The 60,948-nt window shown below is 51.4% G+C and overlaps 3 protein-coding genes across 3 annotated transcripts; 2 read left to right on the forward strand and 1 right to left on the reverse strand.

The window, feature by feature from the left end:
* The first annotated feature begins 6,326 nt into the window (after positions 1–6,326).
* Positions 6,327–12,204, forward strand: C7H2orf69 (chromosome 7 C2orf69 homolog). Its single transcript, XM_038749571.1, has 2 exons — positions 6,327–6,503; positions 10,894–12,204. The coding sequence occupies exons 1-2, from the start codon at positions 6,327–6,329 to the stop codon at positions 11,614–11,616; spliced, it is 900 nt and encodes a 299-aa protein (XP_038605499.1). The 3' UTR covers positions 11,617–12,204.
* Positions 12,205–17,500: 5,296 nt separating this feature from the next.
* TYW5 (tRNA-yW synthesizing protein 5) lies at positions 17,501–39,163 on the reverse strand. The gene is made up of 8 exons (XM_038749814.1): positions 39,080–39,163; positions 33,988–34,145; positions 29,856–29,925; positions 27,543–27,587; positions 26,738–26,875; positions 24,630–24,717; positions 24,091–24,207; positions 17,501–17,939 (listed from the first exon to the last, which is right to left on the reverse strand). Exons 1-8 carry the CDS (start codon positions 39,152–39,154, stop codon positions 17,683–17,685), a joined length of 948 nt encoding a protein of 315 aa, XP_038605742.1. The 5' UTR covers positions 39,155–39,163; the 3' UTR covers positions 17,501–17,682.
* A 2,369-nt stretch (positions 39,164–41,532) lies between these two features.
* On the forward strand, positions 41,533–60,291 carry MAIP1 (matrix AAA peptidase interacting protein 1). The gene is made up of 5 exons (XM_038749572.1): positions 41,533–41,799; positions 45,397–45,468; positions 50,331–50,457; positions 56,459–56,606; positions 60,015–60,291. The coding sequence occupies exons 1-5, from the start codon at positions 41,533–41,535 to the stop codon at positions 60,091–60,093; spliced, it is 693 nt and encodes a 230-aa protein (XP_038605500.1). The 3' UTR covers positions 60,094–60,291.
* Positions 60,292–60,948: the final 657 nt, after the last annotated feature.

Below are 60,948 nucleotides of genomic sequence, written 5' to 3' on the forward strand. Positions count from 1 at the left end.
GCTCTCTTCCTCCCTTCAAGGCCCTGCTGAGAGCTCACCTCCTCCAGGAGGCCTTCCCACACTGAGCCCCTTCCTTCCTCTCCCCCTCGTCCCCTTCTCCATCCCCCCATCTTACCTCCTTCCCTTCCCCACAGCACCTGTATATATGTATATATGGTTGTACATATTTATTACTCTATTTATTTATTTTACTTGTACATATCTATCCTATTTATTTTATTTGGTTGGTATGTTTGGTTTTGTTCTCTGTCTCCCCCTTTTAGACTGTGAGCCCACTGGTGGGTAGGGACTGTCTCTGTGTGTTGCCAATTTGTACTTCCCAAGCGCTTAGTACAGTGCTCTGCACATAGTAAGCGCTCAATAAATACGATTGATAATGATAATAAGTAAGCGCTCAATAAATACGATTGATTGATTGATTGATTGTAGGCCTTTGTTTACAGATCTGTAAACCAGAGACCTGCCCCTCTCAGGGTGGCACCTGGAGAGTTTCCAGTCGTCTCCCAGTCTCGGCTACGGGAGGGAGAGTGAAGCGGAGGCCTGTCCGTGCCATTCCTAGCTCGGGCGGTGGCTAGCGAGTGTCAGGCCATCGGCTACAAATCAAAACTCCCCCGTGCCCGGCAGCGGCGGCCCGGGAGAGAGTCGAGGGTGGAGACTCAAGTTTACTACATGGAAGGAGGCCATGGTAAACCACTTCCAGATTTTTACCAAGAAACCTTTATGGATCCACAACGGGAACGATGGCCGATGAAGAGCGGGGCCTTCTGGGAGCGATGTGTCCGTGGTGTCGCTACGGGTCGGAAACGACTCGACGGCACAATAATAATAATGACGGCGTTTGTTAAGCGCTTACTGTGTTCCAAGCCCCGTTCTAAGCGCTGGAGACCGGACAAAACCAGAGACCGTAATAACGGCAACGGGCTTGGGAGTCAGAGGTCACGGGTTCTAATCCCGGCTCCGCCACTTGTCCGCTGTGTGACTTTGGGCAAGTCACTTCACTTCTCTGGACCTCAGTTCCCTCATCTGGAAAATGGGGATTAAGACCGTGAGCCCCACATGGGGCAACCTGATCACCCTGTATCCCCCCTCAGCACTTAGTACAGTGCCTCACACATAGTAAGCGCTTAACAAATGCCATTATTATTATTATTATTATTATTATTATTATTATTATTATTATGGGAACGAATAAATTTTCGCACTTTTCCGACAAACACTGCCCCTGATTCCAATTTTGTCCCTATCCCTGGTGTCTTCCTTCTGCACCTGAGCAAGGAGTTTCTTCTCTGTTCCTTGATTGGAAATTCATCTCTGTGGGGCCGAAAGACATCTGGAATTGCTTTGAAAGAGGTTGGGCTCCCATTGAAATTGTGGCACGGGGCCGTTTTTCACATCAGCCACCCCCCCCGCCCGACGTTCACTTGGCCATTTCCCCAGTTCATCATTCATTCAGTCATATTTACTGAGCGCTTACTGTGTGCAGAGCACCGTACTAAGCGCTTGGGAAGTACAAGTCGGCAACATCTAGAGACGGTCCCTACCTAACACCGGGCTATCATCATCATCATCGTCGACGGTATTCGTGGAGCATTTGTCTGCATACGGAGCGTCGTCCCAAGCGCTTGGGAGATATGACATGTTCCCTGCCCATAGTGAGTTTGCCGTCTTGAGGGAGAGACGGGCTTTAATCTAAATAAGGCATTTATAATATAGAACATAAAGGTAATAATAATGATGATGGCATTTGTTAAGAGCTTACTATGTGCAAAGCACTGTTCTACACGCTGGGGAGGTTACAAGGTGATCAGGTTGTCCCATGCGGGGCTCACAGTCTTCATCCCCATTTTCCAGACGAGGGAACTGAGGCACCGAGAAGTGAAGCAACTTGCCCAAAGTCACCCAGCTGACAAGTGGCGGAGCCGGGATTAGAACCCATGACCTCTGACTCCCAAGCCCATGCTCGTTCCATTGAGCCACACTGTTTCTCCAATGTGTGTGACGTTATTATACTATGTCTCCCAAGTGTTTAGTACAGCGCTCCGCACACAGTCTTGCCTTGTGTTATGCCGTCGAGTCGTCTCCGACCCATAAGCGACACCACGGACGCATCTCTCCCAGAAAGCCCCGCTCTCCATCTGCAATCTTTCCGGCGGTGGATCCAAAGAGTTTTCTTGGTAAAAATCTGGAAGTGGTTGACCATCGCCTCCTTATGTGTGGTAAACTTGAGTCTCCACCCTCTACTCTCTCCCAGGCCGCCGCTGCCCAGAACGGGGTAGTTTTGATTTGTAGCAGATGGCCTGACACTCGCTACCCACTGGCCAATCAATCAATCAATCAATCGTATTTATTGAGCGCTTAGTGTGTGCAGAGCACTGTACTAAGCGCTTGGGAAGTCCAAGTTGGCAACATATAGAGACGGTCCCTACCCAACAGTGGGCTCACAGTCTAAAAGGGGGAGACAGAGAACAAAACCAAACATACTAACAAAATAAAATAAATAGAATAGATATGTACAAGTAAAATAAATAAATAAATAGAGTACTAAATATGTACAAACATATATACATATATACAGGTGCTGTGGGGAAGGGAAGGAGGTAAGATGTGGGGGATGGAGAGGGGGACGAGGGGGAGAAGAAGGAAGGGGCTCGGTCTGGGAAGGCCTCCTGGAGGTGGCCAAGCTAGGCATGGAATGAGTAGGCCTCTGCTTCACCCTCCCTCCCGAAGCCGCGACTGATAAAGGACTGGAAACTCTCCAGGTGCCACCCTGAGAGGGGAAATAGAATTATAGATATGTACTATCGTATTTACTGAGCGCTTACTGTACGCAGAGCACTGGACTAAGCACCTGGAAAGCACAATTTGGCCACAAATAGGGACAATCCCTACCCAACAACGGGCTCACAGTCTTCCCTCTCGGTGTCCTCTAATTCACCAGAACTGTGCTCCCGAACTTACGGAGCCATTAGAGAAAAACAGAACAAGGAACGCAGAAGGAAGCGATAAATTGTGTCTGGAAATCAGTACTATATACACCAGTGCTTTAGGGCGGAGGGGGATTAGCTCGTAATAATAATAATAATGACGGCATTTATTAAGCACTTACTATATGCAAAGCACTGTTCTAAGCGCTGGGGAGGTTACAAGGTGATCAGGGTGTCCCGCGTGGGGCTCACAGTCTTCATCCCCATTTTCCAGATGAGGGAACTGAGGCCCAGAGAAGTGAAGTGACTTGCCCAAAGTCACACAGCTGCCATGTTGGGGAGCTGGGATTAGAAACTGTGACCTCTGACTCCAAAGCCCAGGCTCTTTCCACTGAGCCACGCTGCATCCCAGTGCTTAGTACAGTGCTTGGCACCTAGTAAGCGCTTAACAAATATCATTATTATTTTTATTATTATGTTCCACCCCAGCACCTAGTATAGTGCCTGAAACCTAATAAGTGCTTAAGAAATACCATTATGATTATGATTATGATTTTGTTTGTCGCTCGGGCTCTCTGACACTTTGAAGCAGGCAGCGGGGAGGGAACGGAAGGGAGGCAGCGTGGGTCAGTGGAAAGAGCCCGGGCTTGGGAGTCAGAGGTCCTGGGTTCTAATCCCGGCTCTACCACTTATCAGCTGTGTGGCTCTGGGCAAGTCACTTCACTTCTCTGGGTCTCAGTTCCCTCATCTGTCAAATGGGGATGAAGACTGGGAGCCCCATGGGGGACAACCTTGAAGACCTTGTATCCCCTCTGGCGTTTAGAACAGTGCTTGGCAAACTAGTAAGCTCTTAACTTTGGGCAAGTCACTTCTCTGGGCCTCAGTTCCCTCATCTGTAGAATAGGGATGAAGACTGGGAGCCCCACGGGGGACCACCTTGATGACCTTGTATCCCCCCAGCGCTTAGAGCAGTGCTTGGCACATAGTAAGCGCTTAAGTTTGGGCAAGTCACTTTCTCTGGGCCTCAGTTCCCTCATCTGTCAAATGGGGATGAAGACTGGGAGCCCCACGGGGGACAACCTTGATGACCTTGTATCCCCCCAGCGCTTGGAACAGCGCTTGGCACATAGATGTGTTGTTTTGTTGTCTGTCTCCCCCTTCTAGACCGTAAGCCCGCATTATTGGGTAGGGACCGTCTCTCTATGTTGCCAACTTGGACTTCCCAAGTGCTTAGTCCAGTGCTCCGCACCCAGTAAGCGCTCAATAAATACGATTGGATGAATGAATAGTAAGCGCTTAACTTTGGGCAGGTCACTTCAGTTCTCCGGGCCTCAGTTCCCTCATCTGCCAAATGGGGATGAAGGCTGGGAGCCCCACGGGGGACAACCTTGATGACCTTGTATCCCCCCAGTGCTTGGAACAGTGCTTGGCACATAGATGTGTTGTTTTGTTGTCTGTCTCCCCCTTCTAGACTGTAAGCCTGCATTATTGGGTAGGAACTGTCTCTCTATGTTACCAACTTGGACTTCCCAAGCGCTTAGTCCGGTGCTCCGCACCCAGTAAGCGCTCAATAAATACGATTGGATGAATGAATAGTAAGCGCTTAACTTTGGGCAGGTCACTTCAGTTCTCCGGGCCTCAGTTCCCTCATCTGTCAAATGGGGATGAAGGCTGGGAGCCCCACGAGGGACAACTTTGACGACCTTAGAACAGTGCTTCCTTCAATCGTATTTATCGAGCGCTTACTGTGCGCAGAGCACTGGACTAAGCGCGGTGCTTGGCGCCTAGTAATTGCTTATTAAATACCAAGATGATTATTCTGATTGTCACTGTTATTCTTATTAACAAACGGGCTGAGGCGAACTGCGAGGGGGGCGTTGGGCCTAGCGGCCCCGCCTCCGCCCTCCGGGCTGCCTATGTGAGGGCCTGCGGGCCTGCGGGCGGGCCCGCCTGCCTGCCTTCCTGCGTGTGTGCGTAAGAGCGGCGCGGTGACGTCACGCGCCCCCCCCCCCCCCCCCCGGGCCAGGCCGGGCCGGACCAGGCGGGAGGCCGCTGAGGTGAAGGAGGCTGGCAGGGGGCCCCCCCCCCGAGCCCCCCCCCGGCCCCCCGACTTCCGCCCGACCCCCTGACTGCCCCCGGGCCTCCCCGACTTCCGGCTGCCCCCTGACTGTCCCCTTGGGCCTGCCTGATTGCCCCCCTGCCTGCCCCCCCCGGGCCCCCTGACTGACCGCCCCCCTGGGCCCTCTGCCTGTCCCCCCGGGCCCCCCTGACCGCCCTGTGCCTTCCTCCCTAGGCCCGCTGACTGCCTCCCTGGGCCCTCTGCCCGCCACCCCGGGCCTCCCGACTGCTCCCTGGGCCCCCCGACTGCTCCCTGGGCCCCCCTGACTGCCCTCTGCCCGTCCCCCCGGGCCCCCTGACTGCCCCCCCCCCGGGCCCCCCTGACTGCCGTCGGCCTGCCCCCCCGGGCCCCCTGATTGCCCCCCCCCGTCCCCCTGGGCCGCCTGACTGTCCCCCCGGGGCCCCCTGATTGCCCCCTCCTGTCCCCCTGGGCCCTCTGCTTGCCCCCCTGGGCCCCCTGACTGACCGCCCCCCTGCGCCCTCTGCCTGTCCCCCCGGGTCCCCCGACTGCCCTCTGCCTGCCCCCCTGGGCCCCCTGACTGCCTCCCTGGGCCCTCTGCCTGCCCCCCTGGGCCCCCTGACTGCCTCCCTGGGCCCCCTGCCTGCCCCCCTGGGCCCCCTGACTGCCCCCCTGGGCCCCCTGATTGCCCCCCCGGACCCCCTGACTGCCGTCGGCCTGTCCCCCTGGGCCCCCTGACTGCCCCCCTGGGCCCCCTGATTGCCCCCTCCAGTTTCCCTGGGCCCTCTGCTTGCCCCCCTGGGCCCCCTGACTGCCCCCCTGGGCCCCCTGCCCGTCCCCCTGACTGCCCCTTGCCTGCCCACCTGGGCCCCCTGACTGCCTCTGCCTGCCCCCCCCCCCCCCCCACCGGGCTCCCTGACTGCCCCCTTGGGCCCTCTGCCTGCCCCCCGGGCCCCCTGATTGCCCTCCGCTTGCCCCCCTGGGCCTTCTGCCTGCCTGCCCCCCTCCAGCCCCCCTGGGCCCCCTGCCTGCCCCCCTGGGCCCCCTGACGGGCCCCCTGAGTGCCTCTGCCTGCCCCCCCCCCCCACCGGGCTCCCTGACTGCCCCCTTGGGCCCTCTGCCTGCCCCCCGGGCCCCCTGATCGCCCTCCACCTGCCCCCCTGGGCCTTCTGCCTGCCTGCCCCCCTCCAGCCCCCCTGGGCCCCCTGCCTGCCCCCCTGGGCCCCCTGCCTGCCCCCCTGGGCCCCCTGCCTGCCCCCCTGGGCCCCCTGACGGGCCCCCTGACTGCCCTCCGCCCGTCCCCCCGGCTCCCCCCATTGGCGCCCATGGCGTCGGCGGTGGGCTCGGGCCCGGGCCCCCGTTGGGGCGGTTGGGTGCGGCTGCCCCCGGTGCCCGGGGCGCCCCCGGCCCGCACCAACGAGCTGCTCCTGCTGCCCGCCCCGGAGCCCCGGGCCCGGCCCCGGCCCCGGCACCACCTCCTCTACTTCCCCGGGGACGTGCAGGTAACCGTCCCCTGCCCACCCCACACACACATACCACAGGCACGCCCGCTGCCCCTAACCATCCCAATCATCATCATCATCATCATAAAACGGTGGTATTTGTTAAGCGCTTATTAGGTGCCCAGCACTGTTCTAAGCGCTGGCATAGATCATACAAGGTCATCAAGGTTGGCCCATGTGGGGCTCACAGTCTTCATCCCCATTTTACAGATGAGGTCACTGAGGCCCAGAGAAGGGACACGCCCAAAGTTAAGCGCTTACTGTGTGCCGGGCAGAGGAGGTCACTGAGGCCCAGAGAAGTGAAGGGACGTGCCCAGAGTTAAGCGCTTACTATGTGCCAGGCACTGTTCTAAACGCAGGGATAGATACAAGGTCATCAAGGTTGGCCCGTGTGGGGCTCCCAGTCTTCATCCCCATTTTACAGATGAGGTCACTGAGGCCCAGAGAAGTGAAGGGATGCGCCCAAAGTTAAGTGCTTACTATGTGCCAGGCACTGTTCTAAGCACTGGGCTAGATACAAGGTCATCAAGGTTGTCCCATGTGGGGCTCCCGGTCTTCATTCCCATTTTACAGATGAGGTCACTGAGGCCCAGAGAGGTGAAGGGACGTGCCCAAAGTTAAGCGCTTACTATGTGCCAGGCACTGTTCTAAGCGCTGGGATAGATACAAGGTGATGAGGTTGTCCCACGTGGTGCTCACAGTCTTCATCCCCATTGAGGTCACTGAGGCCCAGAGAAGTGAAGTGACTGGGTCAAAATCACACAGCTGACAAGTGGCAGAGGCCGAATTAGAACCCAAGACCTCTGACTCCCAAGCCCGTGTGCCTGCCACCTACTAAGCGCTTAACAAGTACCAGAATTATTATTATTCTGACACAAAAGCCCACGCTCTGGCCACTGCACCATGCTGCTTCTCTTGCTCGAGGGTTACACCACCAAGAAGCAGCGGGGCTCAATGGGAAGAGCCCGGGCTTGGGAGTCAGAGGTCACGGGTTCTAATCCCGGCTCCGCCACTTGTTAGCTGTGTAACCTTGGGCAGGTCACTTCACTTCTCTGTGCCTCAGTTACCTCATCTGGAAAGTGGGGATTAGGACTGTAAGCCCCAGGTGGGACAACCTGATTACCTTGTATTCCCCCGCCCCCCCTCCAACCCAGTGCTTAGAACAGTGCTTTGCACATGGTAAGCGCTTAACAAATGCCATCGTTATTATTATTGTTATTAGTTATTGAGCACTTGACTCTGTGCAGAGCGCTGGACTGCGCACTTGGAAACGTACAACACAGCAATAAACATTCCCTGCCCTCAGTGAGCTTCAGTCGAGCAGGGGAGACAGACATTAACAGAAAGAAATAAGTTACTGATATGGGACTTAATAATGACGATGGGATTTAAGTGTGCCCAAGCATTCATTCATTCAATCGTATTTATTGAGCGCTTACTGTGTGCAGAGCACTGTACTAAGTGCTCGGGAAGTACAAGCTGGCAACATATAGAGACGGTCCCTACCCGACGGCGGGCTCACAGTCTAGAAGGAGGAAGCACTGTACTAAGCGCTGGGGTGGAGACAAGCCAGTCGTGTTGGGCACAGTCCCTGTCCCACGTGGGGCTCATGGTCTCCATCCCCATTTTCCAGATGAGGGAAGTGAGGCCCAGAGAAGCGAAGTGACTCACCCAAGATCACCCAGCAGACGTGTGGCAGAAGGGGGATTAGAACCCAGGTCCTTCTGACCCCCGGCGCCGTGCTGCTTCTCACTTTCATTCATTCATTCAATCGTATTTGTTGAGCGCTTACTGTGTGCAGAGCACTGTACTAAGCGCTGGGGTGGAGACAAGCCAGTCGTGTTGGGCACAGTCCCTGTCCCACGTGGGGCTCATGGTCTCCATCCCCATTTTCCAGATGAGGGAAGTGAGGCCCAGAGAAGCGAAATGACTCACCCAAGATCACCCAGCAGACGTGTGGCAGAAGGGGGATTAGAACCCAGGTCCTTCTGACCCCCGGCGCCGTGCTGCTTCTCACTTTCATTCATTCATTCAATCGTATTTGTTGAGCGCTTACTGTGTGCAGAGCACTGTACTAAGCGCTTGGGAAGTCCAAGTTGGCAACATATAGAGACGGTCCCTACCTGACAGCGGGCTCACACTTAACAGGCTTAACAGTCCTCTCAGAGTCACCAGCACATTTTCTCAGGGCCGTCAAATCTCTGGTCTCCCCAACATGTGGGAGGTAAAAGCCCAACCGGAAAATCCGTTTCAAATAATAATAATAATGATGATGGCATTTATTAAGCGCTTACTATGTGCAAAGCACTGTTCTAAGCGCTGGGGGGGAATACAAGGTGATCAGGTTGTCCCACGCGGGGCTCACAGTCTTAATCCCCATTTTACAGATGAGGTCACTGAGGCACAGAGAAGTTAAGTGACTTGCCCAAGGTCACACAGCAGACGTGGTGAAGCAGGATTTGAACCCATGACCTCTGACTCCAAAGCCCGGGCTCTTTCCAGTGAGCCATGCCGCTTCTCACTGACGGCATCAGGTCAGGTGGGCATGGAAACCCCCGGGAGCTTGGCACCTTAGGGTCTGATCCTCTGTACGGAGCAGAACCTCCAGGCCTCTGGGTCAGAACCTAGCATAGTTAATAATAATAATAATAATAATGATGGCATTTATTAAGCGCTTACTATGTGCAAAGCACTGTTGGTGTGTTTCATTCATTCATTCAGTCGTATTTATTGAGCGCTTACTGTGTGCAGAGCACTGTACTAAGCGCTTGGGAAGTCCAAGTTGGCAACATCTAGAGACGGTCCCTACCCAACAGCGGGCTCACAGTCTAGAAGGGGGAGATGGGGAACAAAACCAAACATATTAACAAAATAAAAGAAATAGAATAAATATGTACAAATAAAATAAATAAATAAATAGAGTAATAAATGCGTACAAACATATATCCAGGTGCTGTGGGGAGGGGAAGGAGGTAAGGAGGGGGAGAGGAAGGAGGGGGCTCAGTCTGGTGGTTTCCAACCCACCCTGACATATTGATTGAGAAGCAGCCTGGCTCAGTGGAAAGAGCCCGGGCTTTGGAGTCCCGAGGTCATGGGTTCGAATCCCAGCTCCACCACATGTCTGCTGTGTGACCTTGGGCAAGTCACTTAACTTCTCTGAGCCTCAGTTACCTCATCTGGAAAATGGGGGTTAAGACTGTGAGCCTCCCATGGGACAACCTGATCACCCTGTATCCCCCCCAGCGCTTAGTAGAACAGTGCTATGCACATAGTAAGCACTTAACAAATGCCATTATTATTATTATTATTATTATTATTATTATTATGGGTTCAAATCCCGGCTCCGCCGCTCGTCAGCTGTGTGACTTTGGGCAAGTCACTTCACTTCTCCGGGCCTCAGTGACCTCATCGGGAAAATGGGGATTAAGACTGTGAGCCTCCCGTGGGACCACCTGATCACTTTTTAACCTACCCAGCGCTTAGAACGGTGCTTTGCACATCGTAAGCGCTTAATAAATGCCATCACTATTATTATTATTATTATTGATCTATTGGATATTTTTTCTATAGCGTGTCGGTATCCTCCCACCCGGTGGTTTGAAGCAGCGGAGGTTTAGGGCGGTTGCGATCCGCCCGAGACTTTAGGAGTCGGCGGCGGGGTTGGGATTAATAATAATGATAATTCTGGTATTTAAGCGCTTACTATGTGCCGAGCACTGCTCATGACGAGGCTCCACGGTCACTCCCCGACGGGAGAGTCCGTCTCCGCCCGCCTCTTCCCGTTTCTCCCCCATCACCCCACCACAACCCCACCGGGGAGGCGATTGTCCCCGGAGCCAGTAGACGCACTGGCCGTTTTCTTTCATTGGTATTTGCTGAGCGCTTACTACGTTTCAAGCGACAGATCAGACTGTGAGCCCACTGTTGGGTAGGGACCGTCTCTATATGTTGCCAACTTGTACTTCCCAAGCGCTTAGTCCAGTGCTCTGCACACAATAAGCGCTCAGTAAATACGATTGATTGATTGATTGATCAGACCCGGTCCCTGCCCTGCATGACCTAAGTAGGAGGGCGGACGGGCGTCCCCATTTTCCAGTCGAGGAAACGGAGGCCCGCTTCTACTCTATTTTACTTGTCCGTATCTGTTCTGTTTATTTTATTTTGTTAATATGTTTTGTTCTCCGTCTCCCCCTTCTAGACTGTGAGCCCGTTGTTGGGTAGGGACCGTCTCTAGATGTTGCCAACTTGGGCGTCCCAAGGGCTTAGTCCAGTGCTCTGCGCACAGTGAGCGCTCAAATACGATTGATTGATTGATTGATTGATTGATTGAAAGAAAGGAGTGGGCCGAGCGGGCGTCCGATCGCGGGTCCCCTGTGCCGTCCTCTTTCAGAACTACGGCGAGGTGATGGCGCGCCACCCCGAGAACGTGCAGTGGGACCGCTGGAGCCTGGAGAGCGTGGCGGCCCTCTTGTCGGCCCGCTTCCCCGGCAGCCACGTGTGGGTGGTCAAGTGCTCCCGCATGCACCTCCACAAGTTCAGCTGCTACGACAACTTCGTCCGCAGCAACACCTTCGGGGCCCCGGACCACAGCCCCGACTTCGGGGCCCTGCGGCACCTCCGCGCCCTGCTGACCAACGCCTTCGCCCTGGCCCGGGACGCCCTGCGGGCCGGGGACGCCGGGGAGGAGGAGGAGGAGGAGGAGGAGGAGCGTCCGGAGTCGGCCTCCTTCACCCTGATCGGATTCAGTAAAGGCTGCGTGGTCCTGAACCAGTTCCTGTTCGAGCTGAAGGGCGCCCGGGCCGACCGCGACCTGGCCGCCTTCCTCCGGACCGTCCGGGCCATGTACTGGCTGGACGGCGGCCACTCGGGGGGCAGCGACACGTGGGTGACGTGCCCCGAGGCGCTGTGGGAGCTGTCTCGGACGGGCATCTCGGTGCACGCCCACGTGACGCCCTACCAGGTGCGGGACCCCATGAGGTCTTGGATCGGCCGGGAGCACGGCCTGTTCGTGCAGATCCTGGCCGACCTGGGCGTCGGCGTCAAGGGCCAGGTCCACTTCGCCAAAGAAGCCCCGTCCATCGATAACCACTTCAGGGTCCACGAGGTCTTCTGAGGGACCCCGGGTCGCCGTATTCCGGGAAACGTCCCGAGGCCGAGGGACGCTCGGGGAGAGAGAACCGCACGGCCTGACGGTCCCGGTAGCCAACGGAGTCCCGGAATACGAGCCCCACCGCCCCCCGGCCGGGGTCAGAGCCCCAACCGGGACCGGCCTAGGGTCGTTGACCTTCCTGTTAACGGGATCTGGGGGCGGGACGTCCTTCCTGACAGCCCCATCCTTACCGCCGTAATCGAGTCAGATACCACGCGGGCCCACCCAGCGCTCGTCGCCAGCTTCGGAAACACGAACCTCGGGAGCAGGGATGGAGCAGCGTCGCCGCACCGCCCCGGTTCTGCGCCCAAGGGGGAACGCTCCGGGTCTCTGGGCGTCTCGCCGATGCACGAGACCCACAGCGGGACTCTCCGGTACCTTGGAGGGATCGTACCGCCCCGTGCCTCCTGTTCGCTGCCCACCCTGATCTTCCGCGCTTGCGGGGCCGGTCTCTCAAAACAACGAAGCTAAAAAGCGTAGACGTCGCCAAGTCACCAAGGGGTGCTTTCTGTCTACCCCTGGCTATTTTTAACATTCCTTTTTAGAATCGGAGCTTGATTTGGTTTTTTTGTTCTTTTTTTTTTAAACGAACCCTTTTAGGGCAATACACCGGCGGGTCGGTTTCTCTTTGTCCGTTCCGTCAGGAAACCCGCCGCGCCGGAATATAACATCAGCATAAATGGGCGCCGATCCTCCGCTGCTTACTAGATCTAATGTATGGGAAAACGCGTTCGTTTCACTCATCTTTTCTTGGGGAGCGAAAAAGTAAAAAAAAAAAGAAAAAAAAAAGTATCCATTTATTAGCCTCGTGCAAAGAGGGAGCGATTCCGTCGTGATGAAGCGGAGTTTTCCCAGAGGAAACATGGGTTTGGCCTCTGGGCAAAACGACTTAGCTAGAAGAGGGGTTCAAAGAAACGTTTCCCCACACCGGCATTTTAGTTTACGGGCCCGAACGTCTCATTGATTTTCACCTTCGTAACCCGTAACGATTCCCCTCTCGCCCTCCTTTTTAAAGCCGTGTTTGCCGACGAGCCCAAAGAAACAGCTTTTAAGGCAGGATGCAGATGTGCGGAAGACCGAAACCATCCCGAACTGATTTTTTTGGGTAGGCAGCCTGCCGGGACTGACAGACTCAAGGAGGGGAGTCGGGGAGAAGATATAGGTGGGAATAACCGGCGGGATTCTTCTAGGAGTCAGCCCGGAATGGGAGAGGTCCCAGGGTTCATCCAACCTGCCATGGGTTTCGCCCCCTGAAAATTCACCTCAAAGAGCCTACACTTTGGCAGAACTAAAAAGTGGTTCATCAGAGTTGCCCCCAAAGACTAAAGCTAGTGCGATTAGGGCGTTTTAGGAAATAACCCTCTATAACAATAATAATAATAATAATGATAGCATTTATTAAGCGCTTACTGTTCTAAGCGCTGGGCAGTATACAAGGTGATCAGGTTCTCCCACGGGGGGGCTCACAGTCTTCATCCCCATTTGACAGATGAGGGAACTGAGGCCCAGAGAAGTGAAGTGACTTGCCCACGGTCACCCAGCCGACAAGTGGCGGAGCCAGGATTTGAACCCATGACCTCTGACTCCAAAGCCCGGGCTCTTTCCACTGAGCCACGCTGCTTCTCCTCTAGCCATACGCATTCCAAAATACTGGAAAATTGAATTTTTATTTATGGTTTTTTAAGGTGGAGGTGGGGGGGAAGCGCTTAAAAGGCGGGCCCCGTCAGAGAATCTCGTTTTCGGTTATCTACCCGTAACTCAGTTTCCCGATCGATGCCGAGGATTTCTCAAGAGCCACCGTCCCTTCTGACAGAGAGCAGCTCCAGCCACCCGAGCCCTTCTTTTTTATCTTTCGTCCGGGTGCCGCGGTTCGTGATAAACGGCGACACCAGTCGTCTCCGTTAACTCGGCGCTCAGAAAAATGCCCTCCCGGAGTGTAAGAGCTGAGTTGAAAGTAGCAGCGGGCAGGGGGTGGGAAATAATCTCTCTGCTCGTTTCAATTTGAAGAACGCTCCCAAGTAGAAAGATTTGGGGGCGGGCCGCAACAATCAGATAAATGACCGGCGGAGGAACCCTGATATGAAAAGCGTTCGTTGGGGCTAAAAATAAGCCGTTTCCGAAGGGCCGTCTTAAGGAGGTGACTGTAGTATGATGTGAGCCCACCCCCGCGTCTGGGACGTTACCTCCCGTCACTGTCGAGTTCAAGTTTCCCGGTACGTTAAAAGGAGTAATCGCCAATCTCTACCGTCCTGTGACATTTACTTTGGATATTGGAGGGGAAGTGTTATTTCTCCACCTCGCCCATCCTCCATCACCGTGTCTATTTCTCCCTGTGCCAGAAGTGAAAGCCTGACTCTCTTCAAATACAGTTTTCCCCACCCCGCCCCGGAAAGCTCTGGAAGCCGACCCCGGCTCCTCGGTTTGTACGTAGTTGGCAGCCGGTTCTGGCCTTTTCCCCGTGTTCGGGTTTGTCACTCCCGCGGATGGCACGCGGAGTCGTGTCTTCGTCGCTTTAAGCGCCAGCTGACAGATTACACTCGTAGGAAGAGGCGAAATGTCGGCAGCACCACGGCTCGACTGTAAAGTGAATTAAAACCCGGAATGGACACGTTCGAGCCGTCTGGGTGTACGCTTGATTGCCCGGCTGCTGCCGAGAGGGGAGAGATTTCCGGGGTCGGGGCCCCTCTGTTTGCCCGTTTCCCGAGGAGAGTTTCCACCCACCGCTTTGAATTTTTTCTGGGGGTATTTGTTCAGCGCTTACCGTGTGTCAAACACCATTTTGAGCCGTGGGGCGGATACGCGTGAAGTAGGACACGATCCCTGTTCCGCCTGGGGCACAAGAGCTGAGTAGGAGGGAGGACGGGAGAACTGAGGCCCAGAGAAGTGAAGCGACTTGCCCAAGGGTCCCCAGCAAGCAGTCGGCAGAGCCGGGATCGGAACCCAGGTCGTCCGGCTCCCGGGCCCGTGCTTTTTCCACTAGGCTAGGCCGTCTTTGCTGTCGCCGAGGTAGCCGTCTCAAACGGTTAGAAATCACAGCGGGTATTCGCCGTCTCCCTCGGATCGGCCATTTCTTTCCTAACTCCAAGATGCTGTGCAGTTTGTGGACACCATACACAAAGGAGTTCTCCTGGTCATAAACAGGATAAGGACCAGAGGTGGGAACTATCCCTTCTCTTAGCCCCCCAGTGAAAACGCCTATTGCCACGTTTTAGCGCCACTTTCTCCGCTTTGATGATGATGATGGCATTTGTTAAGCGCTTACTACGTGCAGAGCACTGTTCTAAGCGCTGGGGGGGGATACGAGGTGACCAAGTTGTCCCATGTGGGGCTCACAGTCTTCATCCCCATTTTACAGATGAGGTAACTGAGGCTCAGAGAAGTTAAGTGACTTGCCCAAGGTCACACAGCAGACATGTGGCAGAATCGGGATTAGAACCCATGACCTCTGACTCCAAAGCCCGTGCTCTTTCCGCTGAGCCACGCTGCTTCTGCTTTGCAGTTTCAAAGCGTTGTTGGGTAGGGACCGTCCCTATCTGTTGCCGACTTGTACTTCCCAAGCGCTTAGTACAGTGCTCTGCCCACAGTAAGCGCTCAATAAATAGGATTGAATGAATGAATTTCAGGGTAAGAAGCTCTCCACTCCCTCACAGCCTCTTGGGCTCCTCTGAGCCTCATCTCTGAGTCAATAATAATAATGATGGCATTTATTAAGCGCTTACTATGTGCAAAGCACTGTTCTAAGCGCTGGGGAGGTTACAAGGTGATCCAGTTGTGCCACAGGGGCTCATAGTCTTAATCCCCATTTTACATATATTCATTCAATCATATTTACTGAGTGCTTACTGTGTGCAGAGCACTGTACTAAGCACTTGGGAAGTACAGGTTGGCAACATAGAGAGACAGTCCCTACCCAATAGCGGGCTCACAGTCTAGAAGGGGGAGACAGATGACGAAACAAACATATTAACAAAATAAGATAAATAGAATAAATATGTACAAGTAAAATAGAGTAATAAATATGTACAAACATATATACATATATTCATTCAAGCTCTCATTCTATCCCATCTGGACTACTGCATCAGCCTTCTCTCTGATCTCCCGTCCTCGTGTCTCTCCCCACTTCAATCCATACTTCATGCCGCTGCCCGGATTGTCTTTGTCCAGAAACGCTCTGGGCATGTCACTCCCCTCCTCAAAAATCTCCAGTGGCTCCCAATCAATCTGCGCATCAGGCAGAAACTCCTCCCCCTGGGCTTCCAGGCTGTCCATCCATCCATCCATCCCCTCACCCCCTCCTCCCTCCCCTCCCTCCTGTCCTTCTCCAGCCCAGCCCGCACCCTCCACTCCTCCGCCGCTAATCTCCTCCCCGTACCTCGTTCTCGCCTGTCCCGCCATCGACCCCCGGCCCATGTCATCCCCCGGGCCTGGAATGCCCCCAATCCCTCTGCCCATCCGCCAAGCTAGCTCTCTTCCTCCCTTCAAGGGCCTACTGAGAGCACACCTCCTCCAGGAGGCCTTCCCACACTGAGCCCCTTCCTTCCTCTCCCCCTCGTCCCCCTCTCCATCCCCCCCATCTTACCTCCTTCCCTTCCCCACAGCACCTGTATATATGTATATATGTTTGTACATATTTATTACTCTATTTTACTTGTACATATCTATTCTATTTATTTTATTTTGTTAGTATGTTTGGTTTTGTTCTCTGTCTCCCCCTTTTAGACTGTGAGCCCACTGTTGGGCAGGGACTGTCTCTATATGTTGCCAATTTGTACTTCCCAAGCGCTTAGTACAGTGCTCTGCACATGGTAAGCGCTCAATAAATACGATGATGATGATGATGATGATGATGACGACTAAGCCGCGCTGCACGCTCCTCAATCTGGTCTGTGCCAAGGCGTTCCACCTTCCTCATTACACGAGAAGAGCGGGGATGATGAGAATGGTGGTGCTTGCTAAAGCGCTCAGTACTGTGCTCAACACTGGGGGAGATACAAGATCATCAGCTTGGCCACAGTCCCCGTCCCTCACTGGGCTTCCAGGCTAAGGACGAGGCAGAGCGGGGATCGAATCCCCATTTTACAGTCGAGGAAACAGAGGCCCGGAGACGTCAAGTGACTTGCCCGAGGCCACGCGGCGGGTGAGCGGCAGGGCCGGAATTGGAACCCAGGACCTTTGACTCTCAGGCCCGGGCTCTTTTCCCTAGGCCACGTTGCTCCCTTCATGCTGCAAATGAAGGGACAGGCAAGGGAGCAGCGAATGGCAGAGCGCCCATCGACCAGGCGGTGCTGTTTATTGAACACCTTTGTGCAGAGTACTATACTGTACTGAGAATAATAATAATAATGATAATGATGGCATTTATTAAGCGCTTACTATGTGCAAATCACTGTTCTAAGCACTGGAGAGGTTACAACGTGATCAGGTTGTCCCACCGGGGGCTCACAGTCTTCATCCCCAGGTAACTGAGGCACAAAGAAGTGAAGTGACTTGCCCAAAGTCACCCAGCTGACAATTGGCGGACCCGGGATTTGAACCCATGACCTCTGACTCCAAAGCTGGGGCTCTTTCCACTGAGCCGCTCTGCTTCTCCACTTCGCTGCTTCTGAGAAGCAGCATGGCTCAATGGAAAGAGCCCGGACTTTGGAGTCAGAGGTCAGGGCTTCAAATCCCGGCCCCGCCACTTGTCAGCTGGGTGACTTTGGGGAAGTCACTTCACTTCTCTGGGCCTCAGTTCCCTCATCTGTAAAATGGGGATGAAGACTGGGAGCCCCCTGGGAGGACAACCTGATCACCTTGTAACCTCCCCAGCGCTTAGAACAGTGCTTTGCACATAGTAAGCGCTTAATAAATGCCATTATTATTATTTTTGCCGGGCGCTTGGGAGAGCGCACCGTAACAGAGTCGGTAGATGGGTTCCCTGCCCGCCGGGAGCTGACGGTCCACCCCGTCTACCGGATCAGAGCGCTCGGCACGGAGCGAGCGGTCGAGGGCTCCGTCCAGGCTCGGTGGCGGGCCCGAGCGGACCGCTCACTCGTAGTTGGTGCTGTAGGCCTTGTCTCGAATGCGTAAAACCATCTGGCGGCCGTAGAAGTCTCTGTATTCCTCGGGCAGTTCACCGAGGGTCTTCAGGGCCCGGTCCAAGATCCGGACGGCCCTCGCCGCCGCCGTGGGGTCTCTGTTCCCGTAAGCGTCCGACCTGTCGTAGCAGTCCGCGGGGAGGTGCTTCCAGAAGACGTTCACGCCGACTCCGAACTCCTCCGAAACCACGTTATGGAACCAGAGGGCTGCGGGAAGGTAACGCCACACGTTAAGGGTGAAACTCGCAGCTCCGGATTCATTCATTCACTCAATCGTATTTTTTATTTATTTTATTTTATGATGGCATTTAGTAAGCGCTTACTATGTGCAAAGCACTGTTCTAAGCGCTGGGGAGTTTACAAGGTGATCAGGTTGTCCCACGGGGGGCTCACGGTCTTCATCTCCATTTTTACAGATGAGGGAACTGAGGCCCAGAGAAGTGAAGTGACTTGCCCAAAGTCACCCAGCTGACATGCGGCGGAGCCGGGATTCGAACCCATGACCTCTGACTCCAAAGCCCGGGCTCTTTGCACTGAGCCACGCTGCTTCCCCTAGCTCTTTATTGAGCGCTTACTGTGTGCAGAGCACTGGGCTAAGCGCTTGGGAAGTCCAAGTTGGCAACTTAGAGAGACGGTCCTTACCCAACAGTGGGCTCACAGTCTAGAAGGGGGAGACAGGGAACAAAAAAAAACATATTAACAAAATAAGTAGAATAAATATGTACTAGTAAAATAAATAGAGTAATAAATATGTACAAACATCTATACATATATACAGGTGCTGTGGGGAGGGGAAGGAGGGAAGGCGGAGGAGATGGAGAGGAGGGGGGGAGGAAGGAGGGGGCTCAGTCTGCTATCTCTCTGATATCAGAGAGATGTCACCGACCTCAAGGAGCCGGGGCGAAAATCAAGGAAATTGCCTTTGCTGACACAACCAACAACCACTAAATGACTTCTGTGGCCTGCCATTTCATTTCATTATAATAGTAATTTGGGTATCTGTGAAGCGCTTACAATGTGCCAAGCACTGTTCTAAGCGCTGGGGGAGAAACAAGGTAAACAGCTTGTCCCACGTGGGGCTCGTAGTCTTCATCCCCATTTTCCAGATGAGGTCACTGAGGTGCAGAGAAGTGAAGCGACTTGCCCTAAGTCACACAGCCGATAACGTCCCCATGCTTAGATACCTAGCATATGCATAGCCAGAAAACTGGGTTACCAAATTTTTGGTTGTGATAAACATTTAGAGGGGTGTGCTATCTATATTCAAGTCACTATGTATATATGTTTGGACAGATTTATTACTCTATTTTACTTGTACATATTTATTCTATTTATTTTATTTTGTTAATATGCTTTGTTGTCTGTCTCCCCCTTCTAGACTGTGAGCCCACTGTTGGGTAGGGACCGTCTCTACATGTTGCCAACTTGGACTTCCCAAGCGCTTAGTACAGTGCTCTGCACACAGTAAGCGCTCAATAAATACAATTGAATGAATAAGTGGTGGAGCATAATTCGAACCCATGACCTCTGACTCCCAAGCCCGCACTCTTTCCACTTAGCCACACTGCTTCGCGAACCCTCACGTGCCACACCTTGGGCGACAACAGAATCATCCCTACGACTATTCCAAAGACGGAATCGGCGGAAAGCATTTGGTCTCCTCCAATTTGCGGCCGTGACGGGAGATGCTTTCGTCGGCACATTCATTCATTCAGTCGTATTTATTGAGCGCTTACTTTGTGCAGAGCACTGTACTAAGCACTTGGGAAGTCCAAGTTGGCAACACATAGAGACGGTCCCTACCCAACAGCGGGCTCACAGTCTAGAAGGGGGAGACAGGCAACAAAACATGTGGACAGGTGTCCTCAGAATAAATAGAAATAAAGCTAGATGCACATCATTAACAAAATAAATAGAATAGTAAATATGTACAAGTAAAATAGAGTAATAAATTCATTCATTCATTCAATTGTATTTATTGAGCACTTACTGTGTGCAGAGCACTGTACTAAGTGCTTGGGAAGTCCAAGTTGGCAACATATAGACACGGTCCCTACCCAACAGTGGGCTCACAGTCTAGAAGAGGGAGACGGACAACAAAACATGTGGACAGGTGTCAAGTCATCAGAACAAATAGAATTAAAGCTAGATGTGCATCATTAACAAAATAAATAGAAAAGTAAATATGTACAAGTAAAATAGAGTAATAAATTCATTCATTCACTCATTCAATCGTATTTATTGAGCACTTACTGTGTGCAGAGCACTGTACTAAGCGCTTGGGAAGTACAAGTTGGCAACATATAGAGACGGTCCCTACCCAACAGCGGGCAAATCTGTACAAACATATATTCACGTGCTGTGTGGAGGGGAAGGAGGTAGGGCACATCCCGAGTCACGCAGCGCCGTCAGAGTTCTGACTTTCTTGATGGTGGGACTTCTCGAATCGCCATCGGCAGTGTTTCTTGACCCCTGACTGTGCACAGAGCACTGGACTAAGCGCTCGGGAGAGGACGACACGACAGGGTTTCCCGCCCGCGACGAGCTTCCAGTCAGTCTTCCGGGGACAACCTCCGTTTGGCCTACCCGGATTGAGAGCGTGGGGCTGTCTTCTTGCTCCTTTCGGGCCAGACGTTTCCTCTTCCCCGTATCCTGGTTCCATCTGCGTCGACCGGCTCTTCCCCAGGCGCTTAGTACAGCGGCCGGCACGCATTCGGCGCTCGATACGTACCTCGGACGGACTGCGGCTTCTCAGGTTTATGATCCGGTGGTGGTTACGACGGCTCCTCGGCATCGTTTCGGCGAGTGTCGCGATACCGGTGCGATGTTTTTAAGGGGAGCGCTCCTTTTCTACCATCCTTTGCCATCAACGCTATAGACGGCACGCTTTCTGGTTGCGGAGCACTGTATATTTGCTAAGCGCTTTCTAAGCGCCGGGGGAGATACGAGGTGATCAGGTTGTCCCACTGTGGGGCTCACAGTCTTCATCCCCATCACAGAAGCAGCGTGGCTCAGTGGAAAGAGCCCGGGCTTTGAAGTCAGAGGTCATGGGTTCGAATCCTGACTCCGCCACGTGTCTGCTGGTGACCTTGGGCAAGTCACTTAACTTCTCTGAGCCTCAGTTACCTCATCTGTAAATGGGGATTGACTGTGAGCCCCACGTGGGACAACCTGCTCATGTTATATCCCCCCAGTGCTTACAACAGTGCTTTGCGCATAGTAAGCGCTTAACAAATGCCATCATCATTATTATTATTATTACAGATGAGGTCACCGAGGCCCAAAGTCCCACAGCTGCCGAGTGGCGGAGCCGGGATTAGAACCCACGACCTCCGACTCCCGGTCCCGGGCTCCTGCCACTGAGCCAAGCTGCTTCCACTGTACTGAGCGCTTGACATAGAGTTGGCAGGTACTTTCCCTGCCAACAACTTTCCACTTCACATCCAAGTCGATCGCTTCTCCCGACTTCCAAAACCTTATTCGTTCAATCGTATTTATTGAGCACTTACTGTGTGAGGACCACTGTACTGAGCGCTTGTAGCCCATCTCCTCCCAGAGGCCTTCCCTGACGAAACCCTCATTTCCTCTTCTCCCACATCCTTCTGCATCACCCTGATTTGCCCCCTTTACTCTCCGGCCCACGGCACTCACGCCCATACCTGTCATTAATTATTATTATTATTATTATTATTATTACTACTATTATTATTGTTATTATTATTATTATTATTATTATGGGTTCTAATCCTGGCTCCGCTGCTTGTCAGCTGTGTGACTTTGGGCAAGACCCTTCACTTCTCTGTACCTCAGTTCCCTCATCTGGAAAATGGGGATGAAGACTGTGAGCCCCCCGTGGGACAACCTGATCACCTTGTATCCTCCCCAGCGCTTAGAACAGTGCTTTGCACACATAAGCGCTTAATAAATGCCATTATTATTATTATTTATTTATCTTTAGTCACGTCTGTTCACTCAGTGGTATTTACTGAGCGCTCGCTGTGTGCAGAGCACTGGACTAAGCCCTCGGGAGAGGACACTACAAGAAGAAACAGGCGCATTCCCTGCCCACAGCGAGCTTACGGTCTAGAGGGGGGAGACAGACATGAAGAGAAAGAAATAAATGAGGATGTGGACGTAAGAGGTGTGGGGCTGGGATGGGGGGAAAACAAAGGGAGTCAGGGAGACGCCGAAGGGAGGGGGGAAAAGGAAAAAAGGGAGGAGGCTTGGTCACCTGTCTACATAATAATAATAATAATTTTGGTATTTGTAAAGTGCTTACTATGTGCCAAGCACTGTTCTAAGCGCTGGGGGAGATACAGGGTAATCAGGTTGTCCCACACGGGGCTCACAGTCTTAATCCCCATTTTCCAGATGAGGGAACTGAGGCACAGAGAAGCCAAGTGACTTGCCCCCAGTCACACAGCTGCTAAGTGGCGGAGCCGGGATTAGAACCCACGACCTCTGACTCTCAAGCCTGCGCTCTTTCCACCGAGCCACGCTGCTTCTTAGGCCTGGGGGTCTAAACCCAGATTGGACGCTTGCCACTGACAGAAGAGGGAACTGAGGCACAGAGAAGTCAAGTGACTTGCCCCAGGTCACACAGCTGCTAAGTGGCGGAGCCGGGATTAGAACCCACGACCTCTGACTCTCAAGCCTGCGCTCTTTCCACCGAGCCACGCTGCTTCTTAGGCCTGGGGGTCTAAACCCAGATTGGACGCTTGCCTGGTGGGTGACCTTGGGGAAGTCACTTGACTTCTCCGTGCCTCAGGTTTCCTCATCTGTAAAATGGGGAGTAAATGCCCAGGTCCGATCCGGTCACACGGATAACAAAAGACGAGAGGCAAACAACGGACGTAAGAGCTCGGCAACAGTAGATAGAAAACGTTAGCAAATACATCTTTCTGGGGTAGGACAAATCAAACCAATCCCATCACCCGTTTCTGCCACATATATATAAAAATATATTATTTTACTTACCTTTAGGGGCTTGGAGATGATACAGGGTGACACTAAGCTAAAGTATTTCCGATGCACACGTTTTGTCACCTGTCTACATGTTTTGTTTTGTTGTCTGTCCCCCCCTTCTATCATCATCAATCGTATTTATTGAGCGCTTACTGTGTGCAGAGCACTGTACTAAGCGCTTGGGAAGTACAAATTGGCAACATACAGAGACAGTCCCTACCCAACAGTGGGCTCACGGTCTAAAAGGGGGAGACAGAGAACAAAACCAAACATACTAACGAAATAAATAGAATAGATATGTACAAGTAAAATAAATAAATAAATAAATAGAGTAATAAATCTGTACAAACATATATCCATATATACAGGTGCTGTGGGGAAGGGAAGGAGGTAAGATGGGGGGATGGAGAGGGGGACAGACTCAGCCCCGCTTTTCCTCATCTCCCACTCCCTTCTGCGGCCCACTGACTCGCTCCCTTTGCTCTTCCTCCCCCCTTCTCCCCACCCCACAGCACTTACATCTATATCTGTCTTTTTATTTATTTATAATAATAATCATAATGGCATTTGTTAAGCGCTTACTATGTGCAAAGCACTGTACTAAGCGCTGGTAATGATAATAATGACGGTATTTGTTAAGCACTGAATTCTCTAGTACGTACTAGCCATAATGATAATTCTATTTATTCTATTGATTTTATTTTGTTGGTCTGTTTGGTTTTGTTCTCTGTCTCCCCCTTCTAGACCGTGAGCCCACTGTTGGGTAGGGACCGTCCCTATCTGTTGCCAACTTGGACTTCCCAAGCGCTTAGTACAGTGCTCTGCGCACAGTAAGCGCTCAATAGATACGACTGAGTGAGTGAATGAAAGGGAAGGCCTCCTGGAGGAGATGGAGCCTTCAAGAAGGCTCTGAAGGGGGGAGAGTCATTGTGTCCCCCATTAGACGGGAAGTTATTGGGGGCAAGGAACGCGCCTACCGACTCTCATCTCTTGCCTGAGCATTCAGCACAGTGCTCTGCCCACAGGAAGCGCTCAATAGATATGATCGACTGATTCCCGGCGTGCTTAGAGAAGCAGCGTGGCTCAGCAGGAAAGAGCCCGGGCTTTGGAGTCACAGGTCATGGTTTCAAATCCTGCTCCGCCAATTAGCTGTGTGACTTTGGGCAAGTCACTTCACTTCTCTGGGCCTCAGTTACCTCAACTGTAAAATGGGGACTGAGACTGCGAGCCCCATGAGGGACAACCTGATAATCTTGTAGCCTCCCCAGCGCTTAGAACAGTGCTTTGCACATAGTAAGCACTTAATAAATGCCATTATTATTATTATTATTATTCCCAAACGGCGATCACGGGCGGCGGCGAGGCGGGCCAAGGGGCTTTATAGCCATCTTACCGGGAATGAACAGCACGTCGCCCGCTTCGAGGGAACACTCGTACCTCCTGGCCTTCGAAAACAGGGGGAATCTTTCCAAGTCGGCGTTGTCCACGTCGAGTACCGCCGATTTACTACCTGCAAAGTTACCGGAAAGCAGTAAGTGGGGGTTTAAAGTTGGGATTTCTTTCTTTTCTTTTCTTTAAAGTTTCGCGTTTCCCCCTACGGTACAATTACCGTGTCCTCGTTTTGAGAGCAATTACTATCCTTCTGAAACCCAGGACAATTTTCGGTGGCCTGCAGCCTATTATGGCCATTGAAACCCGGGGAATATAATTAAGGTATGAATCTGATCATCCAGCTCTTTCCGCGGTCTATCATTACGGAGAGTCACTCGCACAAAAGAGAACACAATGCGGCTGTAATTAGAAGACACTCCGAGACGACATCTTTTTATTTTTCCTCTTCCCCCATGGCGGGCATACAGATCGGGTCACCCGAAGGAACGGGATTAACTCTACTTTTGAAAGATGGACTCGGCGTCTGAGAAAGTTACCTACCTGATAAATACAAATACTCGGCGTCTCGAGGGCTGAAGAGAACGACCCGTTTTTTCCCCGTCACTTGGATTAACAGGTTGTCCATTACCTGAGAACGGAGAGTAAGCGGGGACCGGCCGGGGATTTAGAAGGTGGTCGCCGGATGATAACGGTAATAATAATGTTGGTATTTATTAAGCACTTACTCTGTGTCAAGCACTGTTCTAAGCGCTTGGGTAGGTACAAGGTGATCAGGTTGTCCCCCGTAGGGCTCACAGCCTTCACCCCCATTTTCCAGATGAGGTCACTGAGACACAGAGAAGCGACGTGACTTGCCCAACGTCACACAGCCGACAAGTGGAGGGGGCAGGATTGGAACCCACGTCCTCTGACTCTCAAGCCCACGGTCTTTCCGCTAAGCCACGCTGAACGTTCATTCAGTCAAAGACCTCTCCAAAGATGCCCCGGTTGCCCCCTTTTAGCACTTGAGTAGTCATTCATTCATTCAGTCGTATTTATTGAGCGCTTACTGTGTGCAGAGCACTGTACTAAGCGCTTGGGAAGTACAAGTTGGCAACATCTAGAGACGGTCCCTACCCAACAACGGGCTCACAGTCTTAGAGGGGGAGACGGACAACGAAACAAAACACGTGGACAGGTGTCGAGTCATCAGAATTAATAGAAATAAAGCTAGATGCCCCTCATTAACAAAATAAATAGAATAGTAAATATGTACAAGTAAAATAAATCGAGTAATAAATCTGTACAAACATATAGACAGGCGCTGTGGGGAGGGAAAGGAGGTAGGGCAGGGGGGAGGGGTTCAAATCCTGGCTCTGCCGCTTGTCAGCTGTGCGACTTTGGGCAAGTCACTTCACTTCTCTGGGCCTCAGTTCCCTCATCTGTAAAATAGGGATTAAGACTGGGAGCCCCACATGGGACCACCTGATCACCTTGTATCCTGCCCAGCGCTTAGAACGGTGCTTTGCACATAGTAAGCGCTTAACAAATACCAAAATTATTAAATAGAGACAATCTCTGCCCAACAACGGGAATTAGAACCCAGGACCTCCTGATTCCAAGGCCCGGGCTCTACCCACTAGGCGTACCATTCCCTTGGTTCTCTGCTGCCGTCACTTTGGCTGGAAGTAAATGGGTCTTGAATGTAAAAAAACCTCAGCCCCCAAAGCACTTAATCAATCAATCAATCATATTTATTGAGCGCTTACTGTGTGCAGAGCACTGTACTAAGCGCTTGGGAAGTCCAACTTGGCAACAGATAGAGACGGTCCCTACCCAACAGTGGGCTCACAGTCTAGAAGGAGAAGCAGCGTGGCTCAGCGGTGAGAGCCCGGGCTTGGGAGTCAGAAGTCATGGGTTCGAATCCCGACTCCACCACGTCTGCTGTGTGATCTTGGTCAAGTCACTTACCTCCTCTGGGCCTCAGTGACCTCATCTGTAAAATGGGGACTAAGACTGTGAGCCAAACGTGGGACAACCTGATCACCCTGTATCCTCCCCAGCGCTTAGAACAGTGCTTTGCACATAGTAAGCGCTTAACAAATGCCAGTTATTATTCTAATCCCGACTCCACCACGTCTGCTGTGTGATCTTGGGCAAGTCACTTACCTTCTCTGGGCCTCACTTACCTCATCTGTAAAATGGGGACTAAGACTGTGAGCCCCACGTGGGACAACCTGATCACCCTGTATCCTCCCCAGCGCTTAGAACAGTGCTTTGCACATAGTAAGCGCTTAACAAATGCCAATTATTATTCTAATCCCGGCTCCGCCACCCGTCTGCTGTGTGACCTTGGGTAAGTCACTTCCACTTCTCTGGGCCTCAGTGACCTCATCTGGAAAATGGGGATTATGACCCCATGTGGGACAACCTGACTTCCTTGGATCTCCCCCAGCGCTTTAAGAACGGTGCCTGGCACATAGTAAGCGCTTAACAAATATTATGATTATTTACCACAATCATTGTAACTCTCCCCGAGCGCTTACTGGGTGCAGAGCACTGTAGTGAGCGCTCAGGAGAGCCCGAGCCCCCAGGGATGGCGGACCCGTTCCCCGCCCCGTAGGAGCCGCCCGCGTGGAGGCCCTCGCGGCGCGCCGGGCCCGACGTACATCATAGTGGGTCCACAGCTGGAGCCCCGGAGAGCTGATCCGGAAAACGCTGGAAAAGAACTGCTCCTTCTCAAAAAATTCGGGAATCTCTATGTCTCCCGCCAGCGAAGGAAACTGCTTTCGGATGTCCGCCACGTCCTGCAACGGGGAAGGCGCTCTGATTGGCGACGGGATCCGACTGGGCGGCAGAGAACTGACCGTCGATCAATCAGTCGTATTTATTGAGCGCCTACGGTGTGCAGAGCACTGTACTAAGCGCTTGGGAAGTCCAAGTTGGCAACATGTAGAGACGGGCCCTACCCAACAGCGGGCTCACAGTCTAGAAGGGGGAGACGGGGAACAAAACCAAACATATTAACAAAATAAAATAAACAGAATATTCATTCATTCCATTCAGAGAGGCAGCGTGGCTCAGTGGAAAGAGCCCGGGCTTTGGAGTCGGAGGTCATGGGTTCAAATCCCGGCTCCGCCAACTGGCAGCTGTGTGACCCTGGGCAAGTCACTTCACTTCTCTGGGCCTCAGTGACCTCATCTGGAAAATGGGGATGAAGACTGCGAGCCCCCCGTGGGACAACCTGATCACCCTGTAACCTCCCCAGCGCTTAGAACAGCACTTGGCACATAGTAAGCGCTTAATAAATGCCATCATTATTATTATTCCACCGTACATATTCTATTTATTTTATTTTGTTAACATGTTTTGTTCTCCGGAAGCGCTCAATAAATCCGACTGAATGAAGCACTGGACTAAGCGCTTGGGAAGTCCAAGTTGGCAACGCACTTGCCACCTTGCCCACGTACTCACTTTCCGAGGGTCGTCGCCGAGGGACCGCAGGTAGTATTTTTCATCCTGAACACGGAGCCGAAGGAGAGAGGCCGCTGGCGTGAAAGGCGAAGGCCGGCCGGCCGGCCGGGCCGGCGGGCGGGCGGCCCCTGGTCCAGCCCCTTTCCACCATACCGTCCGTGGTCGGGCCCGCTCGGGGGAGCCTCGCCTCCTCGCCTTCCTCCTCCTTTCCTCCAATGCTCCCTGGTGGCTCCGGGAAAAACTGAGAAGGCTGGCCCCCACACCCCCTATCCCCCCCACCATCCCGAGGAAAACAAAATTCCCAAGGCGTAAAAATGGCCAACAGTAATAACGATGGTATGAATAATAACAACAATGTTATTATGTGCGAAGCACTGCTCTAAGCGCTGACTAATCCTGGCTCTGCCACCCGTCTGCTGTGTGACCCTGGGCAAGTCACTACACCTCTCTGGGCCTCAGTTCCCTCATCTGGAAAATGGGGATTAAGACCGTGAGCCCGCCCGTGGGACAACCTGATTACCTTGTATCCCCCCAGCGCTTAGAACAGTGCTTGGCACATAGTAAGTGCTTAATAATAATAATAATGATGGCATTTATTAAGCACTTACTATGTGCAAAGCACTGTTCTAAGCGCTTAATGTCATTATCATCATCATCATCATTTGCTCGTATCCACCCAGTGTTTAGTACAGTGCCTGGCACATAGTAAGTGCTTAACAGATACCAGAATTATCATTATTATTCTTCAGGGAATCAGTTCTGTGATCTATCGTATCGGTGATGAAATCAACTGCCCGTCCTCTAGACCGTCAGCTCATTACGGGCAGGGAACGTGTCTCCCGATTCTGTTGGGCTGGACTCTCCCCAGCGCTTAGTACAGTGCTCTGCATACGGCAAGTGCTCAATAAATACGACTGAATGAATAAATGCCACCTCGACGATGATGATGGCATTTGTTAAGCGCTTACTATGTGCAAAGCACTGCTCTAAGCGCTGGGATCGATAATAATAATAATGATGGCAAGCGCTTAGAACAGTGCCCAGCGCTTAGAACAGTGCTTTGCACATAGTAAGCGCTTAACAAATGCCATTATTATTTATTAAGCGCTTACTATGTGACAAGCACTGTTCTAAGCGCCGGGGAGGTTACAAGGTGATCAGGTTGTCCCACGGGGGGCTCACAGTCTTCATCCCCATTTTACAAATGAGGGAACTGAGGCCCACAGAAGTGAAGCGACTTGCCCAAAGTCACACGGCTGACAATTGGCGGAGCCGGGATTTGAACCCACGACCTCTGACTCCCAAGCCCAGGCTCGATCAGATCGGTGGACCAGAATGAGAACCCAAGAAGCAGAGTGCTTATAATCATGATGGCATTTGTTAAGCGCTTACTACGTGCCAAGCCCTGTTCTAAGCGCTGGGGGGGGGATACAAGTTGATGAGGTTGTCCCACGTGGGGCTCACAGTCTTCATCCCCATTTTACAGATGAGGGAACTGAGGCTCAGAGAAGTTATGTGACTTGCCCAAGGTCACACAGCAGACGTGCTTAAGTCCCAGGTTGGGGAGGGGATTCCTCAGCGGGACATTTCGCCCTCTCCCCCCTCCGGCCCGGACCCCGGCTCGCAGACGGCACGGGACCCTAAATCGCGAGGCCGCGCCCGCTCAACCCCCGTCCTCTGCTTACCCTCATTCATTCAATCGTATTTATTGAGCGCTTTACTGTGTGCGGAGCACTGGACTAAGCGCTTACCCTCGTAGCAGTGGGGCCTTAGGTGGAACCACCTTGCCAAATTCCTCTCTGGTGAGTGTTACCCAGAGAGATCTTAGCGGATCCAATTTGCCAAATCATACCATCTCTCGCCCTAAGATTCCCTAAATGTCTCTCATTCAACTTGTAATAATAATAATAATGGCATTTATTAAGCACTTACTATTCATTCAATCGTATTTATTGAGCACTTGCTGTGTGCAGAGCGCTTGGCAAGTACAAGTTGGCAACATATAGAGATGGTCCCTACCCAACACTGGGCTCATGGGTTCAAATCCTGGCTCTGCCCATTGTCAGCTGTGTGACTTTGGGCAAGTCACTTAACTTCTCTGTGCCTCAGTTCCCTCATCTGTAAAACGGGGATGAAAACTGTGAGCCCCACGTGGGACAACCTGATGACCCGGTATCTACCTCAGTGCTTTAGAACGGTGCTTGGCACATAGTAAGCGTTTAACAAACACCATTATTATTATTATTTCCAACGAAACCTCCCCCAATCTAGACGGACTGTCCGAGTACCGGACCCCGCGGTCAACGCGGTTACCTCAGAAATGAAGAAGTCGGCGTGCTTCTCTTCCGCTGCGCGCTGGACAAATGCGTCAAAAGGCAGAGTTCTGCAATGCAAACAGAAGATTTCCTGAGATTAGCGACTACGCGGCCGGTCGGGCCTTAGCACAGTGCCCATGTCTCTCCCATCCTAAAAAAACCCTCTCTTGACCCCACCTCACCTTCTAGTTATCGTCCCATATCCCTCCTACCATTCCTTTCCAAACTCCTTGAACGAGTTGTCTACACGCGCTGCCTAGAATTCCTCAACAACAACTCTCTCCTCGACCCCCTCCAGTCTGGCTTCCGTCCCCTTCATTCCACGGAAACTGCGCTCTCAAAGGTCACCAATGACCTCCTGCTTGCCAAATCCAACGGCTCATACTCTGTCCTAATCCTCCTCGACCTCTCAGCTGCCTTTGACACTGTGGACCACCCCCTTCTCCTCAACACGTTATCTGACCTTGGCTTCACAGACTCCGTCCTCTCCTGGTTCTCCTCTTATCTCTCCGGTCGTTCTTTCTCAGTCTCTTTTGCAGGCTCCTCCTCCCCCTCCCATCCTCTTACTGTGGGAGTTCCCCAAGGTTCAGTGCTTGGTCCCCTTCTGTTCTCAATCTACACTCACTCCCTCGGTGACCTCATTCGCTCCCACGGCTTCAACTATCACCTCTACGCTGATGACACCCAGATCTCCATCTCTGCCCCTGCTCTCTCCCCCTCCCTCCAGGCTCGCATCTCCTCCTGCCTTCAGGACATCTCCATCTGGATGTCCGCCCGCCACCTAAAGCTCAACATGTCGAAGACTGAGCTCCTTGTCTTCCCTCCCAAACCTTGTCCTCTCCCTGACTTTCCCATCTCTGTTGACGGCACTACCACCCTTCCCGTCTCACAAGCCCGCAACCTTGGTGTCATCCTCGACTCCGCTCTCTCATTCACGCCTCACATCCAAGCCGTCACCAAAACCTGCCGGTCTCAGCTCCGCAACATTGCCAAGATCCGCCCTTTCCTCTCCATCCAAACCGCTACCCTGCTAATTCAAGCTCTCATCCTATCCCGTCTGGACTACTGCACTAGCCTTCTCTCTGATCTCCCATCCTCGTGTCTCTCTCCACTTCAATCCATACTTCATGCTGCTGCCCGGATTATCTTTGTCCAGAAACGCTCTGGACATATCACTCCCCTCCTCAAAAACCTCCAATGGCTACCGATCAATCTGCGCATCAGGCAGAAACTCCTCACCCTGGGCTTCAAGGCTGTCCATCACCTCGCCCCCTCCTACCTCACCTCCCTTCTCTCCTTCTACTGCCCAGCCCGCACCCTCCGCTCCTCCACCACTAATCTCCTCACTGTACCTCGCTCTCGCCTGTCCCGCCATCGACCCCCGGCCCACGTCATCCCCCGGGCCTGGAATGCCCTCCCTCTGCCCATCCGCCGCGCTAGCTCTCTTCCTCCCTTCAAGGCCCTGCTGAGAGCTCACCTCCTCCAGGAGGCCTTCCCAGATTGAGCCCCTTCTTTCCTCTCCCCCTCGTCCCCCTCTCCATCCCCCCGCCTTACCGCCTTCCCCTCCCCACAGCACCTGTATATATGTATATATGGTTGTACATATTTATTACTCTGTTTATTTATTTATTTATTTATTTTGCTTGTACATTTCTATCCTACTTATTTTATTTTGTTGGTATGTTTGGTTCTGTTCTCTGTCTCCCCCTTTTAGACTGTGAGCCCACTATCGGGTAGGGACTGTCTCTATGTGATGCCAATTTGTACTTCCCAAGCGCTTAGTACAGTGCTCTGCACATAGTAAGCGCTCAATAAATACGATTGATTGATTGATTGATTGCTCTGCACACAGTAAGCGCTCAATAAACACGACTGATGATGATCAACTCCATTTTGCAACGCGCCACCCGTTCACGCCATCCTCATCCCGGCTCCGCCGCTTGTCCGCCGGGTGACCTGGGGCAAGTCACTTCACATCTCTGGGCCTCAGTTCCCTCCTCTGGAAAATGAGGATGAAGACGGCGAGCCCCTTGAGGACGTGGACCGTGTCCGACGTGATTCGCCCATATCGACCCCGGCGCTCAGTACCGGGCCTGGCGTGTAGTAAGCGCCGAACAAATACCAGGTACCGCTGGAGAAGCAGCGCGGCTCAGTGGAAAGAGCCTGGGCTTGGGAGTCAGAGGTCGTGGGTTCTAATCCCACTTGCCAGCTGGGTGACTCTGGGCAAGTCGCTTCACGTCTCTGGGCCTCAGTTCCCTCATCTGGAAAATGGGGATGAAGTCTGTGAGCCCCACGTGGTCCCCACCCCCCACACACACACCTTACCTCCTTCCCCTCCCCACAGCACCTGTCCATATGTATATGTGTTTGTACGTATTTATTACTCTATTTTATTTGTACGTATTTATTCTATTTATTTTATTTTGTTGTTATGTTTGGTTTTGTTGTCTGTCTCCCCCTTCTAGACTGTGAGCCCGCTGTTGGGTAGGGACCGTCTCTATATGTTGCCAACTTGGACTTCCCAAGCGCTTAGTACAGTGCTCTGCACACAGTAAGCGCTCAATAAATACGATTGAATGAATGAATGAAGTTGATGACCCTGTATCTACCCCAGGGCTTAGTACAGAGCCTGGCACGTAATAAGCGCCAAACAAATACCATGTACCAAATACCACTGGAGAAGCAGCGTGGCTTAGTGGAAAGAGCCTGGGCTTGGGAGTCAGAGGTCGTGGGTTCTAATCCCACTTGTCAGCTGTGTGACTTTGGGCAAGTCGCTTCCCTTCTCTGGGCCTCAGTTCCCTCACCTGTAAAATGGGGATGAAGTCTGTGAGCGCCACGGGGGACAAGCTGATGACCCTGTATCTATCCCAGCACTTAAAACAGTTATTAGAAGCAGCGTGGCTCAGTGGAAAGAGCCAGGGCTTTGGAGTCAGAGGTCACGGGTTCAAATCCCGGCTCCGCCAATTGTCAGCTGTGTGACTTTGGACAAATCACTTCACTTCTCTGTGCCTCAGTTCCTTCATCTGTAAAATGGGGATGAAGACTGGGAGCCCCCGTGGGACAACGCGATCACCTTGTAGCCTCCCCAGCACTTAGAACAGTGCTTCGCACATAGTAAGTGCTTAATAAATACCATTGTTATTATTATTATTATTATTATAAGCGCCGAACAAATACCATGTACCAACTACCACTGGAGAAGCAGTGTGGTTTAGTGGAAAGAGCCTGGGCTTGGGAGTCAGAGGTCGTGGGTTCTAATCCCACTTGTCAGCTGTGTGACTTTGGGCAAGTCGCTTCCCTTCTCTGGGCCTCAGTTCCCTCGCCTGTAAAATGGGGGTGAAGTCTGTGAGCCCCACGGGGGACAAGCTGATGACCCTGTATCTATCCCAGCACTCAGAACAGTCATTTGACATAGTAAGCGCTTAAAAAATGCCATCATTATTAGAAGCAGCGTGGCTCAGTGGAAAGAGCCCGGGCTTTGGAGTCAGAGGTCACGGGTTCAAATCCCGGCTCCGCCAATTGTCAGCTGGGTGACTTTGGACAAATTACTTCACTTCTCTGTGCCTCAGTTACCTCACCTGTAAAATGGGGATGAAGAATGGGAGCCCCCCGTGGGACAACCTGATCACCTTGTAACCTCCCCAGCGCTTAGAACAGTGCTTCACACATAGTAAGCACTTAATAAACGCCATCATTCATTCATTCATGCTTCTGTTTATATTAATGTCTTTCTCCCCCCCCATGCTGTGAGCTCCTTGTGGGCAGGAATATATCTGTTGGTTCATTCATTCATTCAATCGTATTTATTGAGCGCTGACTGTGTGCAGAGCACTGGACTAAGCGCTTGGGAAGTCCAAGTCGGCAACATAGAGAGACGGTCCCTACCCAACAGCGGGCTCACAGTCTAGAAGGGGGAGACGGAGAACAAAACATATTAACAGAATAAAGTAAATAGAATAAATATGTACATTGGGAAGTCCAAGTTGGCAACATATAGAGACGGTCCCGACCCAACATCATTATTATTATTATTTAAAAGTAGAAAAGTCTTGGAAAAACGCTGTCGCAGTCTGCCCGTGTTTCCCCCAAGTTGGCCCACGCCCCGCAGAGAAAACCTTGGAAGGAAATACCTATATACAAAGTTCTTACTGATGAAATCCATCCGCGGCCCGGCGGACACGTGGATCTTCACCGGCCTGCTGCCTCCGGCCCGGCACAGGTAATCCGGCGCCGTCCACCGCGTCGTGCAAAGCCCCAGTTCCAGCCCCCTCAACACCACGGGCTTCCTCTGGCCGACACAGACACACACAAAGACACACACAGACACACAACTCAGTCAGGCGACAAGTCCTCATTTCCATGGCAACCCAGTCCGCCTCAAATTCGCAGAATAATAAGAATGATGGTATTTGGGTTTTTTTTGTTTTGTTTTTTTTGATGGCATTTATTGAGCGCTTACTATGTGCCAACTTTTACTTGTACATACCTATCCTATTTATTTTATTTTGTTAGTATGTTTGGTTTTGTTCTCCGTCTCCCCCTTTTAGACTGTGAGCCCGCTGTTGGGTAGGGACTGTCTCTATGTGTTGCCAATTTGTACTTCCCAAGCGCCTAGTACAGTGATCTGCACATAGTAAGCGCTCAATAAATACGATTGATGATGATGATGATGATGTGCCAAGCACTGTTCTAAGCACTGGGGAGGTTACAAGGCGATCAGGTTGGCCCACGGGGGGCTCACAGTCTTCATCCCCATTTTACAGAAGAGGGAACTGAGGCATGGAGAAGTGAAGTGACTTGCCCAAAGTCACCCAGCTGACAGTTGGCGGAGCCGGGATTTGAACCCGTGACCTCTGACTCCAAAGCCTGGGCTCTTTTCACCGAGCCACGCTGCTTCTCCAACGCTTACTATGTGCCAAGCGCTCTTCAAAGCGCTGGGGAGGTTACAAGGTGATCAGGTTGCTCCACGGGGGGCTCACAGTCTTCATCCCCATTTTACAGATGAGGGAACTGAGGCCCAGAGAAGTGAAGTGACTTGCCCAAAGTCACGCAGCTGACAGTTGGTGGAGCCGGGATTTGAACCCGTGACTTCTGACTCCGAAGCCTGGGCTCTTTTCACTGACCCACGCTGCTTCTCCAACGCTTACTATGGGCCAAGCGCTCTTCAAAGCGCTGGGGAGGTTACAAGGTGATCAGGTTGTCCCACGGGGGACTCAGTCTTCATCCCCATTTTACAGATGAGGGAACTGAGGCACAGAACATAATATTGATTATTCATTCATTCAATGGTATTTATTGAGCGCTTTCTGTGTGCAGAGCACCGAACTAAGCGCTTGGGAAGTACAAGTCGGCAACAGAGAGAGACCGTCCCTGCCCACAACGGGCTCGCGGTCTAGAAGCCTTCTAAAAATGAAGGCTTTCCCCCCCCCGCAAACCCCTCAGACCCCAAGCCTGGTTGTTGGGTAGGGACCGTCTCTATCTGTTGCCGACTTGTACTTCCCAAGCGCTTAGTACAGTGCTCTGCACACAGTCAGCGCTCGATAAATACGATTGAATGAATGAATGAACGTTGCAGGGTGGAAATACCTAAATAATGTAGGGTGCCTTGGTAATAAAAGCACCACATAGAAATAATAATGATGGCATTTGTTAAGCGCTTACTATGGGCCAAGCACTGTTCTAAGCGCTGGGGAGGTGACAAGTGATCGGGTTGTCCCACGTGGGGCTCCCAGGCTTCATCCCCATTGTACAGATGAGGCCACCGAGGCCCAAAGACGTGAAGTGACTCGCCCAGAGTCACAAAGCTGACATGTGGCGGAGCCGGGATTCGAACCCATGACCTCTGACTCCCAAGCCCGGCCTCTTTCCACCGAGCCACGCTGCTACACTGTATCTACCCCAGCGCTTAGAACACTGCTTGATACATAGTAAGCACTTAAATTCCATCATCATCATCATCATTATTATTACTACTATGATTAGAAGCGGTGTGACTTAGAGGAAAGGGCCTGGGCTTGGGAATCTGAGGTCACGGGTTCAAATCCCAGCTCCGCCACTTGTCAGCTGTGTGACTGTGTGGCTGTGTGTCCCCCTCTCCATCCCCCCCATCTTACCTCCTTCCCTTCCCCACAGGACCTGTATATATGTCTGTACATATTTATTACTCTATTTATTTATTTTACTTGTACATATCTATTCTATTTATTTTATTTTGCTAGTATGTTTGGTTTTGTTCTCTGTCTCCCCCTTTTAGACTGTGAGCCCGCTGTTGGGTAGGGACTGTCTCTAGATGTTGCCAACTTGGACTTCCCAAGCGCTTAGCACAGTGCTCTGCACGCAGTAAGCGCTCAATAAATATGATTGATGATGATGATGAAGTCACTTCACTTCTCTGGGCCTCAGTGACCTCATCTGTAAAATGGGGATTTAGACTGTGAGCCCCAAGTGGGACAACCTGATCGCCTTTTAGACTGTTAGCCCGCTGTTGGGTAGGGACTGTCTCTATATGTTGCCAATTTGTACTTCCAAAGCGCTTAGTACAGTGCTCTGCACATAGTAAGTGCTCAATAAATACGATTGATTGATTGATTGTAACCTCCCCAGTGCTTAGAACAGTGCTTGGCACATAGTAAGCACTTAGCAAATACCGCCATTATTATTATTATTAAGTTGCCATGTGGTCCAGTGGTTAGAGCCCAGCCCTGGGAGTCAGATGGTCTGTGTCTGCTGCTTCTAGACTGTGAGCCCACTGTTGGGTAGGGACTGTCTCTATATGTTTCCAATTTGCACTTCCCAAGCGCTTAATACAGTGCTCTGCACACAGTAAGCGCTCAATAAATATGATTGATTGATTGATTGCTGCTGTGTGACCTTGGGCAAGTCACGTCACTTCTATGGGCCTCAGTTCCCTCCTCTGTCAAATGGGGGATAAAAGAGGCGCCGGCTGTCCGTCCCTCCCGCCCTCAGACTGCGAGCTCCACGTCGGGGCGTGGGCTGGGTCCGGCCTCTCCTTCTTGGCTGATGCACCGCAGCGCTTAGCACAGTGTCTGGCACGTAGTAAGCGCTGAAGAAACACCGTTCGGAAGAGGCTGCGGGTTCATTCAATCAATTGTATTTATTGAGCTCCGCCAATTCATCATCAATCGTATTTATTGAGCGCTTACTGTGTGCAGAGCACAGTACTAAGCGCTTAGTAAGCGCCAATTGCCAGCTGTGTGACTTTGGGCAAGTCACTTCACTTCTCTGGGCCTCAGTGACCTCATCTGTTAAATGGGGATGAAGACTGTAAGCCCCCCGTGGGGCAACCTGATCACCCTGTGACCTCCCCGGCACTTAGAGCAGTGCTCTGCACATAGTAAGTGCTTAATAAACGCCATCATTATTACTGAGCGCTTACGGTGTGCAGAGCCCACCCCTTGTCTGCTGGGTGACCTTGGGCATGTCACTTCACTCCTCTGTACCTCAGTTTCCTCATCTGTCAAATGAGGAGCGAAGCTGCGAGCCCCCCGTGGGACGGGGACTGGGTCCAACCCAATCTGCTTGGATCCACCCCAGCGCTTACTACAGTGCCTACCACATAGTAAACGCTTCACAGATACTACAGTGATTAATTATTATTATTCCCTAGGCCTCAGATCATCATCATCATCATCATCATCAATCGTATTTATTGAGCGCTTACTATGTGCAGAGCACTGGACTAAGCACTTGGGAAGTACAAATTGGCAACATATAGAGACGGTCCCTACCCAATGGTGGGCTCACAGTCTTAAAGGGGGAGACAGAGAACAAAACCAAACATACTAACAAAATAAAATAAATAAATAGAATAGATATGTACAAATAAAATAAATAAATAAGATCCCTCCTCTGTAAAAGGCTTCCAGACTGTGAGCCCGCTGTGAGCAGGGATTGTCTCTCTTTATTGCTGAACTGTACTTCCCAAGCACTTAGTCCAGTGCTCTGCACACAGTAGGCGCTCAATAAATACAAGTGAATGAGTAAATGGGGATGGAGGCTGGGAGCCCCACATGGGACAGGGACTGGGTCCAATCTCATTAGCTTGGATTAATAATAATAAATAATAATGATGACGGTATTTGCTAAGCGTTTACTATGTGCTAAGCACTATTCTAAGCGCTGGGGGAGATAGAAAGTAACCAGGTTGTCCCATATGGGGCTCAGTCTTTAGAGAAGCAGCGTGGCTCAGTGGAAAGGGCCCGGGCTTTGGAGTCAGAGGTCATGGGTTCGAATCCTGGCTCTGCAAATTGTCAGCTGTGTGACTTGGGGCAAGTCACTTCACTTCTCTGGGCCTCAGTTCCCTCATCTGTAAAATGGGGATGAGGACCGTGAGCCCCCCATGGGACAACCTGATCACCTTGTAACCTCCCCGGCGCTTAGAACAGCGCTTGGCACATAGTAAGCGCTTAATAAACGCCATCATTATCATGATTTGGAGTCAGAGGTCATGGGTTCAAACCCCAGCTCCACCAAGTGTCAGCTGTGTGACTTTGGGCAAGTCACTTCTCTGGGCCTCAGTGACCTCATCTGGAAAATGGGGATGAAGACTGGCAGCCCCACAGGGGACAAACCTGATCACCTTGTAACCTGAACAGTGCTTTGCACACAGTAAGCTCTTAATAAATGCTATCATTATTCCCCCTCCTCCCCCTTGCCTTACCTCCTTCCCCTCCCCACGGCACCTGTATATATGTATATATGTTTGTGCGCATTTATTGCTCTATTTATTTTGTTTGCATATATTTATTCTATTTATTTTACTTCGTTAATATATCTTGTTTTGTTGTCTGTCTCCCCCTTCTAGACTGTGAGCCTACTGTTGGGTAGGGACCGTCTCTAGATGTTGCCGACTTGGACTTCCCAAGCGCTTAGTACAGTGCTCTGCACACAGCAAGCGCTCAATAAACACGATTGAACGAATCATTATCATTTAATTCCCATTTTCCAGATGAGGCCACTGAGGCCCGGAGAAGCGAAGTGACTTGCCCAAAGGCACCCAGCTGACGGGTGGCGGGGTCGGGATTAGAACCCACGACCTCGGACTCCCAAGGCCGGGCTCTTTCCACTAGGCCACGCTGGGAATCACCCCAGCGTTGTCAAACATCATCTTTGTTATTGTGATTGATTGATGGTTGATTGATTGATTGAGTGATTGATTGATGGTTGATTGATTGATTGATGGGGGCGGGGACAGGGTCTGACCTGCGGGTAGATGTGCTGCAAGAACTGCTGGCGGGTGACGCCCTCCACCTGGGACACGGGCACCCGAGCCGCCATGACGCCGGGAAACCCTCCAGGCCGCCCGCTTCCGCCCTTACTCACCTCCCCTTCCGGACCACCTCCCCCTTACTTCCGCCCTTTCTCTCCGCCCCTTCCTGTCCGTCGCTCCTTTACTTCCGCCCTTTCCCTCCTCCCCTTCCGGTACACCCCCTTACTTCCGCCCTTTCTCTCCGCCCCTTCCGGTCCGTCACTCCTTTACTTCCGCCCTTTCCTTCCTCCCCTTCCGGTCCACCCCTCCTTTACTTCCGCCCTTTCCCTCTCCCCTTCCGGTCCTCCGCCCCTTGACTTCCGCCCTTCCCCTTCTGGTCCAGTCCCGCGACATGGCCCGTCCGGAAACAGCGCCCCCATGAGGACGGGGCCCGGGGGCGGGAGACCCTGCTTCTCCTCCGCCCCACACCACTTGTCTATAGCTGTACATATTCATTCATTCATTCAATGGTATTTATTGAGCGCTTACTGTGTGCACAGCCCTGTACTAAGCGCTTGGGAAGTCCAAGTCGGCAGCATTTACAGACGGTCCCTACCCAACGACGGGCTGTATAGGGCTATAATTCATTCGTTCATTCATTCAATCGTATTTATTGAGCGCTTACTATGCGCAGAGCACTGTACTAAGCGCTTGGGAAGCACAAGTCGGCAACATCTAGAGACGGTCCCTACCCTACCCAACAACGGACTGTATAGGGCTATAATTCATTCATTCATTCATTCATTCAATCGTATTTATTGAGCACAAGTCGGCAACATCTAGAGACGGTCCCTACCCAACGACGGGCTGTTTAGGGCTATAATTCATTCATTCATATTTATTGAGCCCTTACTATGTGCAGAGCACTGGACTAAGCTCTTGGGAAGTCCAAGTTGGCAACATCTAGAGACGGTCCCTACCCAACAGTGGGCTGTATAGGGCTGTAATTCATTCATTCATTCAATTGTATTTATTGAGCGCTTACTATGTGTAGAGTACTGTACTAAGCGCTTGGGAAGTACAAGTCGGCAACATCTAGAGACGGTCCCTAACCAACAACGGGCTGTAGAGGACTATAATTCATTCATTCATTCATTCGTATTTATTGAGCGCTTACTATGTGTAGAGCACTGTACTAAGCGCTTGGGAAGTACAAATTGGCAACATATAGAGACAGTCCCTACCCAACCGCGGGCTCACAGTCCAGAAGGGGGAGACGGACAACAAAACAAAACCTATTAACAAGATAAAATAAATAGAATAAATTTGTACAAGTAAAATAAATAAGTAAATAAAGTAATAAATGTGTACAAACATCTATACATATCTACAGGTTCTTCTCCTCCGCCCCTCTTCCCCCCTTTTGTGCGGATTTATACCTACCAGCGGAAGTTTTGTTTCTGACCGGATGGTTTTGTGTGTGAGTCATTTCCGGTTCGGGGGGTGTTTCCGTCCGGACGGGTTTGTGTGTGAGCCGTTTCCGGGTAGGGGGTTGTTTCCGGCCGGACGGGTTTGTGAGTGAGCCCTTTCCGGTTCGGGGAGGTTGTTTCCGGTCGGACGGGTTTGTGTGTGAGCCATTTCCGTGCCTGAGGAAGGTGGTTGTTTCTGGCCGGACGGTTTTGTGTGAGAGCCCTTCCGGGTCTGGGGGAGTGATTCTGGATTCTGCCCACATTAAGCCCTCAATAAATACGATTAATTGATTGACGGGATTGTGCATGAGCCCTTCCGGGTCTGGTGGGGGGGGCGAGTGTTTCCGGCCTGGACGGGTTTGTCTGGGAGCCATTTCCGGTCTGGTGGTGTGTGTGTTTCCGGTCGGACGGTTTTGTCTGGGAGCTATTTCCGGTCTGGGGGGGGTGTGTTTCCAGACGGACGGGTTTGTCTGGGAGCCATTTCCGGTCGCGCGTGTGTGTGTGTGTGTGTGTGTGTGTGTGTGTGTGTGTGTGTGTGTGTGTGTTTTTCCGGCCGGATGGGTTTGTCTGAGAGCCATTTCCGGTCGGGGGGGTGTTTCCGGCCGGACGGGTTTGCGTGTGAGCCGTTTCCGGTCTGGGGGGGGGGTGTGTGTGTTTCCGGCCGGACGCGTTTGTCTGGGAGCCATTTCCGGTCTGTGTGTGTGTGTGTGTGTGTGTGTGTGTGTGTGTGTGTGTGTGTGTGTGTGTGTGTGCGCGTGCGTGCGCGCTCGCGCGAGTGTGTTTCCGGCCGGACGGGTTCGTGTGCGAGCCGTTTCCGGTCTGGGGGTGTGTTTCCGGCCGGACGGGTTGTCTGGGAGCCATTTCCGGTCGGGGGGGTATGTTTCCTGCCGGACGGGTTTTTGTGTGAGCCATTTCCTGTCTGTAAGGGGGTGTGTGTTTCCGGCCGGACGGGTTTGTGTGTGAGCGCTTCCGGGTGCGAGTTGTGCCGGTGGGGGGCGATGTGGGGGTCGGCGGGGCTGTGCCGGGCGGTGCGTCCTGCGCTGCCCCGGGCGCTGGGGGTCCCCGGCGCGGTGGCGGCGCGGGGCTCGGGGGGTTTGGTCCCCGGGGGCGGCCCCCCGGAGGGCTCCTCGGCGGCGGCGGCGGTGGTGGTGGTGGGTGTGGGGAGCCCCCTGCGCTGGGTGCGGACCCGGCTGCGCGCCGCCCTGGTCCGCGCCGCCTGCGACCCAAACTTCTCCGTCCGCACCTTCGCCCCCGCGGCCACGCAGGTCAGCCACCGCGGCACCAGGCGAACTCGGCTCGTTGCAAATAAAAGAAATAGAAGTCAGGCCTTCAGTCGCATTTATGGAGCGCCGGCTGTGTGCGGAGCACTGCACTAAGCGCTGGGGAAGGACAAGCCGGCAACATCGAGAGACGGTCCCTACCCAGCAGTGGGCTCACAGTCCAGAAGGGGGAGACAGAGAACAAAACCAAACACACTAACAAAATCAATAGAATTCATTAATTCCTTCAATCATATTTATTGAGCGCTTACTGTGTGCAGAGCACTGGACTAAGCGCTTGGGAAGTACAAGTTGGCAACAGATAGAGACGGTCCCTACCCAACAGCGGGCTCACAGTCTAGAAGGGGGAGACAGAGAACAAAACCAAACATACTAACAAAATAAAATAAATAGAATAGATATGGACAAGTAAAATAAATAGAGTAATAAGTATGTACAAGCGTATATGCATGTATTCATTCATTCAGTCGTATTTATTGAGCTCTTACTGTGTGCAGAGCGCTGGACTGAGCGCTTGGGAAGGACAAGTTGGCAACACATAGAGAGACTGGTCCCTACCCAACAGCGGGCTCACAGTCTAGAAGGGGGAGACAGACAACAAAACAAAACATACTAACAAAATAAATAGAATTCATTAATTCCTTCAATCGTATTTATTGAGCGTTTACTGTGTGCAGAGCACTGGACTAGGCGCTTGGGAAGTACAACTTGGCAACAGAGAGAGACGGTCCCTACCCAACAGCGGGCTCACAGTCTAGAAGGAGGAGACAGACAACAAAACAAAACATACTAACAAAATCAATAGAATTCATTAATTCCTTCAATCGCATTGATTGAGCTCTTACCGTGTGCAGAGCACTGGACTAAGCGCTTGGGAAGTACAAGCTGGCAACAGATAGAGACGGTCCCTACCCAACAGCGGGCTCACGGTCTAGAAGGGGGAGAGAGAGAACAAAACCAAACATACTAACAAAATAAAATAAATAGAATAGATATGGACAAGGAAAATAAATAGAGTAATAAGTATGTACAAGCGTATATGCATGTATTCATTCATTCAGTCGTATTTATTGAGCGCTTACTGTGTGCAGAGCGCTGGACTGAGCGCTTGGGAAGGACAAGTCGGCAACATCTAGAGACGGTCCCTACCCAACAGCGGGCTCACAGTCTAGAAGGGGGAGACAGACAACAAAACAAAACATACTAACAAAATAAATAGAATTCATTCATTCCTTCAATCGTATTTATTGAGCGTTTACTGTGTGCAGAGCACTGGACTAAGCGCTTGGGAAGGACAACTTGGCAACATCTAGAGACGGTCCCTACCCAACAGCGGGCTCACGGTCTAGAAGGGGGAGACGGATGACAAAACCAAGCATACTAATAAAATAGAATTCATTCATTCCTTCAATCGTATTTATTTATTGAGTGCTTACCGTGTGCAGAGCACTGGACTAAGCGCTTGGGAAGTCCAAGTTGGCAACATCTAGAGACGGTCCCTACCCAACAGCGGGCTCACAGGCTAGAAGGGGGAGACAGAGAACAAAACAAAACATACTAACAAAATAAAACAAATAAAGTAAATCGGTGCAAGTAAAATAGAGTAATAAATCTGTTCTAAGCGCTAGAAGTCCATCAGGAGAGTCAGAAGAATCATTGAAATAATAATAATCGTAACGAGGCCATTTGCTCATTAATTCATTAATGATGGCATTTTCTCATTCATTCATTCATTCAGTCGTTTTTGTTCATTCATTCATTCATTTATTCGATCGTATTTATCGAGCGTTTACTGTGTGCAGAGCACTGGACTAAGCGCTTAGGTAACAGGCACAGAGAAGTTCCTTCATCCATTCATTTATTCAGTCGTATTTATCGAGCGCTTACTGCGTGCAGAGCAGTGTACTAAGTGCTTAGGTAACTGAGGCACAGAGAAGTTCGTCCATTCATTTATTCAGTCGTATTTATTGAGCGCTTATTGCGTGCAGAGCACTGCACTAACCGCTTCGGTAACTGAGGCACAGAGAAGTTTGTGCCTTCATTCATTCAGTTGTATTTATTGAGCGCTTACTGTGTGCAGAGCCCTGGACTAAGCACTTAAGGTAACTGAGGCACGGAGAAGTTCGTTCGTTCATTCACCCAGTCGTATTTATTGAGAGCTTACGCTGTGCAGAGTGCTGTGCTAAGCGCTTAGGTAACAGGCACAGAGAAGTTCATTCATTCAATCGTATTTATTGAGCGCTTACTCTGTGCAGAGCACTGTACTAAGCGCTTAGGTACGTGAGGCACAGAAAAGTTCGTTCATTCATTCAATCGTATTTATTGAGCACTTACTCTGTGCAGAGCACTGTACTAAGCGCTTAGGTACGTGAGGCGCAGAAAAGTTTGTTCATTCAATCGTATTTATTGAGCGCTTACTCTGTGCAGAGCACTGTACTAAGCGCTTAGGTACATGAGGCACAGAAAAGTTCGTTCATTCAATCGTATTTATTGAGCGCTTACTCTGTGCAGAGCACTGTGCTAAGTACTTAGGTACGTGAGGCACAGAAAAGTTCGTTCATTCATTCAATCGTATTTATTGAGCACTTACTCTGTGCAGAGCACTGTGCTAAGCGCTTAGGTACATGAGGCACAGAAAAGTTCATTCATTCATTCATTCAATCGTATTTATTGAGCGCTTACTCTGTGCAGAGCACTGTACTAAGCACTTAGGTAAGCACTTAGGTACCTGAGGCACAGAGAAGTTCGTTCATTAATTCATTCATTCAATCGTATTGAGCGAACGCTCTGTGCAGTGCTCTGTGCAGAGCACTGTACTAAGCGCTTAAGTAACAGGCACAGAGAAGTTCGTTCATTCATTCATTCAGTCGTATTGAGCGCTTACTGTGTGCAGAGCACTGGACTAAGCACGTAGGTAACTGAGGCACAGAGTAGTTCGTTCACTCAGTCGTATTTATTGAGCGCTTACTGTGTTCAGAGCACTGGACTAAGCACTTAAGTAACTGAGGCACAGAGAAGTTTGTTCATTCATTCAATCATATTTATTGAGTGCTTACTGCGTGCAGAGCACTGTACTAAGCACTTAGGTAACTGAAGCACAGAGAAGTTTGTTCATTCATTCACTTGTATTGATTGAGCGTTTACTGCGGGCAGAGCACTGGACTAAGCGCTTAGGTAATTGAGGCAAAGAGAAGTTCATTCATTCATTCAGTCGTATTTATTGAGCGTGTACTGCATGCAGAGCACTGGACTAAGCGCTTAGGTAACTAAGTCACAGAGAATTTCGTTCATTCAGTCGTACTTATTGAGCACTTACTGTGTGCAGAGCACTGGACTAAGTGCTTAGGTAACTGAGGCACAGAGAAGTTCATTCATCCAATCGTATTTATTGAGTGCTTACTGTGTGCAGAGCACTGGACTAAGCGCTTAGGTAACTGAGGCACAGAGAAGTTCATTCATTCATTGTCGTATTTATTGAGCATTTACTCTGCAGAGCACTGCATTAAGCGCTTAGGTAACTGAGGCACAGAGAAGTTCTCCAGAAATACCGTTGTTTGATGGATTGTGTGTTGTGTTTTTCAGGCTTTCGCTCATGTATCTAAGCTGCTGTCTCAGTGTAAATTTGATTTGTTGGAAGAGCTTGTGAGCAAGGAGGTAAGGATGCCCCGTTCATTTTTATTCATCTTGGCATTTCTAGTAAACTACATTTAACCAGAAAGCGAGAAGCGTGCCTCGGTGTAAATGTTTAGGGAGCAGGCGTGCATCATTCATTTATTCAGTAGTATTTATTGAGCATTTACTGTGTGCAGAGCAGTGGACTAAGCGCTTGGAAAGGACTATTCGGCAACAAAGAGAGACAATCCCTGCCCCACAGTGGGCTCACAGTCTAGAAGGGGGGGAGAGACAGGCATCAGTAGCATGGATATAAATAAATAGAATTATAGATATATATGCACGTCGTTAATATAAATAAATAGAATTGTAAATATGTACGTATGTGCACAAGTGCTGTGGGGGAAACGGGGTATTCATTCAATCATATTTATTGAGCGCTTACTGTGTGCAGAGCACTGTAGTAAGTGCTTGGAAAGGATCATTTGGCAACAAAGAGAGACAATCCCTTCCCCACAGTGGGCTCACAGTCTAGAAGGGGGGAGAGACAAGCATCAATAGCATGGATAGAAATAAATAGAATTATAGATATATATGCACGTCATTAATATAAATAGAATTATAAATATGTACATATATGCACAAGTGCTATGGGGGAAATGGGGTATTCATCCAGTCATTTATTGAGTGCTTACCGTGTGCAGAGCACTGTACTAAGCGCTTGGAAAGAACCATTCGGCAACAAAGAGAGACAATCCCTGCCCCACAGTGGGCTCACAGTCTAGAAGGGGGGAGAGACAGGCATCAGTAGCATCGATATAAATAAATAGTTATAGCTATATGCACATCATTAATATAAATAAATACAATTATAGCACACATACATATGTACATAATACATATGTACATACATAATACATGTACATATATGCACAAGTGCTATGGGGGAAAGGGGGGTATTCATTCAGCCGTATTTATTGAGCGCTTACTGTGTGCAGAGCACTGGACTAAGCTCTTGGGAAGTACAGTACAGCAACAGAGTAAAGGAAGCGAGTCGGGGTGATGTGGAGGGAACAGAGGAAAAGGAGGGCTTAGTCTGGGAAGAAGTCTTAGTCATCCAATCGTATTTATTGAGCGCTTACTGTGTGCAGAGCACTGTACTAAGCGCTTGGGAAGTCCAAGTCGGCAACAGATAGAGACGGTCCCTACCCAACAACGGGCTCACGGTCTAGAAGGGAGGAGACAGACAACAAAACAAAGCAAGTAGACAGGCGTCAATAGCATCAAAATAGATAAGTAGAATTATAGATATATGCACATCATTAATAAAAATTAATATAATAATAAGTAGGTACAAATATATACCAGTGCTGTGGGGCGGGGAAGGGAGTCGGGGCGATGGGGAGGGGAGGAGGAGGAGAGGGAAAAGGGGGCTCAGTGTGGGAAGACCTCCTGGAGGAGGTGAGCTCTCAGGAGGGCTTGGAAGGGGGGAAGAGAGCTAGTTTGGGTAGGCTGCGCATTAGGATGCAGATGTACTTTCGGGGTTCGCCGTGGGACCTGGGGTAAGTTCTTTAATCTCTCTGGGCCTCAGCGTCTTCCCACGGAGACTCTGGAATGAGGATGACACCTGCTTTTCCCTGGCTCCCAGGGGAACCAGGGACAGTTTTCCACCTTCTAGACCGGGGAGCTCGCTGTGGACTGGGAACGTGTCTACTCACTCTGTTAATAATAATAATAATAATAGTGACGTTTTTTTATTAAGCGCTTATTATGTGCAAAGCACTGTCTGAGTGCTGGGGAGGTTACAAAGTGATCAGGTTGTCCCATGGGGGGGCTCACAGTCTTCACCCCCATTTTCCAGATGAGGGAACTGAGGTGCAGAGAAGTGAAGCGCTCCCTCCCCCCCGCCTCACCTCCTTCCCCTCCCCACAGCACCTGTATATATGTATATATGTTTGTACGCATTTATTACTCTATTTATTTTACTTGTACATATCTATTCTATTTATTTTATTTTGTTAGTATGTTTGGTTTTGTTCTCCGTCTCCCCCTTTTAGACTGTGAGCCCACTGGTGGGTAGGGACCGTCTCTATATGTTCCCAACTTGGACTTCCCAAGCGCTTAGTACAGTGCTGTGCATACGATAAGTGCTCAATACATACGATTGATTGATTGATTGTAACCTCCCCAGTGCTTAGAACAGTGCTTTGCACATAGTAAGCACTTAATAAATGCCATTATTATTACTATTATTGTACATATTTATTCTATTTTATTTTGTTAATATGTTTTGTTTTGTTGTCTGTCTCCCCCTTCTAGCCTGTGAGCCCGCTGTTGGGTAGGGACCGTCTCTAGATGTTGCCAACTTGTACTTCCCAAGCGCTTCGTCCAGTGCTGTGCACACAGTAAGCGCTCAATAAATAAATACAATTGAATGAATGAAGTGACTTGCCCAAAGTCACACGGCTGACAATTGGCGGAGCCGGGATTTGAACCCATGACCACTGACTCCAAAGCCCGGGCTCTTTCCACCGAGCCACGCTGCTTCCCCTGTTGTTTGGCCTCCTCCCGACTGCTCAGTGCAGCGTCCGATCCGATCTGCTCGGATCCATCCCAGCGCTTAGTGTAGCGCCTGGCACCTAGTAAGCGCCCAACAAATACCGTAATAATTATTATTATTAGCGAGCGCTCAATAAATAGGATCGATTGGCTGACGGCACGAACGGTCCCAGCCGTCAAACGGTTTCCTCGCCTGCCCCCACCCCGTGCCCGGCATGCACGTTGACTAGACCGTGAGCCCCTTGTTGGTTAGAGATTAGGGATCATCTCTCTCTCTTAACAAATTGTACTTTCCAAACGCTTAATCCAGTGCTCGGCACATAGTAAGCGCTCAATAAATACGCGCTTCTCCTCTGCTCCCCCCGCGTCTAGCGACCGCGGCGGCCGGACTGACCCCTGGGGTGGGGACAGTGAACCCACTGTTGGGTAGGGACTGTCTCTATATGTTGCCAACTTGTACTTCCCAAGCGCTTAGTACAGTGCTCTGCACACAGTAAGCGCTCAATAAATACGATTGATTGATTGACAGTCAAGTCTGCGGCGAGAGCCGGCTGGCCAACCCTTAGATTGAGGAAGGCAACCATTCAAGGGAGGCAATGCTTTGCTGGAGGGAGGTGTCTTATCTCAACAGAATTTATAATAATAATAATAATAATGATGGCATCTGTTAAGCGCTTACTATGTGCAAAGCACTGTTCTAAGCGCTGGGGGGGATACAAGGTGATCAGGTTGTCCCACGCGGGGCTCACAGTCTTAATCCCCATTTTACAGATGAGGGCTCTGAGGCCCAGAGAAGTGAGGCGACCTGCCCAAAGTCACCCAGCTGACAAGTGGCGGAGCCGGGATTCGAACCCGTGACCTCTGACTCCCAAGCCTGGGCTCTTTCCACTCTCCCTCTCCCCCTCGTCCCCCTCTTCATCCCCCCCATCTTACCTCCTTCCCTTCCCCACAGCACCTGTATATATGTATATATGTTTGTACATATTTATTACTCTATTTATTTACTTTACTTGTACATATCTATTCTGTTTATTTTATTTTGTTAGTCTGTTTGGTTTTGTTCTCTGTCTCCCCCTTTTAGACTGTGAGCCCACTGTTGGGTAGGGACTGTCTCTATATGTTGCCAGCATGTACTTTCCAAGCGCTTAGTACAGTGCTCTGCACACAGTAAGCACTCAATAAATACGATTGATGATGATGATGAGCCGCGCCACTTCCCACTGACTGACAGACACCGTCTATGGGGGAGGGAGGACATGTGTTTCAACCCCATTTTAAAGATGAGGACCCTGAGCCCCGAAGGGTAGAGTGACTTCCTCAAGGTCACGCAGCAAGCAGGTGGCGGTGGCGGGATCGGAACCCAGGTCAACCGCGCTGCCTAGTGGAGAGAGCCCGGGTTCGAATCCCGGATCCGCCACCTGTCATTCATTCATTCATTCAATCGTATTTGTTGAGCACTCACTGCGTGCAGAGCACCGTACTAAGCACTTGTACTGTCGGCTGTGTGACCTTGGGTAAGTCACTTCCCTTCTCGGTACCTCATCTTCAAGGGGGGATTCCATCCCTCTTCTCCCGCTTATTTGGACTTTGAACCCCATGTAGGGCCTATCTTGAATCTACCCCAGTGCTTAGCACAGTGCTCGGCACACAATAAGCGCTCAACAGGTACCACAATTATTATCTTCATGATTCTAATTATTACTAGACTGGGAACTCTGTGTGGGCGCAATCTGAAGCGTTCCATATTTTTACATACGTTTGTACATATTTGTTACTCTATTTTACTTGTACATATCTATTCTATTTATCTTATTTTGTTAGTATGTTTGGTTTTGTTCTCTGTCTCCCCCTTTTAGACTGTGAGCCCGCTGTTGGGTGGGGACCGTCTCTATATGTTGCCAACTTGGACTTCCCAAGCGCTTAGTCCGGTGCTCTGCACACAGTAAGCGCTCAATAAATACGATTGATGATGATTTGATCTCCCAATCTGATAGCTCTCGCCCTGAAGGCAAAGTGGTTATGTTTCCCCCCCCCGTGCCTTAATTTGCCAATTTCTTGCGAGTAGCTGGGTGCTCCCGTGACGGGGAGGGTCCCCCGTTTCCCAGGGACCCCAATTATGGCAACATTTCTCATAATTGATGGTTGGCCTCCTTGCCAAGCGTCCGTCCTAATCGTAGATATCCGGGCCCTGGTGTCTACCGGTAAGGAGACTTCCTGACGTCATTTACTGGGACGGCCCGGGCTGAAAACACGCCGTTAGGTCGGGGGGTGGTGGTGGCCGGGAGCTTTCTGGGCAGTGACCGATCCCGGGGGGCTCTCCTCCCCTCTCCCCCGCTTCCCCGCAGGTCCTGCAGATGCTGAAGGACAAGGTGCCCCCCCTCCCCGACCTCCAGAAGTCAGCGCTGGCCGCCGAGCCCGACCAAATCGTCTATTCCACCACCGGCGACATCTCCATCACCTACGACGACCAGGGTACGGACTAGGGGACGGATGGACGCGGCCGGGCCCGTCGGCCCCGGGACTGGGACTGGAGGACTGGGATTCACGAGGCCTCGGGTTCTCATCCCGGCTGCGCCGTGACCCTGGGCAAGTCCCTTCGCTTCTCTGGGCCTCGGTGACCTCCTCTGGAAAATGGGGATGAAGACCGTGAGCCCCGCGTGGGACGTTTATTGCAGCATCGTACTCTCCCAAGGGCTGAGGACAGTAAGCGCTCGATCAGTGGGATTGACTGGCTGAGTGATCAGCTTCTGTAAAACGGGGATGGAGACATTCGTTCATTCATTCATTCATTCAATTGTATTTATTAGCGCTTACTGTGTGCAGAGCACTGTACTAAGCGCTTGGGAAGTTGGCAACATATAGAGACGGTCCCTACCCAACAGTGGGCTCACAGTCTAGAATCAATCAATCAATCAATCAATCGTATTTATTGAGCACTTACTGTTTGCAGAGCACTGTACTAAGCGCTTGGGAAGTACAAGTTGGCAACGTATAGAGACGGTCCCTACCCAGCAGTGGGCTCACAGTCTAGAAGGGGGAGAACAACCTAGAAGGGGGAGCGCTCAATAAGTGGGATTGACTGGCTGAGCACTCAGCTTCTGTAAAATGGGGATGAAGACAGTAAGCGCTCAATAAGTGGGATTGTACTTCCCAAGCGCTTAGTACAGTGCTCTGCACACAGTGCTCAATAAATATGAATGAATGAATGATTGACTGGCTGAGCGATCAGCTTCTGTAAAACGGGGATGAAGACAGTAAGTGCTCAATAAATGGGATAGTACTTCCCAAGCACTTAGTACAGTGCTCTGCACACAGCGCTCAATAAATATGAATGAATGAATGATTGACTGGCTGAGCGATCAGCTTCTGTAAAACGGGGATGAAGACAGTAAGTGCTCAATAAATGGGATAGTACTTCCCAAGCACTTAGTACAGTGCTCTGCACACAGCGCTCAATAAATATGAATGAATGAATGACTGGCTGAGCGATCAGCCTCTGTAAAACGGGGATGAAAACAGTAAGCGCTGAATAGGTGGGATTGACCGGCTGAGCGATCAGCTTCTGTAAAACGGGGATGAAGACAGTAAGCACTCAATAAGTGGGATTGTAATTCCCAAGCGCTTAGTGCAGTGCTCTGCACACAGCGCTCAATAAATATGAATGAATGAATGATTGGCTGAGCTATCAGCCTCTGTAATACGGGGATGAAAACAGTAAGCGCTCAATAGGTGGGATTGACTGGCTGAGCGATTAGCTTCTGTAAAACAGGGATGAAGACAGTAAGCGCTCAGTAAGTGGGATTGTACTTCCCAAGCGCTTAGTGCAGTGCTCTGCACACAGCGCTCAATAAATATGAATGAATGAATGACTGGCTGAGCGATCAGCCTCTGTAAAACGGGGATGAAAACAGTAAGCGCTCAATAGGTGGGATTGACTGGCTGAGCGATCAGCTTCTGTAAAACGGGGATGAAGACAGTAAGCGCTCAGTAAGTGGGATTGTACTTCCCAAGCGCTTAGTACAGTGCTCTGCACACAGTGCTCAATAAATATGAATGAATGATTGACTGGCTGAGCGATCAGCCTCTGTAAAACGGGGATGAAAACAGTAAGCGCTCTATAGATGGGATTGACTGGCTGAGCGATCAGCTTTTGTAAAACAGGAATGAAGACAGTAAGCGCTCAATAAGTGGGATTGTACTTCCCCAGTGCTTAGTACAGTGCTCTGCACACAGCGCTCAATAAATATGAATGAGTGAATGAATGATTGACTGGCTGAGCGATCAGCTTCTGTAAAACGGGAATGAAGACAGTGAGCCTCGCGTGGGACAACCTGATGAACTGGGATGTCCCCCAGTGCTGAGAACAGTGCTCGGCCCCTAGTCAGTGCTTAATGAAAGCCATGATCAGTATTATTATTATTATTCTCTCCACCCTGGTGCTTAGAACAGTGCCTGGCACAAAGTAAGCCCTTAACAAGTACCGTTAAAAAAAAAAATGATAACCCCGCTCCTTCTCATTCTTCTCCAAGAAGCCTGCCCCGACTCACGAGGCCTTGGGTTCTCGTCCCGGCTGCCCCGTGACCCCGGGCAAGTCCATTTGCTTCTCTGGGCCTCGGTGACCTCGTCTGGAAAATGGGGATTAAGACCGTGAGCCCCGCGTGGGACAGGGACCGGGTCCAACCCGTTTATCGCAGCATCGCCAGGGCTCGCGGTCGGAGAGGTGGGAAAATCAGCGACGTCACCACTGCGGACGCTCGGGCCCGGAGAGGTTCACGGTCCCACAACTGGGCGGCCGACCCGAGAAGCGGTGTGACCTAGTGGGTAGAGCCGGGGCCTTGGAGTCGGAAGGACCCGGGTTCTAATCCCGGCTCCGCCGCCGGTCCGCTGGGCGACCCGGGACAAGTGGCTTCACTCGTCCGGGCCTCGATGACCTCCTCCGTCCAAAGCTTTACTTCTGTTTATTCTCCTAGCTTTACTTCTGTTTATTCTGATGACACCTGTTCACATGTTTTGTTTTGTTCTGTGTCTCCCCCCTTCTAGACTGTGAGCCCGTTGGGTAGGAACCGTCTCTATTTGTTGCCAACTTGTACTTCCCAAGCGCCTAGTACAGTGCTCTGCACACAGTAAGCACTCAATAAATACGATTGAATGAATGAATGAGTGAATGAAAATGGGACCGTGAGCCCCACGTGGGACATTGGGTCCACCGTGATCATCTTGTTTGTAGTAGTAGTAGTAGTAGTAATAATAATAATAATGATAATAATAATGATAATAATAATAATAATAATAATGGCATTTGTTAAACACTTACTATTTTCAAAGCACTGTTCTAAGCTCCGGGGTAGATACACGATATAAGCAGGTTGTCCCACGGCGGGGCTCACAGTCTTCATCCCCATTTGACAGATGAGGTCACTGAGGCCCAGAGAAGTGAAGTGACTTGCTCAGAGTCACACAGCGGGCAAGGGGCAGAGCCGGGATTTGAACCCATGACCTCCGACTCCCAAGCCCGGGCTCTTCCCACTGAGCCACGCTGCTTCTCAGTCCAGCGCCTGGCCCGTAGTGAGCGCTTTAACAAATACCGTTGAAGAAGATAGAGTTGATTTTTGAATCCCAAAGGCTAGCGGTCATACCGGAAGTGGTGGGAGTGGGGATTTATCGAGATTCCCCCAGGAGAAGCTGGTTTGAACGGTCCCTCATCCCTTCTCCACCCCGAGGTGGACAGGAGCCCTCCGGGCTTCCCGGGCTCTCCCCACCACGGGCCTGTACGAGTCATCATCATCGTCATCATCATCAATCGTATTTATTGAGCGCTTACTGTGTGCAGAGCACTGTACTAAGCGCTTGGGAGGTACACATTGGCAACATCTAGAGACAGTCCCTACCCAACAGTGGGCTCACAGTCTAAAAGGGGGAGACAGAGAACAAAACCAAACATACTAACAAAATAAAATAAATAGAATAGATATGTACAAGTTAAATAAATAGAGTAATAAATCTGTACAAACATATATCCATATATACAGGTGCTGTGGGGAAGGGAAGGAGGGAAGATGGGGGGGATGGAGAGGGGGACGAGGGGGAGAGTCCCGTTTGCCCGGCTCCCAGGGCGGAGCTGGATCAGAATCCAGCAGGCCGACCCTGGCCTGGCTGCGAGCAATCTTTGTCTTTTTTCATTATCGCTTTTAATTTTCAAATGGCATTTTTTAAGCGCTTACTACATGCCGAGGACCGTTCTAAGCGCAGAGGTAGATACAAGTGAATCGAGCCAGCTCCGGTCCCCGTCCCACCTGGGGCTCACAGTCTAAGGAGGAGGGAGGGCAGCTATCGATTCCCCAATTTGCAGTTGAGGAAACTGAGGCCCAGAGGAGTGATTTGCCCAGGGTCCCGCAGCAGGCAGGCGGTAGAGCTGGAATTAGAACCCAGGTCCTCCGGTTCCCGGACCCGGGCATTATCCACATTTGCTTCCCGGCTTTCTGGCGAGGCTGTCCTAGGAGGGAAGCAGCGTGGCTCAGTGGAAAGAGCCCGGGCTTTGGCGTCAGAGGTCATGGGTTCGAATCCTGGCTCCGCCACATGTCTGCTGTGTGACCTTGGGCAAGTCACTTCACTTCTCTGAGCCTCAGTTCCCTCATCTGTAAAATGGGGATTAAGACTGTGAGCCCCCTGGGGGACAACCGGATTACCTTGTAAGCTCCCCAGCGCTTAGAACAGTGCTTTGCACATAGTAAGCGCTTAATAAATCCCATTATTATTATCATTATTAGACCGGAACCTCCCTCTAGGCTGGAAACTCCCTGTGAACGGAGAATGCCTCTGTTATATTGTTCTATTATCCTCTCCCAAGTGCTTAGTACAGTGTCCGGCACAGAATAAGCGCTCGGTGTATACGAGTGACTAATCTGATGGATTGGGGCCAGGTAGGGGACCCTAAGGTGGTTTCTTGGCCTCCCTTTCATTTGTTCGGTTGTATTTATTAAGCAGCTGCGGCTTAGTGGAAAGATCATGGGCTTTGGAGTCAGAGGTCATGGGTTCGAATCCCAGCTCTGCCACTTGTCAGCTGTGTGACTTTGGGCAAGTCACTTCACTTCTCTGGGCCTCAGTTCCCTCAGCTGTAAAACGGGGACTAAGACTGTGAGCCCCATGGGGGACAACCTGATAACCTTGTATCTTCCCCAGTGCTTAGAACAGTGCTTTGCACATAGTAAGCGCTTAACAAATACCGTCATCATTATTATTATTATTATTAAGCACTTATCGTGTGCGGAGCACTGGACTCAGCCCTTGGGAAAGTCCAGTACGACAATAAACGGTGACATTCCCTGCCCACAGTGAGCTCGCAGTCTAGAGCAGGGAGACGGACAGCGTTACAGATAAATCAAATGGCAGATATGGACGTGAGCGGCGGCGGGGGACGGATAAAGGGAGCAAGTCCGGGCGACGCAGAAGGGAGTGGGAGATGAGGAAAGGAGGGCGCAGTCAGGGAAGGCCCCTGGGAGGAGGTGGGCCTTCGGTAAGGCTTTGAAGATGGGGCGAGTCATCGTTTGTGGGATGAGAGAAGCGGCGTGGCTCAGTGGAAAGAGCCCGGGCTTTGGAGGCAGAGGTCATGGGTTCAAATCCCGGCTCCTCCACTAGTCAGCTGTGTGACTTTGGGCAAGTCACTTCACTTCTCCGCGCCTCAGTTCCCTCACCTGTCAAATGGGGATGAAGACTGGGAGCCCCCCGTGGGACAACCCGATCACTTTGTAACCTCCCCAGCGCTTAGAACAGTGCTTTGCACATAGTAAGCGCTTAATAAATGCCATTATTATTATTATTGTTATGAGAGGAGGGAGGGCGGTGCGGTCGGCGGCGAGACGGACGAGATGGAGGGACGGCCTCGTTCCCTCACCGTACCTCGTTCTGGCCTGTCCCGCCATCGACCCTCGGCCCACGTCCTCCCCCAGGCCTGGAATGCCCCCAATCCCTCTGCCCCTCCGCCAAGCTCGCTCTCTTCCTCCCTTCAAGGCCCTGCTGAGAGCTCACCTCCTCCAGGAGGCCTTCCCACACTCAGCCCCTTCCTTCCTCTCCCCCTCGTCCCCCTCTCCATCCCCCCCATCTTACCTCCTTCCCTTCCCCACAGCACCGGTATATATGTATATATGTTTGTACGTATTTATTACTCTATTTATTTTACTTGTACATATCTATTCTATTTATTTTATTTTGTTAGCATGTTTGGTTTTGTTCTCTGTCTTCCCCTTTTAGACTGTGAGCCCGCTGTTGGGTAGGGACTGTCTCTAGATGTTGCCGACTGGTACTTCCCAAGCGCTTAGTCCAGTGCTGTGCACATAGTAAGCGCTCAATGAATACGATTGTTGATGATGATGATGATGACAGCGAGGAGGTCGACCCCAGAGGGGCGGAGCGCCCCTGTTCCGGCTCCCTCCGAGCGGCGCGAGTGACTCCGTGTGCCCGTCTGCTTCCCCCCAAGGCAGGAAGTTTGTGACCGTCCTGATGTGCTTTTGGTACCTAACCAGCGCCGACCTGCCCGACGAGGCGCCCAGAGGAGCCAAGGTCTTCCGGTTCAAGCTGGGCGACGGCGGCGCCAAATTCAAACAGCTGCTCAACGCTAACTACGAGTAGGCCCGGTCGCCGCTCACGGGAGGGAAGGAGGGAGGGGAGGCGGGAGGTCCCGAGGGGTGGCCCCGAGGGATGATGGCGGAGCGGGGGGCGGCTGGGGGGCAGAAAGACCCGGGTTTGCCTCGTTCGTCCATCCAGTCGTGTTTATTGTGCGCTTACTGTGCGCAAAACACTGTACTAAGCGCTTGGGAGAGTACAGTGGAATGTACGATCAATCAATCAATCGTATTTATTGAGCGCTTATTGTGTGCAGAGCACCGTACTAAGCGCTTGGGAAATCCAAGTTGGCAACATCTAGAGACAGGCCCCACCCAACAGCGGGCTCACAGTCTAGCAGGGGGAGACGGACAACAAAACAGAACATATTAACAAAATAAAATTCATTCATTCAATCGTATGTATTGAGCGCTTACTGTGTGCAGAGCACCGTACTAAGCGCTTGGGAAGTACAAGTTGGCAACATCTAGAGACGGGCCCTACCCAACAGTGGGCTCACAGTCTAGAAGGGGGAGACGGAGAGCAAAACATATTAACAAAATAAAATTCATTCATTCAATCGTATGTATTGAGCGCTTACTGTGTGCAGAGCACTGTACTAAGCGCCTGGGAAGTCCAAGTTGGCAACATCTAGAGACGGTCCCTACCCAACAGTGGGTTCACAGTCTAGAAGGGGGAGACAGAGAACAAAACAAAACATATTAACAAAATAAAATAGGTATGTACAAGTAAAATAAATTAATAAATAGAAGGTAGTAAGGTACTAGAAGGTAGCTTCTCGAAGGCAGAGATCGGGCCTACTGACTCTAGAAATGGTAATGATGATGGTGTTAAGTGCTTACTATGTGCCAAGCACTGTTCTAAGCGCTGGGGGAGAGACAAGGTCATCAGGTTGTCCCCCATGGGGCTCACAGTCTTCATCTCCCATTTTCCAGATGAGGGAACTGGGGCTCAGAGAGGTGAAGTGATTTGCCTAAGGTCACCCAGCAGACAGGTGGGGAGGCCGGGATTTGAACTCATGACCTCTGACCCCCCCCCCCCCCAAGGACGGGCTCTTTCCACTGAGCCACGCTGCTCCCACCGGGTCGTCGGGCGAGCCGTTTAGGTCCCCATTTCAGCCAGGTCCCCCCGGCTGAGTCCCAGGCGGCTTCTTGCTCGCCATGTGTAGTCTGTCCGTCGATCAGTTGTATTTGTTGAGCGCTTACCGCGTGCGGGGCTCTGGACTGAGCGCCTGGGAGGGGACGGCAGAACCGGTTGGTAGACATAATCCTCGCCCAAAACGAGGTTATGACCGGAGGGGAGACAGGCGTTAATTGAAAGAAGGAAACGACAGAGATGGACACGGGCGCTGTGGGGCTGAGGGACGGGGGGGAACCAAGGGGGCAAATCCAAGTACCAGGGCGACTTAAAAGTGTACGCTCAGTACAGTGCTCTGCACACAGTAAGCGCTCAATAAGTACGGTTGAACGAGTGAATATTGAGGGGAGAAGAGGAAATGAGGGCGTAGTCGGGGAAGGCCTCCCGGAGGAGACCGGCCTTCAGTAAGGCTCTGAAGCGGGGGTGGGCGATCGTCAGTTGCTTGTGAAGCAGCGTGGCTCAGTGGAAAGAGCCCGGGCTTTGGAGTCAGAGGTCGTGGGTTCAAATCCTGGCTCCGCCGATTGTCAGCTGTGTGACGTTGGGCAAGTCACTTCACTTCTCTGGGCCTCAGTTCCCTCATCTGGAAGATGGGGGTGAAGACTGTGAGCCCCATGTGGGACAACCTGATCCCCTTGTAACCTCCCCAGGGCTTAGAACAGGGCTTTCCACATAGTAAGCTCTTAATAAATGCCATCATTATTGTTATTATGAAGAGGAAGGGCATTCCAGGCCAGAGGCAGGACGCAGATGGGAGGTCATATGTACTTGCTACGTGCCGAGCACTGTTCTAAGCACTGGGAGAGATCCGAGGTAATTAGGTTGGGACGCAGTCCCTCTCCCGTATGGGGCTCCTGGGCTTCATCCAGTCGTATCGATTGAGCGCTTACTGTGTGCAGAGCACCGTACTAAGCGCTTGGAAAGTACAGTCCGGCAACAGAGAGAGACAGTCCCTACCCAGCGACGGGCTCACGGCCTAGAAGGGGGAGACAGACAACAAAACAAAACATGGAGACAAGTGTCAATAATAATAATAATTATGGTATTTGTTAAGCGCTTACTATGTGCAAAGCACTGTTCTAAGCGCTGGGGGGGATACAAGGTGATCAGGTTGTCCCACGGAGGGCTCACAGTTTTAATCCCCATTTTACAGATGAGGGAACTGAGGCCCAGAGAAGTGAAGTGACTTGCCCAAAGCTGACAATCGGCGGAGCCGGGATTTGAACCCCTGACCGATTTGATAGCATCAAATTGATGCTGTCGTCCGTCTCCATCCCCATTTTCACACGGGTCACAGAGCAGCAGTCAAGAGGCGGAGCCGGGATTCGAACCCAGATCCGACTGTGAGGCCCGGCCTCTGCCCACTAGGCCTCGCTGCTTCTCTGCGGTCACCTGGCAGCGGTCCGGCCCGGGGCGACCCTCCTAGGGGGGCTCTCTGCTCCTCCCGCTTCCCTCGGCCGCAATGGGTCCGTCCGTTTCAATCACCACCGCTCTACTGGACTGGACTCGCCCAAGCATTTAGCACAGGGCTCCGCGCACCAGAAGCGCCCAGCAGAGAAGCAGCGTGGCTCAGTGGGTAGAGCACGTGTCTGAGAGTCCTGGCCTTACCAGTCCCAGCTCCACCGCTCGTCTGCCGCGTGACCCTGGGCAAGTCACTTAATAATAATAATAATGATGGCATTTATTAAGCGCTTACTATGTGCGAAGCACTGTTCTAAGCACTGGGGAGCTTACAAGGTGATCAGGTTGCCCCACGTGGGGCTCCCAGTCTTCATCCCCATTTGACAGATGAGGTCACTGAAGCCCAGAGAAGTTAAGTGATTTGCCCAAAGTCACCCAGCTGACAAGTGGCGGAGCCGGGATTTGAACCTGTGACCTCTGACTCCAAAGCCCTTGCCCTTTCCACTGAGCCACGCTGCCCCTTCCCTTCCGGCGGCCCCGGTGACCTCCTCCGGAAAGCGGGGGTGGCGGGGAGCCCACCGTTGGGTAGGGACCGTCTCTATATGTTGCCAACTTGGACTTCCCAAGCGCTTAGTACAGTGCTCTGCACACAGTAAGCGCTCAATAAATACAATTGATTGATTGATTGATTGACTGCGAGCCCCACGGGGGCCGGGGGCCGGGTCCCGCCCGACGACCTCATCCCAGGTGCCTAGAGCGGTGCCGGACGCGTGGTAAGCGCTTAATGGACACCGCAGTTATTCAAACGGCGCGGATCGATTAATCTCCGTCTCCCGTCTTCCTAATCTCCGTCTCTCCCGTCTCCCATCTTCCAGGTTTCAGAGGGAGTTTACCCAAGGAGTGGAGCCGGACTGGACCATTTCGAGGATTGAACACCCAAAGTTGTTAGACTAACGGCCTTTGCCCGGACGGACGGGCGGACGGACAGACGGTCAGCCCCTGAGGCCGGCGGAAAACTGGAACACTTTGGAATCACTGCTCTCCCTGTGATCCCCTGTTGTCCCCCTCATCTAACGTGTGGGATTGATTTTTCAATTACCTGGCTTCGGAGAAGACCAATCTGACGGAATAAAGCCCCCCTCTCGACCCCCCGCCGGCCTCCTGACTGCTCACTTTATCATGATTAATAGTAATGCTATTTATGGTATTTATTAAGCACGTCCTATGTGCCAGGCACTGTAATAATAATAATAATGATTCAGGTGGCATTTGTTAAGCGCTTACTATCATCATCATCAATCGTATTTATTGAGCGCTTACTGTGTGCGGAGCACTGGACTAAGCGCTTGGCAACATATACAGTCCCTACCCAACAGCGGGCTCACAGTAAAAGGGGGAGACAGAGAACAAAACCAAACATACTAACAAAATAAAATAAATAGAATAGATATGTACAAGTAAAATAAATAGAGTAATAAATATGTACAAGCATATATACTATGTGCAGAGCACTGTTCTAAGCGCTGAGGGGGATACAAGGTGATCAGGTTGTCCCACGTGGGGCTCACAGTCTTCATCCCCATTTTACAGATGAGGGAACTGAGGCTCAGAGAAGTGAAGTGACTTGCCCAGGGTCACACAGCAGACATGTGGCGGAGTCGGGACTAAGTGCTGTGGTTGATACAAGGTAATCAGGAAGTACAAGTTGGCAACATACTATCTCTATATGTTGCCAACTTGTACTTCCCAAGCGCTTAGTACAGTGCTCTGCACACAGTAAGCGCTCAATAAATGCGATTGATTGATTGA

The sequence above is a fragment of the Tachyglossus aculeatus genome, chromosome 7 (assembly GCF_015852505.1).
Source record: "Tachyglossus aculeatus isolate mTacAcu1 chromosome 7, mTacAcu1.pri, whole genome shotgun sequence".
Lineage (NCBI taxonomy): Eukaryota > Metazoa > Chordata > Mammalia > Monotremata > Tachyglossidae > Tachyglossus > Tachyglossus aculeatus.

Excerpts from the sequence above, each read along its gene's own strand:
- MAIP1 (XM_038749572.1), top strand. The coding sequence starts at position 41,533 with ATGTGGGGGTCGGCGGGGCTGTGCCGGGCGGTGCGTCCTGCGCTGCCC. Across the intron at positions 45,469-50,330 it reads AAGAGCTTGTGAGCAAGGAG|GTCCTGCAGATGCTGAAGGA; the intron begins GTAAGGATGCCC and ends GCTTCCCCGCAG. Across the intron at positions 50,458-56,458 it reads CATCACCTACGACGACCAGG|GCAGGAAGTTTGTGACCGTC; the intron begins GTACGGACTAGG and ends CTTCCCCCCAAG.
- C7H2orf69 (XM_038749571.1), top strand. The coding sequence starts at position 6,327 with ATGGCGTCGGCGGTGGGCTCGGGCCCGGGCCCCCGTTGGGGCGGTTGG. Across the intron at positions 6,504-10,893 it reads ACTTCCCCGGGGACGTGCAG|AACTACGGCGAGGTGATGGC; the intron begins GTAACCGTCCCC and ends GTCCTCTTTCAG.
- TYW5 (XM_038749814.1), bottom strand. The coding sequence starts at position 39,154 with ATGGCGGCTCGGGTGCCCGTGTCCCAGGTGGAGGGCGTCACCCGCCAG. Across the intron at positions 29,926-33,987 it reads AGTAAGAACTTTGTATATAG|AACTCTGCCTTTTGACGCAT; the intron begins GTATTTCCTTCC and ends TTTGCATTGCAG. Across the intron at positions 24,208-24,629 it reads CGAGTATTTGTATTTATCAG|GTAGTAAATCGGCGGTACTC; the intron begins GTAGGTAACTTT and ends GTAACTTTGCAG.